This window comes from Nicotiana tabacum, chromosome 18, assembly GCF_000715075.1.
Source record: "Nicotiana tabacum cultivar K326 chromosome 18, ASM71507v2, whole genome shotgun sequence".
Taxonomy (NCBI): domain Eukaryota; kingdom Viridiplantae; phylum Streptophyta; class Magnoliopsida; order Solanales; family Solanaceae; genus Nicotiana; species Nicotiana tabacum.
Window position 1 is genome coordinate 142,655,139 of NC_134097.1, and position 72,089 is coordinate 142,727,227.

At 38.5% G+C, this 72,089-nt stretch overlaps 4 protein-coding genes and 1 non-coding gene across 10 annotated transcripts; 2 read left to right on the top strand and 3 right to left on the bottom strand.

Annotated features, from left to right (window-relative positions):
* Nucleotides 1-292: 292 nt before the first annotated feature.
* On the top strand, nucleotides 293-10,713 carry LOC107794091 (uncharacterized). 2 transcript variants are annotated; one of them, XM_016616547.2, is made up of 8 exons: nucleotides 293-701; nucleotides 2,384-2,491; nucleotides 2,592-3,239; nucleotides 4,172-4,242; nucleotides 9,097-9,552; nucleotides 9,638-9,721; nucleotides 9,816-9,913; nucleotides 10,370-10,713. In XM_016616547.2, the coding sequence occupies exons 1-8, from the start codon at nucleotides 695-697 to the stop codon at nucleotides 10,440-10,442; spliced, it is 1,545 nt and encodes a 514-aa protein (XP_016472033.2). In that variant the 5' UTR covers nucleotides 293-694; the 3' UTR covers nucleotides 10,443-10,713. The 2 variants fall into 2 exon arrangements, with proteins under 2 accessions (XP_016472033.2, XP_016472034.2); XM_016616548.2 differs by having other exon boundaries at nucleotides 297-701; nucleotides 4,190-4,242.
* Nucleotides 10,692-10,794, bottom strand: LOC142173077 (U6 spliceosomal RNA). Its single transcript, XR_012702507.1, has one exon. It is a non-coding gene; the product is annotated as a U6 spliceosomal RNA (small nuclear RNA).
* A 1,599-nt stretch (nucleotides 10,795-12,393) lies between these two features.
* Nucleotides 12,394-12,909, bottom strand: LOC142172746 (uncharacterized). The gene has a single exon (XM_075236418.1). It carries the CDS (start codon nucleotides 12,907-12,909, stop codon nucleotides 12,394-12,396), a length of 516 nt encoding a protein of 171 aa, XP_075092519.1.
* A 12,406-nt stretch (nucleotides 12,910-25,315) lies between these two features.
* Nucleotides 25,316-27,466, bottom strand: LOC142172747 (uncharacterized). The gene is made up of 2 exons (XM_075236419.1): nucleotides 26,192-27,466; nucleotides 25,316-25,753 (listed from the first exon to the last, which is right to left on the bottom strand). Exons 1-2 carry the CDS (start codon nucleotides 27,464-27,466, stop codon nucleotides 25,316-25,318), a joined length of 1,713 nt encoding a protein of 570 aa, XP_075092520.1.
* Nucleotides 27,467-47,335: 19,869 nt separating this feature from the next.
* Nucleotides 47,336-53,051, top strand: LOC107815875 (pentatricopeptide repeat-containing protein At1g07590, mitochondrial). Of its 5 annotated transcripts, none has more exons than XM_016641546.2 (5): nucleotides 47,336-47,575; nucleotides 49,406-49,865; nucleotides 50,403-51,932; nucleotides 52,508-52,786; nucleotides 52,909-53,051. In XM_016641546.2, the coding sequence occupies exons 2-3, from the start codon at nucleotides 49,518-49,520 to the stop codon at nucleotides 51,651-51,653; spliced, it is 1,599 nt and encodes a 532-aa protein (XP_016497032.1). In that variant the 5' UTR covers nucleotides 47,336-47,575; nucleotides 49,406-49,517; the 3' UTR covers nucleotides 51,654-51,932; nucleotides 52,508-52,786; nucleotides 52,909-53,051. The 5 variants fall into 5 exon arrangements, with proteins under 5 accessions (XP_016497032.1, XP_016497011.1, XP_016497040.1 ...); XM_016641554.2 differs by having other exon boundaries at nucleotides 47,351-47,575; nucleotides 49,406-49,492; nucleotides 49,619-49,865; nucleotides 52,508-53,051; XM_075237385.1 differs by lacking the exon at nucleotides 47,336-47,575 and adding an exon at nucleotides 47,594-48,638 and having other exon boundaries at nucleotides 49,406-49,492; nucleotides 49,619-49,865; nucleotides 52,508-53,051.
* The last annotated feature ends 19,038 nt before the right edge of the window (nucleotides 53,052-72,089 follow it).

A 72,089-nucleotide genomic window follows, 5' to 3' on the forward strand; every position in this document is an offset into this window, starting at 1 on the left:
AACTTATTTGATTTGGTTTTTTTTTAAGAAAAAACGATCCAAACCGAATCATCAACACCGTGACTATAGGAGGGTTAACCCCTAAAAACAACTTGAAGATTAATAAATATCTTATTTTTGGTGGTATTGTCAAACAAAGCCCCCTTTCCCGAAAAAAGAAAAAAAAAGTCCTCTTTCACAGGGTGCAAAACTGAAAGCATTTAATTAAAAAAAAAACTGTAAAAATCAATAAACAAAAGAAAAGGGAGAATTTAGGAAGTAGCGCTATTTATTTATTTTGCCGCAGTAGTAAAGTGAGAAATAAATTCAGAAAAATTAATTGAAAATACAGAGAGAGAAGACGAACGTGTAATAAAGAAGAAAAGAACTCGAAGCAAAACCATAAGTCCATAACTTATTCCCAATTACCATTTAATTTTTTCCTTTATTTGCACAACAATTCTCTTACCCTTCTGATAATAATGCTTTCTCCAATCCAGATTTGTATCAAATTACAATTTTATTGATTATTTATTTTGTATATACAAATCTTTTTTTTTCCTCCAATTTCTTCCTCTGCATAAGATGCACAAAAGGTTGCTTCAATTCTTGCATTCTCCGTCTGGGAACGCATCAAGGTTGAGTCTTTGAGGTGATAGAGCAAAGAGTAGTGGAAATAGGCGAAAACCCACAAAAATTTTGGTGAAAAATTATCATGGAAGGTATAAAAATTTGACCTTTTTTTCATTACAGATCAAAATTTAATTGTAATTTGGTGTTTTACCGCTGTGTTGGATTTTACAATTATAGGCGTTTTTTTCTGTTTTAGAAATATTGGGTTTTGTGTGCAGTTTTAAGTTGAGTTCTATGGGTAAATTACAGTTTCTGCATTGTTGCGGGTTTAAAGTTTTGCAATTTTTAGTTCTGTGATATTGAGTTAGATGTTCTGTTTTGGTGATAAATCATAATGGAAGGTATCAAAATCTACCTTCTTTGGTTACAGATCAAAATCAAAATGTAATTCTGGGTGTTTTACCACTGTGTTGGATTTTACAACTGTAGGTGTTTCTTCGATTTTATGTGCTGTTTTAAGTTGAGTTCTATGGGTAAATTACAGTTTCTGCATTGTTGTGGGTTTAAGGTTTTGCAATTTTTAGTTCTGTGATATTGAGTTAGATGTTATTTTTGGTGATAAATCATAGTGGAAGGTATCAAAATTCTACCTTCTTTGGTTACAGATCAAAATCAAATGTAATTCTGGGTGTTTTACCACTGTGTTGGATTTTGCAACTGTAGGTGTTTCTTCGATTTTATGTGCTGTTTTAAGTTGAGTTCTATGGGTAAATTACAGTTTCAGTATTGTTGTGAGTTAAAGATTCTGATTTTGCAGCTGATGAGCTTTAGGTGTTCTTTTTTGAGAGATTGATCGTTCGGTTTTTGTACGGGGATTAAGCCTTGATGTTCTCTTTAGTAGAGAATGTTAATATCTGATAGTTCATGGTGTATAAATATTGTAAATCATGGTGATATTGAGGATTCAAATAATCTATCAGGGATTGGGCGCAGTTGATTGATATTGATTAATAATGGTTCCAGAGGAGTGGGCAAGTTGTTGTTGAATATTCCTTTATACCTTGAGATTTATGTGCAATGTAGGTATTTTGTGGTTTTGTGTGCCTTTTAGGAGGTGGGGATTGGAATGTTTTGCTGGTATGCAGATTACCTTATTTGTAATATGATATTTGCAGTGTCCTGACAAGGGAGGTGTTAATTGGTTATGATGACAGGGAATGAAATTGAGTCCTGATTAATAAAAAGTGGTTGAAACTTGAGATGATGATGGTTGAGATAGCATTTTTTTCTTTCTATGCTAGGTGCATGACTAAGATCACTGGTTATCAAGTACATAGTGTATTTGAAATAGGGAATGCCCCTTTCCTGTCCTTTTCCATTAGTACTGGAATTCACTTTCAAGTTAAACTCAAAATAAATTATATGGATGTGCTAAAGTGATATAGGTAAATGTGACTAGAGTCAATTCAGATGAGATAGGGAGGAGTTAAGTAATGAACTATTGTTTCGTCTTTTGTACGGATCATCTTTTGAAGTGGTCCATTATCACAGAATTGTTACACATGACCCCTTCCAAAGTCCCCTTCTTTTAAATGCTTACCGGTAGATACAATACCATCTTCGGTCTCTAGATTCCTTGAGAAAAAATTCTTTTCTATTTTCTTTTTGGTTTTGGATCCTTGATGTTTCATATAATAGTTATGAAGTTTGTTCAATTTATATACAGAATAGCAAATATTATTTCTTTTTCAAGTAGAATCTATTATTGTCGGAACAGTTAATAGTCTTTATTTCCTGCTTGGATAATAGTTAAGTTGTTAACCTTTTGCAGATTTATGTGAAGTGCATTCTGAAGACGATAAAGGTCACCCTGAGAAAAACAAGAAAAGAATAATCAAGACACGTGCTCAGGTCGAAGCTCTAGAGAAACTTTATGAGGGTAAGAGATCGTATTTACTATTTTTTTGTTTTGCAATTAGCTACTACATCATACCTGTTGTTTCAGACATCGCAATAAGAGAAAGCTTATAAATTTTCAGAACACAAGTACCCTACCGATGAGATGAAAGCTGATCTGGCAGAGTCATCGGGATTAACAGAAAAGCAAATTTCTGGTTGGTTTTGTCATAGGCGGTTGAAGGACAAGAGGCTGTCAAACGGGGAAAGATATGCAAATGGAAGACAAGATCGTTCAAGTGGCGTCATTCAGGACCATGGCAGTGGATTTAGGCAGGATTCTTGTGGTAGCACTAAGCAAGCGGATGATAAGAGATTTGATCATCGGGAAGTTGAGAGTAGAAGATTAACTGGCCCAGAATTCTCAACTGCAGATGTGACATATGAGGTTGGCACTCATTTTAGAGGGAAGTCTAATCCCATGGATGACGCATCTTCAAGAAGTAGCTCTTCGTTAAGGAATGAATGTTTTTCACACAATGCAGAATCATATGATATAGCAACTTCGAGATACATATCACAGAATTTGCCTGCTGACTTTAAGGGTGTAAAACCAAAGAATGGCCCATCTGGCTATTTAAAAGTAAAGGGTCAGGTAGAGAACGCTGCAATTACTGCTGTGAAGAGGCAATTGGGGAGGCACTATCGGCTGGATGGTCCAGCACTTGGTGTTGAGTTTGATCCACTTCCACCTGGTGCTTTTGAATCATCAGTGCCAAATCCTGTCAATGGTGAGGTCAAATGCTTGTTTGTTTTTTGGTGTTTTGGTTATCCAAGTTTTGTATTCCCTGTTGTTTCTATTTGGTACTACTTATTCTTTTTCTTCTCTCTTCCTTTTCTTTCCTCCTCCTCCTCCTCCTCTGTCAATGGCGAGGTCAAATGCTCGACTATTTTTTGGTGTTTTGGTTATCCAAGTTTTGCATTCCCTGTTGTTACTATTTGGTATACTACTTATTCTTTTCTCCCTCTTTTCCTTCTCTCTTCCTTTCCTCCAAGTTTTATGCTGTCTGGAATTACTCTCTTTTTTTCCAGCTCGTATGCCTTAATCTTTCAAGAAGATGCCTCCTTTTTCTGCTTTGCCATGCTTAGTTCTTATTCAGCGTGGCTGCTTACTTGTTCACGTGTCATATTTTATATGAATACACAATTTTTTGTCTTATCAAAGCTTTATCACAGAAAAACATGATACAGATAGCTTTATCTTAGAAATATGATTATGCTGTCAGCTATGTTTTGCTTCAGCTTTTGCTGCGTCTTCCATATATTGGGCAATAACTGTTAAACTCATCTTCTTCACATCTGAGGGGATTAAAATTGGAACAGTTTCATTGTTTTATCAACTATGCTGAGCACTTTATTATATACATGAAATTTTGTTTTTCAAATTATTCATAGGCATTAGTCCGTGCCGGGTGGTGTATGATATTGACATAGATGTCAACCTTGGTTCTGTATTTACAATAAGAGTTTGAGGGATTTTTCATGCTGAATGTCAAGCGCTTATTAGTATGTCCAGTATCACCTCAACTCTGTTATATATCTGCAAGTTTATATTCTTAATGTTACATTTCTTGGTTGTATGTCTGAAATATGGATTCCCAAGTAACTTAGTTTCCTGATACAAAGCATTGCTCACTGATACTGTCATATGAATTTTTCACAGACCCTTATTATTCTACAGAACCTGTTCCAGATTGCTCACCAGATATGTCCAACGTCTGCAGGCGGTCAAATGTAAGTGGATCTTGCCGCAGTCCTCTTAATTGGTTTGGTAGACGTCAATTTAGGAATTTCAAAACCGTGAATGTTCTGCATATTCCACAAGAATGCTTAATTTGTTATGGCAACTCAATTAAAACTAGAATTTAGACGATATTTTTTACCCTTTACTACTTGATTGTTTTTTTGACAATGTAGCAGGTATGTTTGTATTAATCAATCTTCAGCACAAAGGTTGTGTTGGAAAAAAAAGTTTACAAAAGCCTACAGAGCTCCCTATTCTAATCCTTGCTCATCTTACAAGGAGTCTAGGACCTGTAGAATTGACTCTTAAGTCAACACTGTATTCTTTTTTACACCAAAAACAAAAAAGAAGAATACAATTCATCTTAATTTTCTGAATAGAACTAGTTGAATCCTCAAAACATCTTGCGTTCCTCTCCTTCCATATTGTCCACCAAATAGTTGCAGGGACAATTTTCCACCTGTCTTTGTTGGAGGCAGTGCACTTCCCCCCTTCATTCCAGGTTGACAATAGTTCAGATGTTCTTCCTGGCATTGACCATCTAATGCCTCTGAGGTTGACGAATAAGTCCCACAACTGACTGGTCACTCTACAATGTAGAAACAGATGGCTGATTGTCTCTACCTCTTGACCACATAAGTAACATCTCGAACAGATTGGTATTCCCCTTCTCCTCAAGTTATCATGTGTTAAAACTGTTTCTCTAGCTACCAGCCAGACTAAACATGCCATTTTGTATGGTATTTTGACCCTCCAGATGTATTTCCAAGGCCATAGGTTGACTTGTCCACCATCTTGGTTTAGGTATTTGTAGGTTGAGCTGAATGTGTACACCCCGCTGCTGTTTTGGCACCACCTAAGTCTGTCATCTCCCTCCTGTAATCCATTGCATAGCTCCAGAGTATTGAAAAGATCTGTAATTCTGGGCAGCTCCCAATCATGTAAAGGTCTTCTGAAAGTGAGGTTCCAAGCATTTGCCCCTCTAAGATGGTGTACTGTGGCTCTGTGTTGTTGATTCAGAGCATAAATGTCAGGAAAATGGTTCATAAGATAACCAATACCTAACCAGTTATCTTCCCAGAAGAGAGTTTTCCTTCCATCTCTTACTTTGAGTTGAAGTTTGACAGCAAGGTTTGGCCACAGATTCCTTATAGTTCTCCATAAGCTGGTTCCATAAGCATTGTTTACCTGCTTAGTCATCCAGAATCCTTCCATTCCGTATTTAGCCTTTATAACCTTGCTCCACAAAGCTTGATCCTCCCTTGTAAACCTCCAGAGCCATTTCATCAAAAGGCTTTTGTTCTGCAGTTTCAAATTCCTGACTGCTAGACCTCCCTTCTTTTTACTGAGGGTCAATGTTTTCCATTTGACTAGGTGAAAACCCTTCTTCTCTTTGTTTCCATGCCAGAGGAAGTTTCTTCTCAAGGTGTCCAGTCTTTTCTCTACATTGGCAGGTATAGGAAATAGGGACATCATATATGTGGGGAGGGCATCTAGTACAGAGTTAATGAGGACCAATCTACCACCCAAAGAAATGTAGTTCGATTTCCATCTTGCTAGTTTTTTCTCACATTTTTTCAGAACTCCATTCCATATATCCTTGGATTTGCTTTTAGCACCCAAAGGCATCCCCAAGTAAATGGTTGGGATAGAACCAATTTTACCTCCAGAACACCTGCCAGCAGCTGAATATTAGAGACCTCATTGACCGGAAAAATTTGGCTTTTCCTCCCGTTGATATGTAGACCAGAGATGGCTTCGAAGATTATGAGGATCACTCTTAGATACTTTACTTGGGTCACATCAGCATCACAGAAAATGAGGGTATCATCTGCATATTGAAGGTGAGTAACCTCTAATCTGTCCAGTTGTTTTTTTGCAACGTTGAAACCTTTAATCCATCCATTGCCCTGTGCTGTTCTTAACATATAGTTAAGCCCTTCCATAGCAAGAATGAACAGGAAAGGGGATAAGGGGTCTCCTTGTCTCAAACCCCTTTCCGAGGGGAAAAAACCTTCAGGGGCTCCATTGATCAGGATGGAGAACTTGACAGTGCTTATACAGAATCTGATCCAGTTGACCCATTTCCTACCAAATCCCTTCTTCTGGAGAGTTCCTAGCAAAAATTTCCAGTTGACATGGTCAAAAGCCTTTTCAATGTCTAATTTGCACATAATTCCCATCTTCTTCTCCTTGAGTCTGGAATCTACACATTCATTTGCAATCAGTACTGCATCTGTGATTTGTCTCCCTTTTATAAATGCCATTTGCTGTGAGTCTACCAATTTGTGCATCACCCTTATCTTTCTATCAGTTTATAGATGCTGCCTATGAGGCTGATAGGCCTGAAGTCCCTTAACTCCTTTGCACCACCCTTCTTAGGAATCAATGCCAAGAACTCCTGAGAATGAAAGTTTTGAATAGTAGCCATGATGTCCGGTTTCACCATATCCCAGCATTTGATGAAAAAGCCCATAGTGTACCCATCCGGTCCCGGAGCTTTGTCTATTGCACAAGCCTTTAAGCATTCAAAAACTTCATTCTCCTCGAAAACATTTTGCAATGTCTGTACTTCAGCTTCAGAAATAGATGGGCAATTGTTCATATTGCAGGTTGGCCTCCATACTTCTGATTCAGAGTATAGCTTCTGATAGAAGTCGATAATCTCCTTTTTGATCTCAGCTGGTTCTTCAATACTATCCCCATTTACCTCCAATTTGCTGATGTTGTTGAATCTTTTATGTGCATTGGCAGTTCTTTGGAAGAACTTGGTGTTCCTATCTCCTTGTTTGAGCCATAGAGCCCTAGATCTTTGTCTCCAGGCAATTTCCTCCTTTGTAGCATATTCTTCAAATTCTATGGATAGGTTTGTTCTCCTAGCCATCTCCTCCTCATTAAGGTTCCTCTGTTGTTGGATAGCATCCAACTCAGCTATTTGGTTCAGTATGATATTTTTCCCCCTCTCCAGGTTGCCATAGCTATTCAAGCTCCATTCTCTCAGTTTGCCTTTCAAGGCCTTTAGTTTGCAAGCAAGGATATAGTCCGGTCTACCTTCAAAGATGAAGGATGTCCACCAGTTCTGGACTCTGTCAGAGAAGCCTTCAGTCTCCAGCCACCAGTTTTCAAATTTGAAGTAGGATTTGTGTGAACCCAGCTACCACACTGTAGCATTAAGGGTGTGTGATCAGAACAAACTCTAGGAAGAGTTTCTTGTTTAATGCGGGATGGAATGAAATTTGTATATTCCTCTCCATCAATACTCATTCCACTCCCACTTTACTACTTGATTGTTGAAGCGAAGGAACTTAGGAAGTGCCATATTTAGAACTATGCTATAGCAAAACTGCACAAATTTGTATATATAAGTATTAACTGTACTTCAAACCATTGTGTGATATGAAATGTTGAAACATATTTGAAGCTTGCAGACTTCTTTGGTAAATTCTTAGATGGCACATCTTTGATGGACTAGATTTCCCTTTTGATTACCGGTATGGAGGCCAAAATTATTGAATTAGTTATTATCTCACAAAACAACAACAAACAAACCCAGTATATTCCGGGTGCGGGGAGGGTAGAGTGTACACAGACCTTACCCCTGCCTTTTAAAAGGCAGGGAGGTTGCTTCCGGTAGACCCAGTATTTTCTCACAAAAGCTTGTAGAAATTCAATAATATTTTTCTTGGCTTGCATCTTTGGCGAATTAGAGTGCTTCAAGGTTGGATTATTGGCCCAAAGTTTGTAACTTACCAAAAAAAAATTCTTAAAAATGCACATCCAATATACAGGAGGTATTTTTTTTTTTCCTTCTATGTATTTGCATCTTCTTCTTCTCTTTTCTTTTTTTGATAAGGTAAGATAGATATGTATTTGCATCTTCTGGATGCTTGTTAATGAAATATCTTACTTCATCAAAATAAAAACTTACTCTTTAAATATTATTCCATATTTTCCTTCGTATTTGTTGGGAACTTTAGAATTTTTCTCTTCCTTTTGTCCGTGAAGAGAGACTTGTTTCAACTGGACTATAAGATACCGGATTGGGTCATTCATGGCAAACCTATTTTAAATTTACAAGGGATTACTATCTTCAGATAAAAATGATTATAGCTGTTGACTTATCAGAATAAGGATTGTTATAGCACCGGAAACTTTTAGCAAAGAAATGGAAGGTTCTGATTGTTGCTTCAGTGTTGTCAGTTTTCTTTAAACATTATTATTTCTGATAAATAGTATAATACACTTCTTATTACTAGTCTAATCACTTTGTTACAATAAAAATGCTTTTCTCCAAGGGATTTACCAGTACTTGGTGTAACGTACCAGATTAGATTCTTTATATCATGACTTAACCTTCTCCAAATTCAGTGGAATTACTGTCCAAGAATAAAGATTAGTACATTAATGGAATCTTTAGCAAAGTAAAGTAAGGTTTTGTAGGCTGCTTGAGTTCTGTTGAATTACTTTTAAAATCAGCTCTGGTATGAGAATCACGCCTTTGAAAGTTTGAAAGTGATGGTTGCACTAATCAAGAGAATTCCTGAATTCTTATAAAAAGGCTGCTTTGTGATTACACCAGTGATTTCATTTGTCACTTACCTTTCTTGGGAATCAATAAATAGTCTGTACTCTGAAGTAACCTCTGTCTTAGGAATAAAAATCACTCCTTTTTATATACGTATCTTTTAATTTTTAGGATGGACTAAAACAGAATTGTGCTTTACTTGTTTTTTAGGGCCACTCATCTTTCCAAGTTACCATATAGATCTTACTATCTGAACCAAAGTCTCGTGATATGTGGTTTCTATAATTATACATATTTTGTTTTTGCATTGCCCCATCAGGGACACAGATCCAATTCCAAGTCCAACTCGCATGATTCTGATCTGGATGGTTTGAGCTTCAAAAGAAAAACCAATTCCGCTCATCCTGAATATCACTTCAACCTAAAGCCTAAGCCGAATTTCTCTGAGCATAATGAATATCCTAAGTGGAACTCATCATTAGACACGTATGAAGGCTCTGCAAGAAAAATTGCAGTTGACAGCAGAGACAGCTGTAAGTTTATGCCCAAACATGGACGTGCAGAAATTAGAGCTATTACTGGTTCGAGCAATGGTCTTCGAAATCCTTACGTTGGAAAAGTCAACGGGGAGCAATTGAAACCTCGGTTTAGTAGCCACAGTGAAGTGAGCCTTAAGGCTGTTGAGAAGGAACATTTTGATTGCAAGCCTTCTGATTATAAGGGAATTAACTATCATAATTTTGAGGGGAGAGAGCTCCCCAAAATAGTGGAAAAGGTATAGTATAGTACCATATTGGCTTTATGTACGTTGTTTTATGGTTCAGCAAATCCTGATACCTATTTCCTGAAATGATATATAGGATCAAATCAGTGGAAAAAGGACAGCAGTTGACGAAAACCATGATCTAGTTCGTGTGAAGGTTCCCCGGCACAATGAAACAAGAGTAAGCTTTATGGTTGTTTTGGTTTAATTCTTGCAACTTCCTTTTGGTTTGGACATGCTTATGAGTTCTCTAAACCCCACTTTAAAATTTAAAGGTTGTACATCGTCCAATGGATGAAGTCCCTGACCATCAAGAATACTTGAGGAGAGCTCCTGCCTTAGAAATTCCGCTGCAGACAAATCACCGGATAAGGTTAGACCAATTTAAAGAGCTTGATCGCACACCACTTAGTATGCATGAATCTGCATCTGTGACTAGATTCCTATTTACCCTTTGAATGCCTTCTCTTATTCAATTTCGAATCTAAAATGGTAACATGATGGCTGTCTTTCTCAAAATAAATTTTTTTGTCAAAAAGAAGAATATATGGCTGTGCGCCATGCCATCTTAGAACTGATTTAAGACCTTTATTTGCTTATCTCGATCCATCTCTAGAAGGTTGATTCATGAACAAAGTGCAGGCTAATATTTTCTAGTACATGCATTTATCTTCTCGGCAGTTGCTAAGTTGTGATGTTATCTTAAAAAGACTTCCTACCTGCTATGACCAATTATAGGAGCAAGGTGTTATTTATTATATTGCAAGCAAAAACCAAAGATTTTGAAAACTTCTCTGGTTAGCAATGACTCTGTTTATGTTTGCTATAGGACTGCTGCAGAGATGCGCCGTAGCTTTAGCGAAGATGAAGAAACAGAAGAATCGAGTTCCTTTGACGATTAAAAGATTTGATTTTGACTGAAGGAAAGTAACAGGTCCATTAGTTAGGGATATTTGTTGGATTTCTGTGTCGATAGGACTCCTTCGGATTTGTACAGTTGAAGTATTTCATCATGTGAAGAGATCCTTCAGGGCTTGTATAGTTCAAAATATTTGTATCCCATTTTGTAGGTTGATGCTGAAATAGGAATACTGCGAGTAATATATATTGTCAATTGTCATTTAGCTTAAAGTAAGGTACTTCTGTTATACAGAAGAGGAGATCATTTCTCTATTTGTGCGTGTCATCCTCGCACAGAGGCCATGCCTACTTACTCTATATCGTTCCAATCTTATCGGATGTCCCATAAGGGACTTATATAAAAGAGGCAAGTTTATTAAAACAAACCTCCCTGCAGTTACTGCTACAGTAACTTGATGATCATCTGGAAATTAAATAGGTAATTCAACTCGATTACTAATATGATCATAGAAAATAAAGGGAAAATGACATTGTATAGTCGCTTTCAAAAATATATATATATATATATATATATATATATATATATATATATATATATATATATATATACAAAAATTATATAAATTTTATATACTTTTTCGGCTATTAAATATAAATAGTTTCTGACAATGGCAACTAGTCCAATAAGATGCAGGCTATATTTGGAATTATCACAATGATTTGCTCCTCTTATTATATATAAATAGAATAGATATTGTCTGATTTTAATAAATAAAATCTCCATTAAATTAAACGGACTTATATAGTCATCAAATAACTTTTTGTTATGTATTTTTATTTATTATATTATCCAGTGTTTAGTATAATTATATTGTTAATAGAAATTATTAGCATATTACTTGTTTAATATTTTTGTTTGCTAATTTTTTTTTGTAATATAATAGAAGATATATATTTTATTACTCTTGAAAATATTTTTTATTTTAAATTTTATTATAATTTCTCAATAATATATTTTGAATTTTAATGAATAAATGCACTTTTTATTTCAAAAAAGTAAAAAATGAATAATTTTAAAAAATGAAATAAAATGATTAACTAACCTAAACCAACCCTCAGCCATATTTGAGTAGTTAATTTAGATAGTTAATTTCTTTGTTAATTTTCAATAAATAATTTCTTTGTTATTAACTAATTATGTCATGTGGCTTTTTTCTAGGCTACCACTTAGATTAATGCGGTGCCTTTTTCTTTGGCTTTTAATAATATATAGATAGATTATTAGCATATTACTTGTTTAATATTTTGCTAATTTTTTTTGTAATATAATAGAAGATATATATTTTATTACTCTTGAAAATATTTTTTTATTTTAAATTTTATTATATTTTTCTCAATATTGTTTGAATTTAATGAGTAAATACACTTTTTATTTCAAAAAAAGAAAAATGAAAATGATTTTAAAAAATGAAATAAATAAATTAACTAACCTAAACCACCCTCATGTATGTTTGAGTAGTTAATTTCTTTGTTAATTTTCAATAAATAATTTCTTTGTTATTAACTAATTATGCCATGTAGCGTTTTTCTAGGCTACCACTTGGATTAATGTGGTGCCTTTTTCTTTGAATTTTAATAAGATATAAATATAGATTTGAATTAGCAATTTTTTAATATTTTTTATTATAAAATAATTTTAAAGTTCCAATTTTGTTGGAGTTTGTCCTAAAATCTACACTTGTTATCTTATGGTTATACTACTTGGTATCATATAATTTTTTTTGGTAATTAAACTTCCATTTACCAGGAAAAATATTTACAAGTAAATCAAAAAACCTTTACATATATCCTGAGCTATCTGTACTTCGCACCCCCCCTAACCACCTTACTATTGCTATATAGTTTTGACTATTACATAGAGTACCAATACAATCTAGTTAAAACTTTCTCCACATGCTTATTGCTTCGACAGTGTAGTTCCTGTATGATCATCTAGCCAAGCACCTCACATCGTCTCACTTTATCTTGGAAAATTCTGGTATTCCTTTCTTGCCACACATAGTATACACATGCTGCCAATGCCATCTTATATAATTCAGTTCTTGCATTTTGCCTCTTCAGCCATTTTTCAGCCCAAGCTAGTTCCTCAGACCATCCATATATTGGTCTTCTTATCACTTGCCAATTTTGCAGATTACCCCACAATTCAGCTGCATATGAGCACTCAAAGAACAGATGCTGAACAGTTTCATTTTTTTTTCTGCACAGTACACACTCCTGATCAATTTGTATTCCCCACTTACTCAGTCTATCTTTAGTATACAACTTGCCATGTGCTATCAATGTTAATATAACTGTCCACCTAGGGCAACCAACATTGCTGCATACAACTCTTCTCCAGCTCACTTTGTTGAAACTTCCTCTCAGCTTATGATATATTTGCTTAATTGAACAGTTGTTCATCTTCATGATATCCTCAAGGTTAAGTCCTGCTTCCTCAAATGTCATCTTTGCTTTTAAAATCTTGTTCATCATCCATGATGTTTGCTTCAGTTGGACTTCCCATATGTTCCTTCCGCTGATGTAGTAGTTGTGCATCCACTGAATCCAGAGTTTGTTCTTCTATTTACATAGATTCCAATATTGTTTACGTATAGCAGCTTTGTTTCACATTGTGATGCTTATAATATTGAATCCCCTTGCTGATTTGGGCATACATACTTTTTCCCATGCAAGCAATGCTTTCTTAGAGGTGTTGCCCTCACTTGTCCACAAGAAGCTTCTGCATATTGCCTCAATTAGCTTAGTAATCTTCTTAGGGAGCACAAAGATTTGTGCCCAGTAAGTTTGCATAGAGATTAGAAACTTTTGATCAATTGAATCTTTCCATCATAAGATAGGAATTTTGCTATCCATGAGGTTATTCTGCCTACTATTTTGTCAATTAAGGGCTGACATTGAGCTACTGATATTCTCTTGGCCGCACTGGCTCTTGAACTTTAACTGTTTGATGACTTGAGCTGGTGGACGCGGACCGCGTGGTAGTGTACCACGGCCGCGATGGCAACTGGCGCGGTCCGCGCAGTCGTGACCGTGGACCGCGTGATCAAAAATGCCCTTCCCTGAACCTTATGAACGCGGACCGCACAGCGCAGGAGTGCGGCGTGAAGCTCCACCGCGGACCGCAAAGATCCTACCGCGGCCGCGTGCCTTTTAGCCTGAATATGTCAAGTCTCTGAACCTCCTAGTGTGGCTGCGGTCACTGTTGTGCGGTCCGCACTAGGCCCTTTTCTTCTTCAATTCTCTTGGTCTTTAGTACTTGAGCAGGTTTCACTCCTTTTTGAGTCGATCTTTGACATTTCGTTACTTTGTCGATCAAACCTACAATCAAGCATAACTTGTGAGCATTTAGGAACTAATTTGTAGCAATTTATATTAAAAGCATAGGCAAGCAGAGGCAATAACACGTTAAAATCCTAACTTATCAACTCCCCCAAACTTAAACCTTTGCTTGTCCTCAAGCAAATAAAATAAGACCCACCCCTTAAAGGAACATCCAAGTAAATCTAGCTACCCTAAAATAACCTCAACAAGCATCAATTAGGACTAACAATTGCCCTCAATACGAATGCATCATTAACACATTTAAAACTTTGAAAACTATGGATCAAGTGTGACACAAGAGCATCAAGAGTTGACACGTTTCATCAACGAGCTTTTTACTTACTTTGGTCATTGTGGAACCCAAACTCTCACATCCTCAACTCTCTCTCAGCAAACCTCACCTTTTAAGTATTGACACACAGATCGAGGTTAATGGAATTTCACTCATCTCTCTCAAAAAGAAGGTCACAAGTCCGACTCTGAGTACCATATGCTTGCCCCTTATGTAAGTATCCGCTAATGTAAGCTCCCTTCAATTTGAGATCAAATAGGGCTTTTGTGGAGTCATTGTGAAGGCTTTTAGGTAAGGGTAGGACATATTTTTATTTAAATGGGTTCAATCTTCCCTTAAGCACTTTTTTTGATTCATTTTGGCACAACTCTCTTGACTCTTTTGAGTATTTCACTTCTTCACAAGGGGTTAGAGAGACACATTGTCACTCTTTCTTGTACAATTCAAAAAACATTTCTCCTTTTTCTACTTTTTCCACATCTTTTTCACTTTTGTTTTCCTTAAATCCCTTTTTATTCTTGTTCACATGGGACTTTCTTTTTGTCCTTTTTCTTTTCTTACTTTTTCATTGCCTTCTTTTCTTTCTTTTGTACCTTACTGCTTTGCTTCCTTTCTTGTCTCTCCCCCCAAACTTAGATTTTTGTCATTACTCAAGGGAAGATTTGGGTTCCAAGAGAGGGTAATCATTTAGAACGGGTATAGGCTTGTAGCATTGGTTCTTGAAAGAAAAAGGTTTAAGGCTCAAAAGGGTTAACTGGGGATCATCTCATTGGTAGGCTATGGAATTGTTCAATTTAACATTTGGATCAAGGAGAGCCTATAATCATTTCTCAAGTCAAATTTCACCTAAGATTTCACCTCAACAAACATTCAGGGCAAGTTCTAGACCATTGACTCGGGACTTGGACTCATATTTCGATTCCTCACCACACACGCTAGGGAATTGCTAAAGACATCGAGTCGAGGGCCCACAACAAACTTACTTATGATTTAAGCACATAATGGTCCAAAATTACCACATGATGATTGTTTGGTCAACGCAAGAGTCTCAAAGCCACGACTTTCACCATCCTGAACACAACATTATGTCTTTCACCATGGGATCAAAGGCAAATGTGCTAGGCCCAAGTGAAGCTTTGCTTGAGGTACCTTTAACTACAACTATCAAAAATAAAAGAAAAATCAAACAAACAGACTCAAACCCTTAAGAAGGTAGTCACGCCATCTATCATTGGGAAGAGCCACCCAGTTCGCACAATACTCCACCCTTGGAAAGAACCGTGGCATTAAGAAAACCAAGGGCTTATTGGAGGCGTCAGAAACAAAACAAGAGGCTGCGAGCCTAACTACAAAGCTAAAAACGATTTTTTTTCCGAAAATAGAAAATAGAATGAATATATACAATAGGGGAGTAGAATATACAACGGGGATGAATACATACAAAAATGTAAAGTTATATACAACCCAAAATAAAAAATATCAACAAAAACATAAACTAAGAATCTATATATACAGTCATCCAGATAAAAGTAGGGCGCACCCCCACGAATAAAAGCTGGCATTGTCCTCAATGCCAACTATCAAATAAGCATCAAAAACAAAGTAAAGGATATAGGAGCTCCCTAGGCTTGGTCTGTCTGCATGGGATCATCAGTGGTCCCCAAGTCCTCTGTATTTACGGGAACCTCAGGCTGGTTCCCGATCTCCTGCTGCTCAGCTGCTGGGACTAGGGCCTGCTCCTGGACCGGCTGGATGATATGTGCATCACTGGAGGGGGTCTCATGTGGGTTTGCTAGCTCAATAACTGCACCAACTGAACTGGGGAGCTTCCTCTTCTTCCTTGGAGGCCTGGGTGCCTGCTCCTGCTCCTGCTGTGGCACTGGTGCTGCTGCTGGGGCTGCATCCCCGAATAGCAAGTCCCAAGGGATTGCCAGGTATGAAGCTAACCATCGACGAACCTCCTCGCCCATTGCTAACTTTTCATTGTAAAGGGACTCATCTTCATCAATGAACCCCAAGTATTCATTCAGTTCCCTCCCAGTGAATACCACATTTTTGTTTCTCACCTTGGTCACCTTAGTGACCTTCAAGATATGGGCCACATTGCTATAAAATTCCTTGACCATATGCTCATTTGCCTTCAAACAATTATCTTTAAAGAACTCCCAACCTGCTCGAGCCTGAAACTGTCTATGCACATTGGGGTATAGGGGTAGAAGGTCTTTGTCAATGAATCTTCTCTTAAGAATCAACTTCCGTGACGGCCACCATTCTCTAAACATATGGAATGCCACCTGTCTGACAAATCGATCTTCCCAAACTTCAGGTTTTCTAGTTCGTTCAACACCCCCAACCTAGGGCACACCACTGTTCGGTACCTCATTATCACTATTAGTCCCACCCTCTGCACTCTCCCCAGATACTGAAGCTGTGGGGGAGGTGGAGTATTCACCGCTGCCTGCTACTGAGCCATCAGATGACTCAGACGGTACACGTTGTGGGGCTTGGGCAGTATGTGAAACTGGGACTGCATGAGCTGGCCCTGAATCAGAAGAGAGGTCTTGAGAGGGTACGTACTCACTCCCCGATTGGTCATCTATAACAATTTGTTTCCTTGTTTTCAGTTTAGGTCGGGGAGTGAGTTTAACTTGTTTTCCTTTTCCTCCCCGGGAGGAGTCATGTCATTCCCCGAACCTGGGCCTAGACGTAACACGACACTCGGTGCCTGACTACATGTGACCGAGCGAACCAACTGGCTGGCTGAATCAACATGTGGTGTAACTATGAGCTAGAGATAAATATAAAACATTATAATCTACTAAAGAGTCTGACTGAAATATCATAGATGCGGAAAATACTAAAAGATCTACAAGTATAAACAAGTAGCCGACAAGGCTTGTAAGCACGTGATTTTTGCTTCACGGACAATCACTCCAAAAGAAAACAAAAAATAGTGACAAATGACCTCGCTGTACAATTTTTCGATTTTCCGTGACGTGTGCTGTTAGTCATTTGTGGTTCTGTCCATTTTTCATTTAATCTTATCGAACAAAATACAAAATATGTATGCCATGGTAATTAAACCATAATTCGGTCATTAAAAGAAAATTCACAAAAAATATATATGCATCTTTTATTCTAGGTTGTGATTTAACCTACTTCAAATATTTTTATATGTGTGTGATAATTGTGTTAAGTGATTAAATTAATTGTGGTTTTAATTTCATTTTTTTTATTTTTATTTTTCTTCAAAATTAGAAAACAAAAAGAAAAGAGTGATGAAATTAGTTTGGGCCAAGAAATGAATCAAAATCAAGCCCAAAACCAGGACACATGTCCAGTCCAAGCACAGGCTGCCCGGGTACGTCCCAAACGACGCCGTATCAGCGTCCCTGTGTTGAGCCGTTGATTTGATTCAAATAAACGGTCCCGATCGGGCCACTCATTTAACCCAAACGACGCCGTCTTAGGCAATTGATCTGAGCCGTCCAACCCCTTGATCCAACGGATCCAGGCCTTCCCTTAGGCCTGTCAAATTTGACCCGATCCAATCCCCTACCCGGTCTCAACCCACCATCAGCCCCCGAACGATGTCGTCTCTCTTCAATGAGTAGATCCTGGCCCTTGATCTCACATGATCCGACGGCCAGGATCTAAACCTCAAAATCATATATAAAGCCCAACTTGGTTACCCCGCCCCCTATCCAAAACACCCCCCGGCTTCATCGTCTCCCTGACCAACCCTAACACCCAAACCCTAGCCGCCACCCCACCCCTTCGCCTGAAAGCCGGCGGCAACGGTGCCGTTGGCCATGAGTCTAACACCCCTGAACCACCATGACCCCCCTCTCCAAATCCACACTCAGCTTACCTCGAATCTTCCCCGAACGTCTCGAATCTTCATTCGAAGATCCGAGACCAAACCTAGATCTATACCAAACCACCCCATATTCACCCTAGTCAATCCCCTAACGTCCCTCAGGCCTTAATCAGCTTTGGTTCCGGTCAAATGCAAGCAGAACTTGTCGAATCCCAAATCTGAGTTCAAGAACCCTAAAAAAACCAAACCTGTTTCGTGTTGAGGTAAGTTCCCGGTGTAATCTTCTTTTCTTTCCTTTTGTTTGTGCATATGTTCGTATATTTGTTCTGAATCTTTTGATTATTTTCTGTCAGTTCTCCCCATCTTCAAAAGACCCTTTTTGTTTAGTCGATTTCTTTTCTTAAATGTTAAATGAGTGTTATAAGATGTTTGTTCGCTTCGACTGATGTTGTCGACCAGTTAAGTTTCATAAACTCCGTGTTAAATGCCCCGAGTGTTGAAATAAATTGGTGCCTTGTTTAGTCTGTGTTGTTTGTCGATTAATTGTTACGTATATTAGTTCGTATAGTCGATTTGAGTAACGTCGTCAAATAATTAAGTGTCGTAAAGTTCCATCGTTGTTCGGAAAAATGCCTGAATCACTCATTTGTTCGGTTTTGAGTTCAGTCGATCATCGATTAGTTAGTATACATTATAACTCGCAAAGTCGACTCGACACATGTTGTCGTTAGTTTCACAGCATCAAATAACAAACGACCTAACTCTTACTGGCTGGTTTTGTTAAATGCTTGTGTTGGACTGATTGTAGGTTGGTTTGTTAGCTGTGGGAGGGGGGTTTCGAACTGGTAGATTGACAAATACAATAGAATGAAAGGGTGGGGCAAGACAGCAATGATCAAGGGTATGTGGGATAGTTTTGGTTGGGGGGAAGAAACTGACTAAGTGTTCAGGATTAAAGAAGCTGTCAAGTGTCAATTAAAATACTATTAATGGGGAACAAAACACAAGAGCATGGGAATTAAATGAATACTTTAAACCCATAACTCTTGATTAGAGCAATAGGACAAAGCATGGGGGGATGATTAAGTTTACCAAGAAAAATGCCTCTAGGCATGGGAAGCTAAGGGGTATGGGCAGATTGCAATTGGCAGGATCCAGACAGCTTGACTGCACTGGGTTGTTGGCTTATAACTGTTTCAGAACTTAAAAGGGGATGGACTTTTAGTTTTCAGAAAAAGAAAGAAACATAAAGAAATTTTCAGAATATTGTAACCAAACACTGTCTGAAAACTGCTTAGGAGTTCAAGTTGGCCAAGCTGTCTTTGCTAATTGTTTGTGGGTTATTTGCCGAGCTGTTTGTGTTTGTCGAACTGCTGGTGCTGTTACATTGAGTACTCTGGCTTTCTGTTTGTTTCATCATTCTATTTCTGGGATTGTTTGATTGTTGCTCGACCAACTGTTGGGTTTCCCTTGTTGTTGAGACTGCTGCTGTTTATCTGTGGACTATTGGTGACGTTTGTTGCTGCTTGTTTGCTGTTGATTGTTGAATGCTGCTTACCTGCTGTTGCTGTGTTGTTGTATACTACTCAGCTGATCATTCTCATTCTTCTTTTGCTTTCCTATACCAGGTACACGATTAATAGTGTCAATGTAACTTGAAAGTTGAGCATGAATACAAAAGAGAAGATCTGAAGATGTTTATTTCATACATAGACTGTTATATTGAACATCATGTAATGTATAATAGTTTACATTCTTGTTTGGATCATGTAAGGTAGCCTGCATGCCCGGTAGATATCAATGTATGGTGATTGAATATTTAGTTTGTATAAGTAGGCTGATAGATAAAAGTATTCCCAATGCAGTAGGTTGTATCTTAGACTTTATCTAATTATGTTTAGCATGTCCTTAACTGCATCAAACTATCCATGTTAGTTGATTTCATTTCCTTTTGATAAATTGCCTCCTTATAATTGGCAAACCATTGCTTTAAAAACAAACAGCGCAAGCCTGCACTTCTCAACCTCACGAAGGTCGAGCCCGAATCGAACGAACTCAGCAGGCTTTCATCAGAAAGGCAGTGGCCCAGGCCCAACCGATACCGTATGGGTTGGGTTTGGGCCCATAATGTCCGATTAGCTGCCCATGTGCATGGCCATGTCTTCTCATTCTGTAAAGGCATTCGGAATTCTGTTATAAAAACCTGCAAGCATGTAATTGAGTAGGATCATTTTACTTTCAATTAGTAGAAACAAATGCGACAAGATAACATAGCCGCTATAGGATATCCTTTAAAAATAAAGACGAGATGAGCCTCGACAAATAAAAAATGCACAAGCTGCGGGGCCCTCCAAATGTATATATTAAAATATTTAGAATTCGGGACAGGCCGTTTAGCGAATTTCACGGCCTTTTCCCAACATAACAATACGCTAGTTGCTTTAGGCGCGTATTTAATAATATTATCTCCTTAAACTCGGGTGCACATTTATGTGACTCAAGTCCAAATCTCAACGGAATCGAAATGTGTCTCTAATCACGGGTATATTGATTATGGCATGGTCCGAGATGCATTTCCATGACGTTGCAAATTCTTTTAATAATAAATGAGACGAGCCTCGACAAACAAAAATGCACAAGCTGCGGGGCCCTCCAAATGTATATATTAAAATACTTAGAATTCGGGACAGGCCGTTTAGCGAATTTCACGGCCTTTTCCCAACATAACAATACGCTAGTTGCTTTAGGCGCGTATTTAATAACGTTATCTTCCTAAACTCGGGTGCACATTTATATGACCCAAATCCCAATCTCAACAGAGTTGAAACATAGCTCTAACCACGGGTACATTGATTGTAACGTGGTTCGAGGTGTGTTTTCCACGATATTGCAATTCTTGATAAAAATAACATTAAATGATAAAAGCGGTTAAAAGATAAAATTGACACATAAGTTCACATTTGCATAAAAGCAAATAATTAAGCCGAATATAACAGTTGAGCGACCGTGCTAGAACCACGGAACTCGGGAATGCCTAACACCTTCTCCCGGGTTAACAGAATTCCTTATCCGGATTTATGGTATGCAGACTGTAATATAGAGTCATCCTTTTCCTCGATTCGGGATTAAATTTGGTGACTTGGGACACCCTAAATCTCCCAAGTGGTGACTCTGAAATAAATAAACGAATCCCGTTTCGATTGTCCTTTAATTGGAAAAAACTCCATTGCACCCCCTCGGTGCGGAAAAAGGAGGTGTGACAAGGCTAACACATGAAATCCTGCTAAGATCTGACTGACTGGGTTATAGTCTGCGAAGCCTCTAAAGAATACTGAAAATGCTAACTGTTTACCGGAACAAGTTCCCCGGTATACCTTATTAACTGAAATACTAGAATGACTAAAACAAAAGAGAAATAAGGCCCGACTGGGGCTCACCAATAGCTGATACGAGATGTCCTAGCAAGCAGAATCGTCAACCTACAAATCGTTACCTGCATCGCGAGATACAGGCCCCGGGCAAAAGGGACGTCAGTACATTTGAATTGTACTGGTATGTAAAATAGCTGAACAAAAGAACTGTCAATACTGAAACTGAAACTGAACTGCTAGCTGATAAACTGATAACTGAACAAGGAAGTAAGGATGTGAATACTCCCTTTTTTTTTGAATGATGAACAACCTGTTTAACTGAATATTAAAACTGCGGCCTCAGGCCCGATATATATATATATATGTTTATCTGAACATTAAACTGCAGCCTCAGGCCCAATATGTATATATATATATATGTGCACAACTGCGGCCTCGGGCCCAAGTATACGTATACATAACTGCGACCTCAGGTCCAAAATGCATAAAGCATAAACTGCGGCCTCAGGCCCAAATGCAGGTGTTCAACATTCAGGAATTTAAATCAGGAACTGAGAATCATACTGTAATATGTGATACTGAAATAATGAGCCATACCAGCTTACATGATACTGGTATAGTGAATAGGATTAAACTGAGATGAGTATTCGTAATAAGTTGATTTGTCATAACTGAAACTCATAGAATATCGAATGATCAGGAAACTATGTCATCTAGAGAATATAAGTTCTACTTCTATTCATGGAACCAAGGCATAATTACTTTCTGAGGAAACTAGTAATGTTCATGATGAATGGGACGTAGGGAGAATCATAGATATTCCCAAACGTAAAGAGTTAGCCTTACATACCTCAATTTGCCTCTTAGTGATACTACAATGATCCACACTACTACGAACCTTCAATCTACAACAACAACATCCAATGGAACCCAATATTAGTAATAAATTCCATAACTTATGCCATTTCGGCATATTATCAAACACCTTGAAGGCATAGATATTTACACCTCATAACTATAGTGTTGGTTCATCCAACTATCACCATTAACCAACAATTCATTCCACCATCATTCCTAACAAATTTATAACTTCCAACAACATATGTATGACCATCCATTCACACCCAACCAACAAATCCTATCAAATAATCACCTTTAACTCCCTACCATGGTCATGCATTTAAATTGGGAATTTATGACTTCCAATCACCATACCATAAGTTGTAATACTTGATTCATACTCATAATTCCATAATAACACCATATATGTAAGTCTAAGGGTGTAGGATTACCTCTTGTAGACCAAATCTTGAAAGACAACTTTTGGGGTGTTCTTGAGATTTTGAAGAAATCCTATGAAACCCAATCAAAATCATGTTGTAACTAGTGATCGAGAGGTGAAATCACCATGAAAACACACTTAAAAACTCACCTTAGGTGTGCAATTGGATGCCTTAGTCAAGTTGGGGTGTAGAGGAAACCCTAAGCTTGAGAAGTGACTCAATTTCTATTATTTCCGGCCTTTAAAGTATTTAAAACTTTCCAGATGCGAGAGTTCGCGCACTTGTTCGCGCGATTGTTCGCGCACGAGGCAGAATGCTCAGCAAAAATGCGCGACTTGGCGCTAGTGACACCTGCCCAGTAAAATGGTCATAACTTTATGTATACACATCCAAATGACTAAAAGTTTATTGACTTGGAAACTAGACTCAAAGGGCTTTAATTTGATAGGTTATTCATCTCACAACCCGTTATATAACCGGAGATATGATCGTTCAAAGTGAGGTCTTGTGCGCACTCATTTACAGATTTGTCTAATATGAAACTTTTCCAACTTGACTTAGACTTAGGCCTCTCCTTAGACCCCAATTCACCTCTAATATGACTTATACACTTATTAACATAACCACTCAATTACCATCATGATAATGCTCATTTAATGCATCCACAACTGATTCAAATTATGGGGTGTTACATTATCTCCCCCTTGGGGTCATTCGTCCTCGAATGATGGTCCTGGCTGCAACTACGGCTATCTATGGTCATTAAATGGGTGTTATGGAGATATGAGAATACTAAAATATTATGAATACATGTATATCAAACTGAACGAGCACGTGATCACTAAATACTAAGCTAAGTAGATATTGTAGGACACAGAGATTATAATATAAGACCTGAATGGAAAGGTTAATTACCTTCCACATTTTCCTTTTGCTCTTCAAAGAGATGGGGATATCTGGACTTCATGTATTCCTCGGCTTACCATGTAGCGTCTTCAACCTTTTGATTTCTTCAAAGCACTTTTACTGAAGCAATTTCCTTAGTTCTGAGCTTGCAGATTTGTCGATCAAGAATAGCTACTGGAATTTCCTCATAAGACAGGTTGTCCTTAACCCCTATAATCTCTGTAGGAACCACAAGTGACGGGTCTCCCATGACTTTCTTCAACATGGACACATGAAACACTGGGTGTACAACAGCTAGTTCTTGTGGCAATTCTAACTCATAAGCCACATGTCCGATCCTTCGCAGGATTCTATATGGACCAATATAGTGGGGGCTAAGTTTTCCCTTCTTTCCAAATCTCATAACGCCTTTCATGGGCGATACCTTCAGAAATACCCAATCATCAACTTGGAACTCTAAGTCTCTACGTCGTACGTCCGAATAGGACTTTTGGCGACTTTGAGCTGTCTTCAAATGCCTTTGTATCAAATTAACTTTCTCCATGGCCTAATAGACCAAATCGGGTCCTAACAACTTCGCTTCTACGACTTCGAACCAACCAATTGGTGATCTACACCTTCGCCCATACAGAGCTTCATACGGTGCCATCTTGATACTAGAGTGATAACCGTTATTATAAGAAAACTCTACAAGAGGTAGATGATCGTCCCAATTACCTTTAAATTCAATAACACATGCCCTGAACATATCCTCAAGGGTCTGAATGGTGCGTTCCGCCTGGCCATCTGTCTGAGGATGAAAAGCGGTGCTGAGATTCACCCTTGTGCCCAATCCCTTCTAAAAGGATTTCCAAAAGTTTGCTGTGAACTGAGCACCACGATCTGAGATAATGGACAAAGGAGTCCTATGCAATCGGACAATTTCTTTGATATACAACTTGGCATAATCCTCGGCCGAATCTATAGTCTTCACTGGCAAGAAGTGAGCTGACTTGGTAAGTCGGTCTACAATCACCCAAATCGAATCATGCTTCCGGTACGAGCGAGGTAGACCTGTTATGAAGTCTATGTTTATCATCTCCCATTTCCAAATGGGAATTTCTATATTCTGAGTTAAACCGCCAGGCCTCTGGTGTTCGACTTTCACCTGCTGGCAATTTGGACACTTAGCCACGAAATCTGCTATATTCTTTTTCATATCATTCCACCAATAAACCTCCTTAAGATCATGATACATCTTTGTGGAACCTGGGTGAATAGAATGCCTGGAATTGTGGGCCTCTGACATAATCCACTCTCTAAGCTCATTTACATCTGGAACGCATAGTCTGCCTCTGTATTTTAAAGTGCCATCATCTCCCCCTTGTTCAAAAGCCATAGTCTTGTGTTTGCGAATTCCTTCCTTCAGCTGCAATAAGTAAGGATCACTGAACTGTTTTTCTTTTACTTCGGCTACTAAGGAGGATTCAGCCCTGTTCTGGAGAACAACGCCACCATCTTCGGAGTCCAAAAGTCGAACTCCTAGATTTGCTAAACGGTGGACTTCCTTCATCATAGTTCGCTTGTCTGCCTCAACATGAGCTAAGCTCCCCATAGAACGCCGACTGAGAGCATTGGCTACAACATTTGCTTTCCCCGGATGATAGAGGATATCAACATCATAATCCTTAAGTAATTCGAGCCACCTTCTCTGACGTAGATTTAATTCTCTTTGCTTGAAGATGTACTGAAGACTCTTGTGATTTGTAAAAATGTCAACATGTACCCCATACAAATAATGGCGCTAAATCTTAAGCGCGAACACCACAGCCGCTAATTCAAGGTCATGAGTCGGATAATTCTTCTCGTGAGCCTTGAGCTATCTCGACGCGTAGGCTATGACTTTACCGTGCTGCATTAGTACACACCCCAGACCAACCCCTGAAGCATCACAATAAACAACGAACCCTTCGTTTCCTTCTGGTAGTGTCAAGACTGGAGCTGAAGTCAATCTCTTCTTTAACTCCTCAAAACTTTTCTCGCACGCGTCCGACCATTGAAACTTGACTTTCTTCTGAGTTAATCTAGTCAAAGGGGACGAGATAGAAGAAAATCCCTCTACAAAACGCCTATAATATCCTGCTAGGCCCAAGAAACTTCTTATATCGGATACTGAGGTGGGTCTAGGCCAATTCTTCACTGCCTCTATTTTCTGAGAGTCCACCTTCACGCCTTCCCCTGAGATGATATGGCCCAAAAACGCTACTAATTTTAACCAGAATTCACACTTAGAAAATTTGGCATATAGCTTGTGATCCTGCAGTGTTTGCAACATAATTCTAAGATGTTCGGCATAGTCAGTCTCGCTACGGGAATAAATCAAGATGTCATCAATAAACACGATAACAAACAAATCAAGATAAGGCTTGAAGACCCTATTCATAAGGTCCATGAAAGCTGCTGGTGCATTCATTAAACCTAATGACATTACCAAGAATTCAAAATGCCCATATTGAGTCCTAAAAGTTGTTTTTGGAATATCAACTTCCTTAACCTTCAACTGATGGTATCCCGATCTGAGGTCAATCTTGGAATAATACTGGGCGCCCTGAAGTTGATCAAATAAATCATCTATTCTGGGAAGAGGGTACTTGTTCTTGATGGTGACTTTATTCAACTGACGATAGTCAATGCACATGCGCAACGACCCATCCTTCTTTCGGACAAACAAGACCGGTGCGCCCCAAGGTGAGACACTTGGCCTTATAAATCCCTTATCTAGTAGGTCCTTCAACTGGACTTTTAACTCTTTCAACTCTGCTGGGGCCATTCTGTAAGGCGGAATGGATATTGTCTTAGTGCCTGGAAGTAGATCAATTCCAAAGTCAATCTCTCTATAGGGAGGAATTCCAGGGAGATCTTCGGGAAACACTTCTGGAAACTCATTTACAATTGGTACCGACTGGAGAGTAGGGATCTGAGCATCTGCATCCTTAACTCGAACCAGGTGATAGATATATCCCTTGGAGATCATCTTTCTGGCTTTAAGATAGGAAATAAACCTACCCCTAGGTGCTACTGCATCACCCTTCCATTCTAAGACTGGTTCACCGGGAAACTCAAAACTTACTATTTTGGTTCTACAACCCACTTTGGCATAACATGACTCTAACCAATCCATGCCCATGATCACATCGAAGTCTAACATCTCCAATTCTACTAAGTCTGCTACAGTAAGACGATAACGCACTTTAACTGGACATCCCTTATAGATATACCTTGCTATAACTGATTCTCCAACTGGAGTGGACACTTCAAAGGGTTCACACAACTTTTCTGGTTCTATCCCAAATTTCTTTGCAATATATGGGGTTACATAAGATAGGGTGGATCCTGGATCTATAAGAGTATAGACATCAAAAGTGAATATTGTTAGTGTACCTGTGACAACATCTCCACGAGCCTCTATATCCTGACGGTCTGCCAGTGCATACAAGCGGTTTCGACCACCGCCTGCATCATTAGACTTTGTTGCACCACGCCCTTGTTGGGCCTGAGAGTTATGATGGGATGCTGAATTAGTGGACTGAGCTGCATTGCCTCCATTGTTCTGTTTTGCTGATGGACAATCCCTCAAGAAGTGGCCCTGCTGACCGCACCCAAAGCAACCATTTGTGCCCAAACGACACAACCCTCGGTGTCTCTTACCACACGTGTTGCAAATAGGGTAATCAGGGACTCTGTAGCCCACACTAGCCTGTGACTGTGAATCTACTATTCTGAAATTCTGGTTTTTCTTGTTAAACTTCGACCTCGGAACCGGTGTACTAGCTGAAGATGGAGCAGGTCCTGATTTTGATTTTTTGAAAAACTGGCGATTGCCTCCTGCTTGAGATCCCCCATGGTTGAAATTTCCTGCAGACTTAGCTGTTTTGCTGAATTCCCTCTCATTCTCTCTCCGTAGCCGCTCTTCTTCCTTCAACCTGTCTTCGTTCCCTTGAACAAAGGCAGCTATCTTAGTGATGGTCATGTCATTATTCTAAGCAGCTATATTAGCATCAGCAAACAATTCATCTGAGAGCCCCAACACAAACCGCCTAACTCTGGCCCTCATTTCACGTACCATTTCTGGAGCATACTTGGCCAGAGAGACGAACTTGAGGTAGTACTCATTCACACTCATATCATTCTGTCTGAGTCTCTCAAACTCCAAAGCCTTAGCTTCCAAGACCTCAATGGGTAGAAAGTGCTCAAGGAACGCATCTGCAAAATCCTTCCAAGTCGCAGGATCTGCATCCTCCCCTCGGGACTCTGCCCATGTTTCATACCACTGTTGGCAACATCCTTCAGCTGGTATGCAGCAAGCTCTACTGCCTCAGTGTCTGTAGCATGCATCACTCGAAATATCTTCTGAACCTCATCAATGAAATTTTGCGGATCCTCATCCTTTTTAGACCCTGTAAAGACGGGAGGTTTCATGTTGAGGAATTCCCTAGACCTGGAACTACCCGTCTCACGAACATCACTTGTTCCCTATCTTTGAGCCTGATTAGCAACAATCTGGGTGAGCAACTGGATAGCTCCCCTGACATCCATGTCTGAAGCACTGGGCACTGAGCCCGATGCAACTCTCTGGGCTGGAGTGTCCTCCTCCTGAGCAGCATTAGTTGTGGCCCCCTGGCTAGTAGCTGAGGCCCTCCTGGTGTACTTTCTTTTTGCAGGCATTTTTCTGAAATATGCAATTCGCATGGGTTAGAAAGATTCATGAAAGCAAATCTCTAACTGCACGATCTAGAGTATGAAAGAAATGGAACAATCCTAGATGTCTTGGTGGTCAACTACTTACATGTGTGGCACGCACACACACATAAAAGAGACCCCACTAGACACGGCTTCGTAGATTTCCTAGGACTCTTGAACCTAGGGCTCTGATACCAAGCTTTGTCATGCCCCGAACCTGGGCCTAGACGTAACACGGCACTCGGTTCCTGACTACATGTGACCGAGCGAACCAACTGGCTGGCTGAATCAACATATGGTGTAACTATGAGCTAGAGATAAATATAAAACATGATAATCTACTAAAGAGTCTAACTGAAATATCATAGATGCGGAAAATACTAAAAGATCTGCAAGTATAAACAAGTAGCCAACAAGGCTAACACATGAAATCCTGCTAAGATCTGACTGACTGGGTTATAGTCTGCGAAGCCTCTAAAGAATACTGAAAATGCTAACTGTTTACCGGAACAAGGTCCCCGGTATACCTTATTAACTGAAATACTAGAATGACTAAAACAAAAGAGAAATAAGGCCCCGGAAGACTGGGGCTCACCAATAGCTGATACGAGATGTCCTAGCAAGCAGAATCGTCAACCTACAAATCGTTATCTGCATCGCGAGATACAGGCCCCAGGCAAAAAGGACGTCAGTACATTTGAATTGTACTGGTATGTAAAATAGCTGAACAAAAGAACTATCAATACTGAAACTGAAACTAAACTGCTAGCTGATAAACTGATAACTGAACAAGGAAGTAAGGATGTGAATACTCCCTTTTTTGAATGATGAACAACCTGTTTAACTGAATATTAAAACTGCGGCCTCAGGCCCAATATGTATGAACTGCAGCCTCAGGCCCAGGCCCAATATATATGTATATATGTGCACAACTGCGGCCTCGGGCCCAAGTATACGTATACATAACTGCGACCTCAGGTCCAAAATGCATAAAGCATAAACTGCGGCCTCAGGCCCAAATGCAGGTGTTCAACATTCAGGAATTTAAATCAGGAACTGAGAATCATACTGTAATATGTGATACTGAAATAATGAGCCATACCAGCTTACATGATACTGGTATAGTGAATAGGATTAAACTGAGATGAGTATTCGTAATAAGTTGATTTGTCATAACTGAAACTCATAGAATATCGAATGATCAGGAAACTATGTCATCTAGAGAATATAAGTTCTACTTCTATTCATGGAACCAAGACATAATTACTTTCTGAGGAAACTAGTAATGTTCATGATGAATGGGACGTAGGGAGAATCATAGATATTCCCAAACATAAAGAGTTAGCCTTACATACCTCAATTTGCCTCTTAGTAATACTACAATGATCCACACTACTACGAACCTTCAATCTACAACAACAACATCCAATGGAACCCAATATTAGTAATAAATTCCATAACTTATGCCATTTCGGCATATTATCAAACACCTTGAAGGCATAGATATTTACACCTCATAACTATAGTGTTGGTTCATCCAACTATCACCATTAACCAACAATTCATTCCACCATCATTCCTAACAAATTTATAACTTCCAACAACATATGTATGACCATCCATTCACACCCAACCAACAAATCCTATCAAATAATCACCTTTAACTCCCTACCATGGTCATGCATTTAAATTGGGAATTTATGACTTCCAATCACCATACCATAAGTTGTAATACTTGATTCATACTCATAATTCCATAATAACACCATATATGTAAGTCTAAGGGTGTAGGATTACCTCTTGTAGACCAAATCTTGAAAGACAACTTTTGGGGTGTTCTTGAGATTTTGAAGAAATCCTATGAAACCCAATCAAAATCATGTTATAACTAGTGAACGAGAAGTGAAATCACCATGAAAACACACTTAAAAACTCACCTTAGGTGTGCAATTGGATGCCTTGGTCGAGTTGGGGTGTAGAGGAAACCCTAAGCTTGAGAAGTGACTCAATTTCTATTATTTCCGGCCTTTAAAGTATTTAAAACTTTCCAGATGCGAGAGTTCGCGCACTTGTTCGCGCGCGAGGCAGAATGCTCAGCAAAAACGCGCGACTTCGTGCTAGTGACACCTTCCCAGTAAAATAGTCGTAACTTTCTGTATACACCTCCAAATGATTAACGGTTTGTTGACTTGGAAACTAGACTCAAAGGGCTTTAATTTGATAGGTTATTCATCTCACAAATCGTTATATAACCGGAGATATGATCGTTCAAAGTGAGGTCTTGTGCGCACTCATTTACAGATTTGTCTAATATGAAACTTTTCCAACTTGTCTTAGACTTAGGCCTCTCCTTAGACCCCAATTCACCTCTAATATGACTTATACACTTATTAACATAACCACTCAATTACCATCACGATAATGCTCGTTTAATACATCCACAACCGATTCAAATTATGGGGTATTACAAGTCACCTCGGTCGGGCTGTTTGGCACCTCTTCCTCGTTGTTTTACCATTGTTTGCAAGCAAACACATCTAACATTGTTAGTTGAAGCACAGGTAGTGAAACAGGTGAATGACTTAAAGTTGCAGACAGCAAAATGAAAGTTGCAGACAGCAAAATGATTGTTGCAGACACTGTTGCAGAACTAGGCACCGCGGACCGCACCATCAGGAGTGCAGCCGCGTTGGAGGCATCGCGGACCGCGCTGAACAAAGCCCCAGGAAAGGTCTTCTCTGAATCTCACACCACGGTCCACACAAAATGGGGTCGCGGCCGCGGTGGGCCAACGCGGACCGCACAAAAGTTACCGCGGCCGCACTGGACACAAGTTGTTCTTCAGTCAATCAAGCATCGCAGACCGCGTTAGGGTACCACGGACCGCGCTAAGGCGATCGCGGGTTGCACTAGATCAGTTTCAGGGACTAAGCTAGGGTTGCATGCTTTGTTCTATTTTTGTTCAAATTTTTACCCCTACTTGTCCCTACTCAGGTGCCCAATCCTTAGGTACTTTAAACTAATCACGAAATCTAACCTAGACTAACAATTCGAAGAAAATCATGAAGAGAAAGAAGTTACAGACTACTGGAAAGCAAATATAATAAAAATAAGAAACTAATTAATCATGAATGCATGAAATGTTACCAGGATTAGGAAGAATGAATGCAATCTATCCACACAAGCAATAATCCCAATCTTGAAAGAAGGTGAACAATAGAATTAGGGTTCTGGGTTTCCAATTTGCAAAAAGGGTAAAATGAGACCCTTGGTCTCTATTTATAGATACCCAGTGGGACCCGTACTCACCTACCAGCGCGACCACACAAAAGTGACCGCGGATCGCGCTGGGTTTATTTGTGTGACCCTTCATGAAGCACCCTACGCGGACCACATAAAAGTGGAACGCGGCCGCGTAGGTCCCCCGCGGACCGCACTAACTTGACCGCGGCCACGGTGAAGAACTTCAGAGAGTCCCCTTTTTGACTCATGCCGGTGCGGACCGCACAAAGTGCACCGCGGCCGCACTGGCAGTCTTTAGAGACTATGCAATTTTCCTAATCTGTTTTGCACTGCTTCAACACAATCCCTGCAACATCTCACAAACAATTAGCTCAAAAATCCTAAGCTACAAAGAAAAATCAAAAGGACATGGGTTGCCTCCCAAGAAGCGCCTGATTTAACGTCACAGCACGACGCATGTTACCACCCCATCACTTTAGATGAAGAAGCGTCACTACGTGGTTGCCATCGAACTTTCCAAAATAATGCTTGACCCTATGGCCATTGACTCTGAAAACTTCACCATTTTTGTTTTTTAGATCAAGAGCACCAAATGGGGTCACGAACACAACTTCAAATGGCCCACTCCACTTTGACTTGAGCTTACCCAGAAACAGACATAACCGGGAATTATATAAGAGAACCATATCCCCAACTTTGAACTCCTTGCCCCGAGCATATTTGTCATGAAGGTATTTCATTTTGTCCTTGTACAAGGACGAGCTAGAGTATGCATGGAATCTAAACTCATCGAGCTCATTGAGTTGTTCAACCCTCAGAGTTGCAGCAACATACCATTCTAAGTTCAACTTCCTCAAGGCCCACATAGCCTTGTGCTCCAATTCCACCGGAAGATGGCAAGCTTTCCCAAACACCAACCGGTACGGAGACATACCAATCAGGGTCTTGTAAGTTGTCCGATAGGCCCAAAGAGCATCATCCAATTTTTTCGCTCAATCGGCCCTATTTGCATTTACAGTTTTAGACAAGATACTCTTAATTTATCGGTTGGAGACTTCCACTTGACCGCTAGCTTGAGGATGATAGGGGGTGGTTACTTTATGATTAACTCCATATTTGGCTAGCAATGAATCAAAAGCCTTGTTGCAAAAGTGAGATCCCCCGTCACTAATGATAGCACGGGGAGTGCCAAACCTCATGAAGATACTCTTTTTAAGAAATACCACAACACTCCGGGCTTCATTGTTGGGCAAAGCCACGACTTCAATCCACTTGGATATATAATCCACCACCACAAGAATGTAAGTGTTTCCACAAGAGCTCACGAAAGGACCCATGAAATCGATGTCCCAAACATCAGAAATATCTACCTCGAGAATCATATTGAGGGGCATCTCATCCCTTTTTGAAATTTCGCCAGCTCGTTGGCATTCATCACATCTTTTGACCATATCACCGGCATCTTTAAACAAAGTAGGCCAATAAAATCCGCAACTAAGCACTTTAGAAGCCGTTCTCACCCCGCCATGATGGCCACCATAGGGTGAGGAATGGCAAGCTTCCAAAATACCCAATTGCTCCTCCTCCGGGACACATCATCAAATCACACCATCGGTGCAAATCTTAAACAAATAGGGCTCGTCCCAATAATAATCCAAGCTATCCCGCTTGAGCTTCTTCCTTTGGTTAGAAGAGAGCTCACATGGGATGATTCCGGTAACAAGATAATTTGCAACATCGGCGAACCACGACATTACACTCATTGACACCGCAAGGAGTTGCTCGTCGAGAAATGTATCATTGATCTCAAGGCCGTTACAAGGCCTCCCCTCCTCCTCCAAACGGGACAAGTGGTCTGCCACTTGATTCTCACTACCCTTCCGGTCAACAATTTCTAAATCAAACTCTTGAAGAAGAAGAACCCATCTCATCAATCTTGCCTTTGAATCTTTCTTGGTCATAAAATACCTAAGGGCGACATGGTTGGTGTGCACAATAACTTTGGTCCCCATAAGGTAAGGACGGAACTTTTCCATAGCAAAAACAATAGCCAATAACTCATTTTCAGTGACTGTGTAGTTTCTTTGAGCCTCATTCATGGTCTTGCTTGAGTAGTATACCGGATGGAACATCTTGTTGATCCTTTGGCCTAAAACCGCCCCCACCGCAATGTCACTAGCATCGCACATGAGCTCAAATGGTAAGCTCCAATTTGGTGTGGTGATGATGGGGATAGTTGTCAACTTTTGTTTAAGAAGCTCAAAGCCTCCATGAATTTCTCATCAAAAACAAACTTGGCATCTTTCTCTAGAAACTTGCACATCGGGTTAACTACCTTAGAAAAATCTTTGATGAACCTCCGGTAGAAACCCGCGTGCCCAAGAAAACTCCTCACCCCTTTGACAGAAGTAGGGGAGGAAGCCTTGAAATAACCTCGATTTTGCCTTATCCACTTCAATTCCTCTCTTCGAGATCTTGTGACCCAACACTATACCTTCTTCTACCATAAAATGGCACTTTTCCCAGTTTAGAACAAGGTTGGTATCTTCACACCGAGCCAACACTCTATCCAAGTTCACCAACCATTCCTCAAAAGAATCCCCAACCATGCTGAAATCATCCATGAAGACCTCCAAGATATCTTCCACCATGTCGGTGAAAATAGCCATCATGCAACGTTGGAAGGTCGCCGGAGCATTACATAATCCAAATGGCATTCTAGAGAAAGCGAATGTGCCATAAGGATATGTAAAAGTCGTTTTTTCTTGGTCCTCTAGGGCAATGAGAATTTGATTGTACCCTGAGTAACCATCAAAAAAACAATAGAAAGCCCGGCTCGCAAGACGATCAAGCATTTGGTCAAGGAATGGCAATGGGAAATGATCTTTTCTAGTTACCTTGTTCAGCTTCTGGTAATCCATACAAACTATCCAACCCGTCACTGTCCAAGTCGAAATAAGCTCATTGTTGTCATTGGTCACTACAGTCATTCCACCTTTTTTTGGTACACATTGCACCGGAGAAGTCCATGAACTGTCAGAAATGGGATAAACCACACCTGCGTCAAGCCACTTGATGACCTCTTTCTTTACTACTTCTTGCATAGCCTCATTTAGTCTTCTTTGATGCTCAAGTGAAGGCCTCACATCCTCATCCAATATGATTTTATGCATGCAAAAGGCGGGGCTTATACCCCGAATATCAGCTAAAGTCCATCTGATTGCCCTTTTTCGCTTTTGAAGAACCGCCAAGGTGGCCGCAACCTGCATGTTAGTAAGGCAAGAAGAAAGAAGAATGGGTAAAGTAGAATTTGAACCCAAGAATTCATACCTGAGGTGTGGAGGAAGTGGCTTCAACTCCAACACCGGTGGCTCCTCAATCGATGGCTTTGTTGGTGGAGTTTTGCGGTTTTCAAGATCTAAAGATAGCCTTCTAGGCTCATAAGAATATGAAACCATACCGTGCAATGCATTCACGCACTCCACTCTACTAGCATCATCATTGACATCCATATTAAGAAGCACGACCTCAAGAGGATCTTCAACATTGATCATGGAACTTGTGTCATCCACTATCACAGCTGTGACAATGTCCACAAATGAACACACCTCCGTGCTATTGGGTTGTCTCATTGATTTGCAAACATGGAATACCACCTTCTCATCTCCCATTCGAAATGTCAACTCACCCGCTTCAACATCAACCAATGCCTTACCCGTAGCTAGTAAAGGCCTACCAAGAATAATCGACACTTCAAAGTCCACCTCACAATCTAATATGACAAAGTCGGCCGACAATATGAATTTATCAACACAGACAAGAACATCATCGATTATGCCCAAGGGTCACTTCATCGATCGATCTGCCATTTGAAGTCTCATTGAAGTAGGTTGAGGTTGCCCAATTCCCAAAGTCTTGAAGACCAAGTATGGCATCAAATTAATACTAGCCCCCAAGTCACACAGGGCCTTAGCAAAATCCGCACTTCCGATAGTACATGGGATAGTAAAAGCTCCGGGATCCTCAAGTTTGGGTGCCATTGAATGCACTATGACACTCACTTTATGAGTCATCTTAATTGTTTCACACTCCATCGACCTCTTCTTTGTAACCAAATCTTTCATGAACTTTGCATACCCCGACATTTGCTCAAGTGCCTCAACCAAAGGGACATTGCTTGTGAGGCTCTTCATCATGTCAATGAATTTTTTTAATTGATTGTCACTCTTTTGCTTTGCCAACCGTTGAGGATAAGGGTGAGGTGGCCTAGGCAAAGTTGCCTTGGCCTTTTGTACAACCGGCTCTGGTATGTCAATCACGTGTTCCCTAGATGGGTTCACGACATCTTGAGTCTTCACCTTGGCTTCATCATCAATATCAATCCGCACATCATTGTTCACATTTTGATTAACCATATCATCAATAATCAAAAGTACATAATCATCCCGCAACTCAACATCTTCATCCATAGCTTGCTTTTGTATCAAGACATTCACATCACCGCCTCTTCCATTTCTTGTTGTAACTGCCATCACATGATTATTATTCCCACCCTTCCGGTTCACCACCGTATCACTTGGTAGAGCACCCTTGGGACGAGTATTCAATGCTTGAGAAATTTGGCCTAATTGCACCTCCAAGTTCCGGATAGATGTGTTATGCAAAGCTAATTAGGCCTCGGAATCTTGGTTCTTTTTCATCATTTTCTCGAACATGCTTTCAATTCTCCCCATATCACTTCCGGACGAACTCAGACCTTGAGAAGGAAAGGGGGGTAGATTGTTCAGTTATTTATACATGGGGGGCCTTTGAAAGCCTTGCCCCCGGTTGCCTTGGTTCCCGTTATTGTTCCACCCTCCTTGATTGTTGTTGTTGCCCCAGTTATTGTTACTACCATTCCAATTTCCTTGGTTGCTATGATTACCCTAATTGTTGTTTTGGTTGTTGTTATTCCAATTACCTCCGCCTTGTTGTTGATTGTTGTTATTCCAATTACCGCCGCCTTGTTGTTGATTGCCCCAATTTCCTTGAGGACACCATTGTTGATTTGAAGAGGTACCTCTGTTCCCTTGGTAGTTGCTGACATATTGGACTTTTTTGCTTTGATCATCATAGCACTTATTTGAATAACCACCACTATCATTGTTGTTGTCATATTGTTCACAATTACCTTGAGTTTGTTGTCCTCTTTGCCTCCTTTTTGTTACGCCCCGCAATATTACGTCGATATTACGTCCGGCAATATTATATCACGATGATGTTATGGTCTGCAGTATTACATTACGGTGATGTTACGCTTTGCAGTGTTAAGTTGCGACGATGTTGCACCCTATAGTATTGTGCATTGAATTTGTTGTAAGGTAATTGGCATCAGTCCACGGAAAAGATTATTTGGAGATTATAAGGATTATGCTATTTCACAAGTGATTAGTAAATTCATGAAGGTGAAAGGGGGAGCAAGTCTAAGAAAATGAATTTTGTCAAAGTTTGGCATTTTGGGATAAAATACGGCCCGAGCTAAAATACCTGGTATTTATTGACTAGTGCCATACAAGGTACTATATGGCCATGATAGAAAGACATATAAAGTATGTGAACAGTGAGTAATATTTTAAGTAAGTGAGAATAATTCTCAATTTTTTGGGTGATTGGTTAATTACTGGGTAGCGGGATATTACTTAGTTAATTAATTAATTATTTGATGGATAAGATTAAAAATACCCCACCCCTACCCCAACGTGGCAGCACGGAACCACTCCAAAGAATGACTCTTAGTTAAAGTGGATATGTGGCATGATCAAAAGGGACATGGAGAAAGGGATATATATCGGCAGTATAAGACTAGGACACAATAGTCATTCCCCAATAACTATTTTGATAAAATTGACTTAAAGAAGTTGAAGATAAGACATTGACTTTTCAGCACTTTTATGCTAATTTGGAGCAATTTAAGAATAGAAAGGTAAGTGATTGTCAGATTCTTATACCCAATTTGCTTAAATCAAAGCATAAGAAGAAAGTTTACTATATTCCTTTACTACACTTTGGCTAAGACGGCTCATGAAGAAAAGGAAATAGATACAAAATTATTATGTATTGATTCTATTGGTACCATCCAAGAGGTGAAACAGAGCACCTGAGTACCTCGAGAAAAGATGACCTGGTATGAGTGCCATTTTGCGTTGCACTACACACAGGTGTGTAATTCGCGTTGTCGCAATCAACGGTATTAGAGAAATTGTTAAGAGAATCGGCTCAGGTATGTTAAGGCCCTCCCTTCTTTCTTTTGGCATCTATACGATATGAACGAAACGTGCAAATGCACAAACTCCATAAGTGACTCTACTCATAGAAGTAATAGAAATATCTATGTTCTTTAATTCCCATGTTTCATAATATTTTATCATCTGTTCATGGGTCTCAGAAAAATACGAAAGTTGAAAAGATGTTACTTTATGATATTGCTTAAGAGGCAAAGTGGTCTTATGACCTTCTGAATGATTTTATTGACGTACTTTTTATGCATTGCATTCATGTGCATTGACCCATGACCAGATAGCGTTATATACGCATATATATGTAAATATATGTATATGGGATATGGGAAAATGGTTACGGCGTTATATACGCACCACCACCTGATCAGCTAGTATATGATGATGATGTTGCCCACAGTGGCTGAAATATAATTCAAACGGCGTTATATACGCATATATATGTAAATATGATTCAAACGGCGTTATATACGCGTATATATGTATGTATATATGTATATGGGATATGGGAAAGGTTATGGCGTTATATACGCACCACCACCTGATCAGTTGGTATACGATGATGATTTTGCCCGCAGTGGTCGATATGATATGATGGGATGCCCTCAGAGGCTGATGATGTTATGAAACATGTACCTATGCACGACATGACATTCATACGCATACGCATGACGCTAAAAGTAATTTATGATTTACAAAGTTATTCAGACTTACAAGTTGAGTCATGTACTCTATATGTCTTCCATGTCTCTTATGTATTTATTTATGTGCCTTACACACTCAGTACATTATTCGTACTGATGTCTCTTTTTCCTGGGACGCTGCATTTCATGCCCGCAGGTCCCGATAGACAAATCGAGAGCCCTCCATGTAGGCTATCAGCTCAGCGGAAGATGTTGGTGCGCTCCACTTGCTTCGGAGTTGCTTGTTTGGTTAGTATGAGTTAGACGTATATTGTTTGGTATGGCGGGACTCTGTCTCGACCTTTATGATATTTATGTATTCTTAGAGGCTTGTAGACATATGTCGTGTACGTGAAGGATTGTACGGCCTTGTCGATCTATGTTTTGAGTTTATAAATGATTATGTTGGCCTATTAGGCCCGTATATCACGTGTATATGATGATGTAATAAGAAAGATGCATTACATTGGTATTCGGTTAAGTAAGGTACCGGGTGCCCGTCGCGGCCCATCGGTTTGGGTCGTGACACTTTTCAACATAGAAACACCTTCCATTGCATTGACTTGGCGCGGGTTTTGGACTTGTTGCAATTGCGCCTTTGCCAATTGATTCATAGTTGTTGTAAGCTCAGCGATGGCTTGGCCATGATCGTGTAATTCCTTGTGCAAATAGATGACCGTGGGGTCACCTTGGGGCACATTTGCTCGGCTTTGCCATGCCGAAGAGGTGTCGGCCATTTCATCAAGTACATCACATGCCTCTTGGTAAGAAAGTTTCATAAAGTTCCCTCCAGCCAATTGGTTCACAATGCATTGATTCATGGTGTTGATGCCCCGATAAAAGGTTTGTTGAATCATAGCCTCGGTCATGTCATTATTAGGGCACTCTTTCACCATTGTTCTATATCTTTCCTATATCTCGTGCAAAGGTTCCGTTGGCTCTTGCTTGAAAGCTAGAATTTCATCCCGAAGAGCTGCCATATGACTTGGAGAAAAGAACTTGGAAATAAATTTGTCCGCCAATTCATCCCATGTTGTAATAGAATGATTGGGGAGCCTTTCTAACCAATCCAATGCTTTACCCCGAAGAGAGAACGAGAAAAGCCTCAACCTCAATGCATCCTCGGACACGTTTGTCTGCTTGCTACCCCAGCATGTATCCACAAACCCCTTCAAGTGCTTGTAGGCATTTTAATTGGAGGCACCCGTGAAATACCCTCTTTGCTCGAGCAAGGTCAACATAACATTTGTGATTTGAAAGTTTCCTGCCCGGATTCGGGGAGGAACAATAGCACTGGCGTATCCTTGATTTGGTAGAACTCTAGGAGCCACTCTTGGCGGTGGCAGAGGAGGATCTGGAATATTGTTGTTCTCATTTGCATTTACATTGGCATTTCAGCCTCTCCGTGGAACTTGAGGTAAGACCTCATCTTATTCTAGATCCTCTACCTCCTCCCCCGCCATCATATTGTCGAGAGGGTCATTTGCATTAAGAGCCATGGTACCTGATTGATCGACACAAACAAAATTAGTAAACAAGAAGGAAAGAGAAGCAAAACACAAAACTAACTAAATAGATAGTCAATATCGTAAGCTCCCCGTCAAAGGCGCCAAAAAGTTGATCGCTGCCGACTCGACACTACGTTGTGGTAGGAAGAGCATGTCGCAATAGCTTTTACCCGAATAGAGGTCCAGGATCGAATTTCCACAGGGAGCTAGTCGTGGAGTTGTATTGTCTATTTAGCCTAGAGTTGCGGTTGTGCTTCTAATGTCACTTCAAATATTTTTGGGTTTTTGATTTATAACTATTTTTATAAGACTATTGATTAACACTAAATTATACTACAAGAATATTGTTAAGTTGTATCTAATGGGATGAAGGGCACTAGGGTCGTGACACTACCTAGGTGGCTAATTGACGGGTAGATGTTACTTAGGTTCGATTGACATATTTGGGGCTTATGCTATAACCGTTGCACAATCTTACCCACTCTCACACCTCTCGGTAGAGAGAGTGATTTTTTGCTCAATTGACTCTCTCGAGACCAAATGGGTAGGCAAATTAGATCAAGCAACTGGGGTTCAAGTAGAGTGATTACTCTCTCGAGATTTAACCCGTTAATTGGGACTATCATTTCTCATGAGTCCATCCCAATTCCTTGTTGGGTCAATTTTGGGGTTATAGACTCTCTTTCTCAAGAAGAGTTAAACACACAAAGCTTGAATCAGTGTTTGCAACCACCAATTCTAAATTAAATCATAAATTCAACCCAAATAAGAAACACCCATAGTCAATCTAACCTTATATGGCAACACCCATCAATTACCCACACTAGGGTTGAGCCACAACCCTAGCTAATGGGTGTAGCCACTCATGCTAGATACAGAAATTGAAGAAATAGATGAAGAACTAAACATATTAATTAATTACTCAAAAGAAACTACAGTAATCTATATTTAATGGAAAGCAAAATATGCCAAAAATGGATACAACACCAAGCGCAGCTTTTGTCTCTCGTTCCCAGAAAATCGATCCCTAAAAAATAGTAAAATGTTCTATTTAAACTAGGCTGGAAAAACTGGACAAAAATACCCCTGCGGGGTCAGTGCGGGCCGCACAAAATGGACCGCGGCAGCACTGGCTCTTGAACTTCAACTGTTTGATGACTTGAGCTGGGGAACGCGGACCACATGGCAGTGTACCATGACCATGATGGCAACTGGCGCGGTCCACGCAGTCGTGACCGCGGACCGCGTGATCAAAAATGCCCTTCCCTGAACCTTATGAACGCGGACAGCACAGCGTAGGAGTGCGGCCGCGAAGCTCCACCGCGGACCGTGAAGATCCTACCGCGGTCGCGTGCCTTTTAGCCTGAATATGTCAAGTCTCTGAACCTCCTAGTGCGGCCGCGGTCACTGTTGTGTGGTCCGCACTAGGCCCCTTTCTTCTTCAATTCTCTTGGTCGTTGGTACTTGAGCAGGTTTCACTCCTTTTTAAGCCGATCTTTGACATTTCGTCACTTTGTCGTTCAAACCTGCAATCAAGCACAACTTGTAAGCATTTAGGGGCAATAATTTGTAGTAATTTATATTAAAAGCAGGGGCAATAACATGTTAAAATCCTAACTTATCACACTCCCAGGTATCTAACTGGCAATTCACCTTTCCTAGGAATTCCAGAATAGCTTCCTGATCATCTTGTGGTACCCCTCCAAAAAAGATTGAACTCTTCTGTTTGTTAATCACCAAACCCGAAGCTTTTGAAAACTCCATGAAACAGTTATATAGGAGCTTGATTGATCCTATGTCACCTCTGCAAAAAAGTAAAAGGTCATCTGCAAAACCAAGCTGCATGATTTGCATCTTTTCACACCTGGGATGATAGTTGAAATCAGGGATCTTGTTCAGTGTATTTAGGTTCCTTGTCAAGTATTCCATTGCTAGCACAAATAGAAATGGGGATAATGGATCCCCTTGCCTCAGCCCCTTCCTAGCTTCAAATGGTTGTGTTAATGATCCATATAACCAATATTGTATATGTAACACTTTGCACACAGCTCATGATCCATCTCACAAACTGGTCTGGAAAAGCCATTGCATTCAGCTCCTGCTCCATGAACCCCCATTCAATAGAATCATATGCCTTTTGCATATCCAGTTTCATCATACACCTTGGTGACACCCCTCTTCTTCCATATCTTTTTACAAGTTCATGGCTAAGGATAATGTTATTTGTTATCACTCTTCCAGGAACAAAGGTAGATTGTGTTTTATCAATTAGTACATCTATCACCCTTTGTAATCTCTTAGTTAAAATCTTAGAGATCACTTTATACAAAATAGTACAGCAAGAGATTGGTCTGTATTCTTTAATGCTGGTAGGATTCCTAATTTTAGGGATCAAAGTAATTGATGTGCGGTTAATAGGTTTGTACATTTGTGATAAAGCAAAGAAGTCTAGAACAACCTTAGTCACATCCTCACCTATTACTTCCCATGCTTTTTTGAAGAATACTGCATTAAACCCATCATAGCCAGGTGCTTTTAAGTCACTAATATCCTTCAATGCTAGCCATACTTCCTCTTTTGTCACTGGTTGTATAAGTTGCAACTGTTGCTCCCTACTTAGTGTTGTTCCCATCTTCATGACATTTGGATTAATAGCAGGTATACTTTCTGCTCTTGACCCCAACAATTTCTTATAATATTCCATTTTTTCAGCCTCTATATCTTCTTCTAGCATTAGTTGGATCCCCACTTCATTTGTTAGAGCCCAGATGCCATTCAAATTACTCATGTTCTTCATTTGTACAAAGAAGTAAGCAAAGTTGGAGTTTCCCAATTTCAGCCATTGGATTCTGGATCTTTGCTTGTAGATACTCTCTTCAATCAGAGACCATTTTTCTGGTTCACATTTTAGTGGTTTCTCCTTCTCTATTAAGTCTGACTGTTGCCCACTCATCTCCTCTTGGACAGCTAGCAACTTCTTCCTTGCTTCTGTAATTCTATTCTCCACTCCTTGATATTGTTGTGTATTTATCCCTTTTATACTCTTCTTGACCCTTTTGAGCTTATTCTCATACCTCCTACATCCTTTCCTGTGTTCCATCTACATTCCATACATGTTCTACATGCTGAATAAATTGAGGATGGTCTGCTATACAATTAAAGAATTGAAATGTCCTATTCTTCTTCCTCTATATATGTTTAATCATTAGCTTAAGTGGAGAGTGATCAGATACGGATGGTTCTAGCACCTGTATTCTCAAGCTTGGCATTTTCAGCATCCAACTAGCATTAACCAGTCCCCTGTCTTTTCTACTATAAATATGATTATTGGTTCAGGTATAATCCCTTCCCACAGTTTGCAGCTCATTCATTTCAGTATCCTTCATGAATTATTTGAAGTCTTTTATCTCCATATCTTGTATCACTTAGCCATGTTGTCTATCATGTTCATTTAACACAATATTGTAATCTCCCATTGCTAGCCAAGGTCTCTATTGTGTACTATGAATCAGTCTCAATTTGTTCCACAAACTCTGCCTATCTTTGATGGTATGCAGTCCATAAATTGCTATAAAGCCAATTGTAAATAACTTTGAGACTGCTCTAAGCTGACCATGTATTAGCTGCTCATCAATTTCAATTGGGACAAATACATATATTCTAGGATCCCGAATCACCCAAATTCTACTTTTGTTCATTGTACTAATGTTAGTTATCCATTTCCATCCAGGTGCAATCTTCTTCATTACATCACTAGTTTTCTGTTCCTTTATTCTGTGCTTTATTAGAGCTATGACTACTTTTTTTTTATTTATAAACTCCTTTATCTCCTTTTGCTTATAGGTTTTATTCAATCCCCTAACATTCCATGTGATCACACTCATACTGGTATGAACTGAGTACCTTGATACAGCTCCTGCACCCCTCCACTCCTCATCTGCATACAACTTGTGCCTGGGTCATTGGTTGCTTGATCATTTCTCAGAGATTGAAAACCCTTATTCCCAACCAAACTCTGCTCCTCATTTTGTTTAGTTTTGGCTGCCCTTGCTGCTGATTTACCAAGTACTGTTATCCACCCATCTTCCTTTCCTTGTTTTTCATTGTCCTTTGCCTTTGCCCCTTGTTCTGCAGTTTGAATTACTTCCTTCTTCTCACTTTGTTCAGCCTCCTGTTTATTTTCATTTGATCCATTTCTATCAGTTCTAAGCCAAACTTGTTTGACTCTATTCACCCTTCTCTGATATGACATTCTCTGTGGCTGTGGGGCTTTATCTTCATTACAGTCATGTCCTATTTTCAGACATTTAGCACAACATGATGGCTCCCAATCATATGTAATTTTCTGTTGTATTATTTTGCCCTTTGGATCTTGCAGCTTCACAGTTCTAGGCAATGGTTTAGTGACATCTATTTCAATTAGTATCCTTGCATAAGATATCCTAATTGATCCAGTAGTGCATTCATCAGCATAAACAGGATTTCCCAAAGCACTACCTAACTTACTTAGGGCCTTCATACTCCAGCAATTGAGTGGCAGATTTGGGAATATGACCCACAAGGGAATGGTTTTCAGGATTTCATTATGCAAATTGAAATCTGTTGACCAAGCTTTCATGATTATTGGACGATTATTTACTGTATGGGGGCCGGAATATAGTACTTGATCTCTTTATTCCAAGTTACTAAATCTTATCACAAAGTAATCATCATTATGATAGAAGATCTGTGGCTTCACTGAAAATTTACCTACTAAGTTCAGGAATCTTTCCATTGCTCCAATAGTAGGTGAATCTCCTATCACATAAAGCACAATTGCAGATCTCCACTTTTCATTTTCTTGCTCTACATCCTTAGGGTCTAATTGCACAATCTTCTCTCCATTTTAGATTATCGAAGCAATGAATTGTAGATACATACCTTTCATTGCTAATTTGTTGCCCCTACCACATTTGCCCATGATTGCATCTTGCTTTCTTTTCCTAGGTTTGCCGTTTTAGTATTCTCAACAGTACCTGAGATGCATGGTACTGTTCCATTGTTGATAGGCTGCATCACTTGTGTTTGAGCTTTACCATTTCCAGATCCACTACCTATAGCTTGCACAACTACAGGTGAAACAACAACTTCCTTCGATTTACCTTTATTCAGGGGTAGATCTGCTTCCTCCCTGCTCAGCTCACTCTTCATGCTCCTCGGAGTGCAATTTCCAGTTGGTTCTTCAATTCGTATCCCTTTTGGTGAAACAAAAAATTCTAATACAACATTCCTTGTTTCCGTTGATTGATGGTCATTGATTGGGACTTTTGTCTGGTTTTTCTTAGGTCTGCCTCTCCCTCCCATGGCTTCCAAGCGCACGTTAGATAGGCCACGTTAACGAGCGCCGAGAGAGAAATGTTAGATCATATAATTATTTATTTCTCTTATATATATATATATATATATATATATATATATATATATACACACAAAAAAAAATACAATATTAGAAAGAAACTACTCCACAATTTGAATCAAAAGTTTTTTTATTTCTTTATTTTCTTTTTTTTTATTTTAAAATAATTTTAAAACTCCAACTTCAAACTACTCCCCAATTTGAATTAGTAATTTTTTTAATTTCGTTTTTTATTTAAAATTATTTTAAAACTCTAACTTGAAACTACTCTCCGATTTGAATGAGTACTTTTTCTTCTTTTTTTTGGGTTTTTTTATTATAGCTATTTTCTTTTTCTTTTATTTTAAAATAATTTAAAAACTCCAACTTGAAACTACTCCCACCCAATTTGAATGGGTAGTTATTTTTTTTATATTTATATTTTTGTTTTTTTATTATAGCTAATTATATGATATCTATATTTATTAATTCAAATAAAATAACCAATATATATGGTAGTTTTTTATTTTTTATTATTTTCGCTTTTTATTGATATTTAAATTCAAAATTAATAATCAATAACTAATTATTAACTAAATAACTAATTACTAACTAATTATGCCATGTGACTTTTTAGTAGACTGTCACTTGGCTCAAAAAAAGGGTTTTATCCTCTCTTTTTAATAATATATAGAAAGATAATTTCTGGCTCGATCTAAAAAATAATGAGTATTATCCCGAAAATAAATGACAGTATAAGTTGTCAAAAGCCCAATGGCTAAGTGGCAATGGGAACTTGTCAAAAAGTCTTGTCCTTTTCTGTGTGTTTTTTTTTAACCGATGCTATCCAGGATTAGATTAAAGTTTTAGGGTGTCTTTGGTATGTAGGAAAATATTTCTTAATTTCTGTTTTGGATTAAATGTTTTGGAAAATATTTTCCTCATGAACTCATTTTTCTCCAATTAGATTTCAAAACTCTTTTTCAATATTCCTTATCCTATTCCTCATCCCAATCCCCACCTACCACACCCACCCCACCTCCACCCTCGCCCCCATTCCCACCCCGACCCCCCAACCCTACTCTAAATAAAAATATTATTAATAATACTTTCTTTTCATCTTATAGATATCATACTTTTTTTCATTTGAACAAATAAGTATTTTCTTTTGATGATATAAAAAAATATTTTTTTCATTTAACCAAAAAAGTATTTCTTTTCGTGATGTAAAAAAAGTATTTTCTTTCATTTCAACAAAATGTATATATTAAAAAATATTTCTTTTTCATTTCAACAAAATGATGCAGTAAAAAGTATTTTCTTTCATTTAACAAAAATATTATTTTCTTTTCACGAAGTAGAAAAAGTATTTTCTTTCATTTCAATAAAATGAGTATTTTCTTTCATTTCAATCTTTTCATGATACAGAAAAAATATTTTCTTTCATTTCAACAAAATAAATATTTTATTTTCATGATGTCCAAAAAGTATTTTCTTTTATTTCAACAAAATAAGTACTTTATTTTCATGTTGTAGAAAGAGTATGTTCTTTTCAACAACAAAAAAAGAGTATTTTCTTTTGAGTTAGAGCATAAATTTTAATGTTGTTTTTGCATAAAAAAATTAAAGCATCATATTAGTTCCTTTGGGTTTGTATGAATTTTTAGAAGAATAATTAAATTCTTGAAGAAAATATAGTTCAAAAAAAATTGGGTATTTGTGGGGAAGGGGAGAGGGGAGCACTAGAAACATGGGGACTGGGGAAGGGGTTGAGAAAAGTAGCATAAAAAATTATTTTCCTAAACTATTTTCTACTTTCTAACCAAACACTAGAAAATATTTTTCGGAAAAAATTTCTCACTCCAACCAAACAAGAAAAAATAAGTGATAGAACCATTCACTTATTTTATTTGACTAAACACACCCTTAATATTGGAAATTTTGTAGTTTGTGTTCTTGCTTAATTTCAGTTTTGATCCCTGTTTTATTTGACTAAGCACTTATAACCTTCAATTATTTTAAAAGTGTGGTTTTGACCATTGAAGTTATAAAGAAAGTTAAAAATATTTGACGGATCGGATGAGTATTAAAAATGTAAAAAATAAAATATGAAATGAAGGGTTAGTGAGTTCTAAAGAGTTCCGCCATTAAACCTTCCAAATGCAAATTCATATTCAGAATTCATGAAATTTCTTCCAATCAATTTCCACTTCTTTCTTCTTTCTAGTTCTATTTTGGGAAATCTGTCTATTTAGCTCCATGCTGAGATAAAAAGAGTTCCAATCTGGTGAAAAACTGTTGTCAAAAAAGCTTGCAGTTAAGTTTAATGTTATGTTGTTGTTGCTTCTTCTTTCTTAATTGTTGTGGATAATTTTTTTTGGAAGATTAACATTTCTACTATGTTTAGATGTAGTTGTGTATTCGTAGAAAGTAGCCGCTGTTGAATATAGCGCACACGTAAACTTGTATTTGCTTCTTAGTTTTTGCTATGTGTGACACATTATTTGAACAATCTAGTATTTATCATTGCAGAAATTTGATTTATCTGTGTGCTTTTGTTTCACCAGAGTTTCACAGAAATTGCAAGCAAAATGAAAACTTAGGTTGGGCAGTAATGTTTCGATTTTCACTTTAGGCCGATAAACCAACCGCTAAGCCGATACGGAACCAACCTCGGTTGGCTGGCAGATTAGTACATTTAAACACTGATAACTGATCACAGTGGCGAAGCCAGGAATTTTGCAAAGGGTGGTCAAGGTTTAATATATATTTATGAAAAGTAATTATATAGTCAGTGTAATATTCCGATGAAGGGTGTTCAACTTACCCCCCTTCACTCTATGTGGCTACGCCACTGCCTGATCAACCAAACCATTAAGCGCAAATATCCAACCGATCTGCCCAATAAGCCCTAGTAGAAAGCACAAGTTGAATTCTAATTATGAATTAGGTAACAAGTTAAATATGTTTAATGTTTGCAAATGTTTAACTATCGTTAACTTCAAGGATCAAAACCAGATTTTTGAACTAATTAAAGGTTATAAGTGCTTAGTAAAACAGGGACCAAAATTGAAATTACACAATAACACAAGGACTAAAATTTCTATTTCCCCGATTTTAAATTTGCCTTCTAGGTGATTTTGGATTTGTTCTAATGATTGTTTGGTTTGTTACAGATAGAATATGATGTACCGGAACGTGCAGTTGATGACACAATCATATTTCTCTATGATGTGTTCCAATGATGCCTTTTTTTTGTGGATGATATTCTCTGGATTTATCCAAAATTGTTAAAGCTAATATGTAGTGGGTAAAATATTGAAGAATTAACCCGAATAGCGGCCCAACCAACTGCTTAAACTAAAAATAGCCGGTGGAGGTATAATATATACATATTTATGTATTATATGTGTATTATCAATGTATAAACTATTTATATGAATATGGACGGCTATTTGTGTAAAGATCCCTAAAATATTCATACTCCTAATTGGAATGTAACTTGAATTAATTTTTAACCAAAACTCTAATAAGAGTGAACTATTTTGGTATATATATATGTGTGTGTGTGTGTGTGTGTGTGTGTTTATTTTATGCTTAAGTTGTTATACTAGAACTTTAAGACCCTGTTTTTTTTTAATCTGATCATATTCAAATGTTATTCATTTTCTCACATGCCTATTCGAATAGAGAAACAAATGATTACATGTAATGCATAAGAACGTCAGTGAAATCATACAGCATATCCACTTAACAATTTTTGCTCCAATTCTTCGTCAAGATAAACAAGACGGATTCTATCATAAGTCATTCCCGCCAAGAAAAAAAGTGCAGCACCAATAAATCCATGAGAGATTAGTTGTAAATCTGTACGCTATTCCAAGTCTTTTTTAGGTTAGCCTGCAAGTCAATCTTAAGTAGTGTAATATTTTCATCACGTAGTTTTTTGTGCTGTAGTACTAATTATAATAAACTCGTAGGATAGGAGATTTGTTTTGCTCTGGGTATTGATTGATAATCCAATGTCTTTTGTAAATAAGATCTGTCCTAAAAATAGAGTCATCAGAGAGCTAGAAACTATTTTTATTTACTGGTTTTGCATGCCAAAATGACTCCTGATCTTTTGTTTTTATCAACCCGTGGCAGGTTCCCTCTAATGGTTTCTGTCGAGCTAGTGGCGCTGAATACATAATTTCAGAACAATTCATCCTTTAAGCAGTCCTGATGAGTAAAGTATGTTTTGTTTGACATACCGACAATGAACTTCATAACCATTTTGCGGCAACATAGGATCATTAGTGCAATTCATCCAACAGTTGTTATATCTTTGTACAAACAAAGTATTCATTCATGTCACAGTTTTTGCTCAAAAGTATCCGATGCAAATGAGAACTCAATATCAAAAAGAGAAGAAAGGTTGATAGATCAGGGAATGGTGGCAACAAGGAACAGCTTAAGTCACAGAATTGAAAGTGTACCCAAAGGAGAGTCCATCGGATCCGCTTTCCAAAGCTGGATGGGTGATGGTCTACCTATTCATAGAGGTGACATTTTCCATACTATCAATCGTTTGCGCAAGCTCAAATTCATCAAGCGCGGTCTTGAGGTTCTTTTACTCTGCCCCCTCTTGCCAAATCTGAAGATGGGCATTTTACCTATTATGAATTACGTGAAATATTCAACCTACTGAGAAAATCGCTATAGTTACTCTATATGTTTGTTTGCGAAATCTAAGTCTAAGGGGTAATAGTAGTGATGGTATTAGGGAAAGAGGAATACTTTGTCTTGCACAGTTCTGTCACATGTTTCAGGTAAAGCTGCTGCAGAGTGGTATGTTGTGAGCTATTCTGGCATTTTCAGCATACTGAATTTGCTCTATTCTGTTGTTGAGCTCATTCTCAAGTCTTACTTATCATAAAGTCAAATCAAGCTCATTTGTAGTTGATATTGACAATCTTTGAGGTTCTTAATCTGGCTCTATTCACTTGCATTTGATTGTTAGATTCAGTTATCAATTAAATAGATAGAATTTGGTGCTAACAATAAAAAAAAAAGTATAAATTTGGTGCTCAGTTAGAACTTCAAATGTAATTATATTGATATTGAGGGGTATTTTTAATCTTCTGTGGTTTACTTTTCACAGGTGATGGAATGGGTTATAAGGGAAAGACCTTACAGACCAAAGGAACTAGATTACTCATATTTACTAGAATTCACTTCTAAGCTTCATGGGATATCACAAGCTGAAAGCCTTTTCTCACGAATACCATCTGAGTTCCAAAATGAGTTGCTTTACAACAATCTTATACTCGGATGCTTGAACAGAGGCCTAATAAGGCTTTCACTAGCATATATGAAGAAAATGAGAGAGCTGGGTCATCCCATATCTTATTTGGTGTTCAACCATCTCATTATTCTCCACTCCTCCCCAAGCCGCAAGAAGTCCATACCTAAAATCCTGACGCAGATGAAAGCCGATAAGGTCATTCCACATGTTTCGACCTTTAATATTCTGCTCAAGATAGAAGCAAATGAACACAATATTGAACGCCTGTTAAAAGTATTTGGTGACATGAAGAGAGCAGAAGTTGAACCGAATGAGGTATCATACTGCATATTGGCCACTGCACATGCTGTGGCTAGGTTGTATACAGTTTGTGAGACCTATGTTGAAGCTCTTGAGAAGTCTGCAACTGGACGAAACTGGTCTACATTGGACATTCTTATCATACTTTATGGGTATTTGGGGAAGCGGAATGATTTGGAGAGGATATGGGGCATCATTATGGAGCTGTCCCATGTCAGGTCTAAGAGTTATGTCCTGGCGATCGAAGCATTTGGTAGGATCGGAGATATCTGTCGTGCTGAAGAGCTATGGTCCGAAATGAAATCAAGGAATTCTTTGAAGTCAAATGAGCAGTTCAATTCCTTGATAGCTGTATACTGCAGATATGGACTTATCACCAAAGCCACTGCATTGTATAAGGAGATGGAGAAAAGTGGGTGCAAGCCAAATGCCATTACTTATCGGCATCTTGCTCTTGGTTGCTTGAGAGCGGGGTTAATTAAGGAGGCTATTAAAACTCTTCAATTGGGGATGGATATGGCAGCAAGCATAAAGGTGAAAAGATCAACTCCATGGTTGGAGACTACTCTTTCAATAATCGATATATTTGCAGATAATGGTGATGTAGAGAATGCTGAAAAGTTGTTTGAAGAACTGAAGAAAGCAAATTATACTAGGTATACTTTTGTGTACAATACGTTAATTAAGGCGTATGTTAAGGGGAAGGTATATGATCCAAATCTGCTTAAAAGAATGATTCTTGGAGGGGCGAGGCCAGATTCTGAAACCTATAGCCTTTTGAAAGTTGTTGACCAATTTCGGACGTGATTATATTAGAATTATTTTATATGCTTATATACTGGTGGTTCAAGTTACTCGGCTAAGAGTAGTCCTATTTTTCCATTTGCTGAAGATAGCCATACTTAACGTGCCCTTTTTGTTCGAGTTTTGGAGAGATGGTGGCAGGTTAGACAAGTTACGCTATATTACATAGATACTTGGAGAGATGGTTGTACATCGTCCAATGGATGAAGTTCCTGACCATCAAGAGTACTTGAGGAGAGCACCTGTGATGGGAATGCCACTGCAGACAAATCATCGGATAAGGTTAGACCAACTTAAAGTACTTGATCTTACACCACTTAGTATGCGTGAATCTGCATCTGTATTTTTAACACGTTTATTTAATAGGATTCTTGGAATATAACTCCATTGTGAGATGATCATGTTATTAGATGTCATAATTTACCCTTTGAAGTTTGAATGCATTCTCTTATTCAATTTCAAATATAAAATGGCAATTTGAAGTGAAGAAGAATAATGGCTGTGTGTCATGCCATCTTTTAACTGATTTAAGACCTTTATGTGCTTATCTCGGTCCTTCTCTAGAAGTTTGACTCATGAACAAAGTGCAGGCTCATATTTTTGTAGTACCATGTGCATTTATCTTCTTGGTAGTTACTAAGTTGAGATGTTATCTTACGAGACTTTCTACCTGCTATGACCAATTATAAAAGCAAGGTGATGTACTATTTTGCAAGAATAAACCAAAAAATTTGAAAAATTCTTGGTTAGTATGTCTTATTAAGCAGTCATTATGTGTTTTTTTTTGCAAGCAAAACCAAAGATTTTGAAAAATTCTTTATGTTTGCAATGACTCCATTTGTATTTTCTATATATAGGACTGCTGCTGAGATGCCGTGTAGCTTTAGTGAAGATGAAGAAACAAGTTCCTTTGAGAGTTAAAAGATTTGCTTTTGACTGAAGAAAAGTAGCAGGTCCATTACTTTTAGGAATATTTGTTGGATTTCAGTGTCGATGGTACTCTTTCTGATTCGTACACTTCAAAGCAACTTGAATTCACTCGTCCGTACTCCAGTGTTTGAAGAGATCCTTCAGGGCTTGTACAGTTCAAAATAATTGTATCCCATTTTGTAGTTTGACACTGAAATAGGAATAATGTGAGTAATATTTATTGTCATTCAGCTTAAAGTAAGGTACTTCCATTGTACATAAGAGGAGACCATCACTCGATTTGTGAGATTACACTGGGTTTTTTGTTGTTGTTGTTGTTGCTGCACAGGGGCCATGCTTATCTACTCTATATCGTTCCAGTTTTATCAGATGTGAGGAGAGTTTATCAAAGTAAACCTAACTTACCGCTGCAATAGCTTGATGGTCTCTTGAATTGAATCCAAATAAATGCAGCACTATCATTTCATTGAAGACTGTACCAGCTAAAGGGAAGATGTGGATATGAACCAATAAACAATAGCAACATGGCAATTTTAACTGTGAGTTTATTTCTCTTCATAGAATCTACATCATATTGTATGATTGTTAAAAGTCTTTTTATATTCATAGCAATGTGTAAGGTAGGTTTTGATATTGTAGGAATTCCATGTGTATAAAAGCACCAGGGAAGGAGGACCCTAGTCCCAAATATAATAGCTTAAAGGAGTTGCAAGAATGAAAATACTAAAATGATATGACACTCCTGGTCACCTTTTTTCCTTTTTCAATTTTCCACTCGGTGTCTGGTACACGTATTAGGCCCCAATTAATGGTCAATTTTCTTGCATTTGAACTTTCTTTCTTCTGCCTGTATATGAGCTAATTATGTGGTGTTGAAGAGGAAGATTCCTTATACCACCGTTGCAGCCAAATTTCTTTATGAGCAGAATGTGAGGTATAGATTTCTTGACTTTGGGTTGAACAGTGGACAGGCTCAAAAATTAAAATTTAATGCATGCTGATCAGTGAGCTACCAGAAGCTATTCTCTGATCATGGACCCTAGTTGATAGCCTGATACAAATAATACAGGGAAAAACTCAGAAATAGCCATATTTACAATTGGTAATTGAAAAATAGCCACAGTTTCAAAAGTAATTAAAATTTAGCCACTTTTTTCATGTAAAGATAAAATTTGAACAAAAACACCCTTAAAAATCCGAAAAAATTTCAGCGAATATGCTGGAGTTCGAATTTTTTACATATGAGATTCCAGCATAATGTGCTGGAGTTCCAACATAATATGCTGGAAGTTTATATGCTAGGAGTTCCATAATCCAACGTAATAACTTTCAGTGTGCTGGAGTTCCGACATAATATGCTAAAAGTTTATACACATGAGCTCCATAATCCAGCATGTTATGTTGGAACTTTCCGAGAAGCATGTGCCCATTACTCCAGCAATGGCACCGAAGATGAAATAAAGAGTAACTTATATCCTTGTGGTTAGTAGAGAACAACCATCAGACCAGATTTGTCGTAAAATTGAGATTATTTCGTTTCCTTCCTTATCAGAGAAGGGCCTACAAGGCTTATTTATTGAAAAGGGGTTGGGTGGGGGGGGGGGGGAAGGGAGGGGGGGGGGATGGAAAGCCCTCACTTTATTGTGTTTCAGCAAAACAATGGCTATTTTTCAATTTGAAACTGTAGCTATTTTCAATTACCAGTCCGAAAATTGGCTAGCATGTGCTATTTTCACAATAATATATGGATGATGCAGTAAGAAAATGATGGATTTTGAAAATCATATTATTATATAAAAGAAGCGAAACTTTGATGCAACGTAAAAGTTACGGTCATATAACTAGGAGGTTATGAATTTAAGTCCTAGAAATAACTTATTACAGTTTCTTGAACCCCACAGAGATTATATATCTAGCTGCACTTTTATACCATCCATGAAAAACTGGAAGGAAATTAAATAGGTAATTCAACTCAATTACAGAGATAAGATAATAGAAAATTAATGACAGTATAAGTTGTCAGAAGCCCAATGGCTAAGTAGCAAAACTTGTTATTGCCTGTGTTGGCACTGAATCCAAAAAATGTGTTGTTTTTATGATTTTTTTTTTACCTACACTAGACTAGATGCCTGATGCCATCTAGGAAGGTTATGTTACTATTGCCAGATCCAAAATTTTATATATTTATGAGGACTTTGAATGTTTGGCAGCAATTAGAACAAAGACAAGATGAAACTTATTCACTGGAAATGATTTTTTTAGTAAGTTAATCAATTCTTTTCTTATAATTGGCTATTGTGTTTAAGAAGTTGAAGTGTAAGGTGAGATGTTTTACTTATCGGGTATGAGTCTCATGGGTGACATAAGTCCTAATATGTCACGATTTTTAACTTTTATGCAGAATGACCTTATGATCCCTTAAATTTTTCTACCTGGTTATTAATTTGCGAATTTTCCATTTAAGCATTTTTACTTGACGAAATAACCATCAATAAACCCCTTCGACTAGGCGTGTCTCTTTTTGATAGCTATGTTTAGACAATAAATATCTCTCAAGAATAAATAATTTCTTCCGTCTTTCACCGGGCTACCTTCATCAAGGGTTGGAGCCGTGGAGTTAGGAGTTTTAGTCGTGAAATTAGCCATTAATGCTTGATAGACTGGTTACATTATACCCCTTATGATATAGCCCTTCCTCGAACCCGCATGAACACAAAATACTTTGTGCACTAAATTGACATTGTCACATGACAAAGAGTATCCTTTGTGAAGAAAAAAAAGGTGAAACTTATTTCAAAGTGGAGGTACTTTGCTTGAAGATCTTTACATCTTTGCATGTGGCAAATGGTTGTTGACTTTATAATTGATAAGCACATTACCCAAACATAATTTTGTAAAAAGGAACTAGGGGACCATTTTAATTTGCATAATTCTACCTTGTGGATCCTTCTATCTTTTCCTTTTTTCTAAAAAAAGTGCATAAAACTTATGGTGATAGTTATTGTCAATGTGTTGGAAAGACATGTGTTCTTGTCAAGGGTATTTTTGGTATATCTCCATTATATTGCTGACATTTTTATTTATTTTAACAAACTCTTTTTTCCCCCTTTTTTTTGGTCTACATTTTTATAGATTTGCAAAAAGTTTAAACATTTAAAATTTTTTACTCAGATCACTCACAAAATTTTAAAAAACAACCCAAAATTATATTATGTCCAAACATAACTCTAATTTTCAAATACCATTTTCACTTGAAAAAAAAAATACTTTTTTTGGAATTTTATAATTCTTATGTCCAAACGCCCACTGGAAACGATAATTATTTTTCCGTGTTGTCTAATTCATTTTGTGTTTAATCTTCTTTCCCTCGCGAGACATGACTACTTTAAATAAGTCAATTGACGTTATTGATTATTTATCTCTTGAAATATTGGTCATTTTTTTCTTCATAATATTAACTCTATTCTCATTAGTGTTTATCAAAATTTTAAATGTTTACATTATAGAAGCTAAAACTCTTTGAAATAAGCGTGGAGTGACCTCTCAAGAATTAATCTTTGTAATTAACCTAAAACATTTATGAACCCTAATAAATGGTCCATTATTTTGTTTTTGTGATAAATGCTGCAAATTTTATGGTTGAGATGGTTAGTAAAAATTTTAAGTGTTTGAAACGGCTAACAATATAATATTCTTTTTTTTTAATCATCAAGGTGGCAGGTAGCTTGGATTTTATTAATTAACAAGAAAAATAAAAAATAAACTTATAATATAAAGAAATAATCTATGAGTAACTTTGAATTTATAAACTACCCGCGGTCAATGATTAACCATCAAGAATTATGGTGGGTTGAATAGGATCCCTCCAGCCTTAATCAATTTTCTTGAGTTCGAGCGCTCAAACAATAGGAACGTTTTCCCCATAGACTTTACGTAGCGCAAACACAAATTAGTCGAGACATCAAAATAAATATCAGAATGTTTTGATGATGTATAGGAGAATCAGAATATATTTTTTTAGCTTTTGAAATTTGGAATGGAATTTTTCTGTTGGAGAGAATTTGGACAGAATTCTAACCATATGCTTTGAATGTAGGAAATGAAAGGAAAAAGGAACAGAAGTACAAAAGGTGAAAATATGAGTGAAAATGGGGGAAAGAATTATTGGACTCATGAATCATGACAATATTACTTTTGATTTGGGAGTCGAATTTTTGTTCAATATAATTTTTTAAATATATAAAAATATATCTTTTTGAGAAAGAAAATGATTTTATCAAAAGAATGATTTGTAATGCTATTTATGTGATTTCTAAATAAAAATTTAAAATATGTTTAGAGATTTCATTAGTATCACAACTTCCACTCTTACCATAGTGAACTATACAAATCAAAGAATGTAAAAGAAGACATTTTTCTCTTATGTTTCTTGTTTTCACTTTTGCTGTGTTGTCTTCTTGAACCGAGAGTCTATCAGAAATAGTTTTTTTTATTTTCTCGGGTAAGAGTAAATACACACTATCTTTCCCAGACCCCACTAATAAGATTTCACTTGGTCGTTATTGTTGTTGTTGTTGTTCGCTTTTCATATGTGTTCTTTCTTCCCTTCCAAATATAAAATGGGATCACAATATACTTATAATTTTACTTACTATATTTTTGATAAGATGATAATTATCTCCCTCTATGTAGTTTGAGGTTTCGAGTTTGTTATTAAAACTGTATTGCTGTAAAATCAATAAAACAATAAACTTTCTGAAAAAACAGAAAAAGAAAGTTAGTAGAACTAGAACGTCAAAATAAATTCTAAAAACAGTATAGGAACGTCAAAATAAATTTTTGAAAACAGTATAGGAATAAATCGAGCCCACTGAATACACAGTGTGTCCTTAAGGAAACTATTCCTCGCAAGTACCCAAGGTTCTGGAATATATCCTCCCAAAATAAAACGATTTAACTCACCGAAGTGTTGGTACCAAAAATGCCGATGAACAACGAACCACTCGAAGGCTGTAAAACACGCTGGAATTTTTATGTGCAGAAGAAGAAGAAGAAGATCAGAAAATTTCATAAGTAAAAATTCTGGGATTGAAGGAATATTTATAACCAGTTTGACACTATTTCTGAAAAGGTTTGCAACCTTTCAGAACAGCCATAATTGTTGGAACATGTGGGAAAAATTGTGGGAAAAACAAACGGATTTAAAATTAATCCGAGAAAGAAAACGGACCGGACCGGACTGGGTCGCAGGTCATGGATTATTTCGGATTGAATTTTTGTTAATTAATTTAATTAATTAATTAAATAATTGAAAAGAATTTCGTCCAAAAAGATTAATCAATCAATCTTTGACCAAATCCGAAGCCGAAGCCGAGTGACGACGACGACGGAGCGAGGCTTGCCTTCTTCTTAACTCTTTAAGAGCTAAAAGATGAGATTCTCTATATATACACAAAGATTTTCTTTCCTTCTACCAATGAGGGACAAAGTGCATTAGTAAAAAGAACTAATTCAAAATTTCACTTCCCTCCATTTTTTTTTCAACCATTTTCCATTCACACCTCTTTTATTATTAATAACAAAACCCAACAATTCCCCCACGTGCATGGGGAATGGCTATAAACTTAAAGGAATGCACGAACGTGTGTGTGTTTTACATGCAAGAATTAATTGCATATGGATAAGTAAGTTTCCCTTTGAACTTTCCGTAGTGAATTTATATCGGATATACTCGGTCAATCGGTATATTTGATATCTTTGAACCGTCGAGCTTTGTTGTATACCTAAACAACATAAGTCACACAATCAATCCTTAACCATCTATGGTTCTCACAGTTGTGTTCGTTTCATCCATGAATATCGCTTGGTTTCATGAGTGTTTAGAGAATGAGCCTTTACTTTCATTCCCCTTGAAGCGGCTTACACTTCACACTCACATAGGTGATTCCTAAACGTGTAATCCTAAAGACACACTATCTGGTCATATCCTGCCAGACTTAGCAAATCATTAAAAAGCTTTAAACTTTATTGACTCATCAAGAAGCCTTAATGCACCGGTTCAAATCCCGAATCGAGAAAATATTGACTCTGTATTACAGTCTGCGAACACAGAAATTCAGGTAAGGAATTCTGTTAACCCGGGAGAAGGTGTTAGGCATTCCCAGATTCCGTGGTTCTAGCACGGTCGCTCAACTGTTATATTTGGCCTATTATCTGATGTTAATACATGTTTTATCATAGGGTACATTTTAACTTATTAAACCGTTTTTAATTATTTTTAAAGAAGATTTAACGTCATATGAAACATGTCTTTGGATCGCGCCACATGAAATGCACCCGCAATCTGAAACACATCTTATTCAACGTTGTGAGATTTAGAGTTGGGTCACATGAAATGCACACCCGCGTTTAGGAAGGTAATATTATTAAACTACGCGCCTAAAGCAACTACGTGTTTTAACTTTGCGAGGGCCATGGGAATTTGCTAAATGGCGCGCCTCGATTTCCAAGAGGTTAAAATTGATAAATGAGGGCCATGCATTTAAGATTTTATTTTTGCACGGCGCACCTCGATTCCGATTTTAAAGGAAAACTCAAACTAAACTTTTGAGGGCCATAAACTATATCTTACTTAATATGGCACGCCCCAGATATATTTAAGGAAATCTAATTAATTAACACTAATGGCCTTTGAACTCTACTGTTAATACTAATGCTTAAACTAGTTTAAAGAAAATTGCCTTGAAGAGAAACTGGCTGATTATTTGAAAAGAAAATGGCTTGAGCCATCAACAACATTTATGTGGGGAAATTAAAGGGCAGGCCCAAACATGATAGAGTCAGGCAGTTCCGTTTCAGGCAATCTCATGGTTCAGGACCCAAAGAGGTCCTAAATCTTTTGAGATTTAAAGACTAAAGAGAATAAGATTCGAGTTTGAGTCTACAGGCATGCATATAGCGCATGAAATCAAAAACATTTACGTGAACCCCATGGAGCTTTCAATAAAAACAGTCATTTGGCAATCATGCTCAAATCAGTCTTCAGCTAAATTCGAAAGACAATCGCGAGATTTCAGATCCACTTAAACCTCAGTTTAATACATAATGATGAATAAGATCCTATGGGACTATCCAATAAACAGATATGAGCCTAGACATTAAACTCAAAACTAAACCTGCTTACAAAGTATAACATGAGTAAATCAGTACACAGCTCAATTCTTAAAGCAAGTTGGATCAATTCCCCTTTTTTTTAGCATGAATTCAACTAACTACTACTTCAGGTACTTAAACTCAATTAAAACTCTTTCCCAACACTAACAGTAACAAAATCTAAAATATTAGCGTACGATTTACTTGAATTCCAAAATAACACTAAACTTCTCAACAACAGGGATTCATTTTTTTCAACATATTAGTGAAGAAAGAAAAAGTGAAACAACATGTATCTACTCCATTGATTTCTCTATCACCCACGCATATAATCAGGAACTTCGAATATTTAAACTAAGAAAATGGAAAGAAACATTTGTCCAACACTATAATAGAGTCTAAAAATACAATAAATAAGAACTAAACAGCTTATATGAGTCTATGCAAATTGATCTCCAAACACAAACAAACTCAGCAACATTTTCCAACAACACTCCATGTTTCCCCTACACAAAACCACATTTACAACTTCACTTGCCATTCAATGGTTCAAAGACATACCTGGGAATAAAAGAGAAACAAAAGAAGTGAAGAATTAGTAGACAGCAGCAGCAGCAGGTCCAGTAACAAAGAGCAAACCAGCAAAGCAATTTCAAAACCCAGAAAATGAAATACTGCAGGCCAGAATTCAGTTTCAAATGCACATTCTACCCAACAAACCTCTAAACCAATCTCAATGACTAAGTCTCAAACTATTTCTAAGTTCAAATAATCAAGAAATCGATTCAGAAAGAAGAGGATTTCTGTCACGACCCAAACTGAAGGGCCATGACTAGCACCCGACCACACTTGCCGAGCACCAACGTACATTTCATCTAACCTTCATTATTATCTTTTAAGGCTAAAGAGATCAATATAAATGGTAGACCTAGATCATGGACAACCAGCAATAAAATATGACGGCATGAACATACATAGCAGGGGATGACCAGACAATCAAGAAACTACATATAAGGTATGAGCTACCACGCTGCTATGAAAGACTATACAACAAAAACTAGCCGACAAGGCATACCAAACTATACATGAGCCGACACCTGTCTATGAGCCTCTAAAAGAACATAAGTGTTGCAACATAGCCGGAACAGGGCCCCGACATACCCATAATGTCTATAACAAAAATTGCATACCAAGACCAAGGCAAGTCCGGAGAAGGGATCTCGCCAATCACCGCTGAACTGGACAGTCTACTATGGTGGGGGAGCTGCACCTGCCTGTCTATCAGGACCTGCAGCACGACATGCAGCGTCCACAAATAAAAGGACGTCAGTACGAATAAAGTACTGAGTATGTAAGGCAAGGAACCATAAATACGATCAGTAATGTAAGTAAGGATAGAGAATATACAACCTGTAACATCTTAGTACCTCTGAGGGCTACTTACATGAAATGCATGATACATATGTATAAATACATAAACCTTTAAAGCATTCGCCTCTGTGGGCATCATTATCATCATATCGTACCCGGCCATAATAGGCTCGGTAGAATCGTACCCGGCCACGTGGAGCTCGGTAAAACCCAACTGATCAGTGGTTGCACAATAGGTATCGTACCCGGCCAACTATAGCGTGGCTCGGTAGAGTAAAATAGATACATATATATAATGCATGCTCGACTCATGGAATCACATTCTAAACCTTTCGGAGTGACGTAAGGTCGGTATCCTCTGTACACGTTATTAGGACTAACTCTTCACTATGAACCTTATAAGAATCAGGAAGTACCAATAACATTGATAACATAAGAATAAGAGAAGCAACATTAACATCAGTCGTTCCATAAGAGGGAAAACAATGTAAGTACTGCTAGCTTCTAAGAGTAGAGTATCTTTGGAAGCTCGTTCATTACATTATGTACAATCGGAGTCGTGCAAAAGAAGGAAAGGGATAGCCTCACATACCTTGTATATACTGCCCCAATCTCAAGCTATGCAATTGTCAAAACTCCTTAGTCTACAATAAGAGAAATCATACTATCGTTATCATTTAAGCGTCATAATTATTATGTATCGACCACAACCTATTTTACGATGAAACGGACAACACCTCCCATATATATATGACCTCACACCATTCAAAACAGTCACCAAACAGCCCAAACAACATCAATAATAAATATATTGAGCCTCACAAAATAGTCCACACATAGCCTAATCACTCCATACATACGACGACCACCGTAGTCGTGTCAAACAACCTGGAAATGTTACGAATAACTATCAGCCCATAACCCTACATATATATGGTGTTTCTCCACACCCTTCCTCCTCCAAAACTCCACAAGATAGTAGTAAAATATGCAGCCCAACAACAACGCAAAACAGTCCACAAAACAATAACATTACTACCAAGCCTTTCGATATATATCTCACAAGTTCTAGCTTCAATGGCTTAGCCGCAACTTGGATAATCTTAAATACATATAGAGTAAGAGGTTCCTTAACTTTATACAGAGATAACAACTCCAATTCTACCTTAAATTTCCAAGAAATATCCCTCCAATGCTGCCACAACAACAAAAAAACGAAACTAGCGATCAATTAGTGTTTTTCGGCACTAGAATCACTTTAGAAGGCTTGAAATCACCTAGGATTGATATTAAGAACATTAGGGAGTATTTACAGAACATAAACCCTTTAAAACCACCTCCCACATGAGCTGGAACGACACAAAAATGAGCAACAACAAGAAGAACAAGAGACTTACTAGCGCCACAGAATTCCCGACACTTGATTTGTGTTGTTTGCCCTTTTTTGGGTCTTGAATCTTGAGAGAACCTTGAGAGGATGTTCCTAGGGTTCTAAGGTCTGAAAATAGTGAAAAGAAATGACTTAAAACGGGTTGGAGTCATCCTATATAGGTCCAAATATCTTAAACCGACTTAGTGGGCCCCATAGAGAGGTGCTTGGCGCAGTCTCGCGAAAACGCGAATATCTCTCTACTCCGAGATCGTATCGATGAACGGTTTAATGAGTTGGAAACTAGACTCATAGATATTTAATTTGGTTGGTAGATCACCCCGTAATTCCTTGTAAATTATGAGAAAAGATTAGAAACATTTGACCTAATGTTTAAGTAAAATTATGAACCTATGTTGCGACAACTTTTGTCGACTTTTCTTTCATAACTCGTTTGACTTCAAGACTTATGATACGGATATTATATGATTAAAATACCTTCATAAATGACCTCTTGAGTGTATTAAGCACCGCTAGATTACCTGAAAATTCGAGTTACAACATCCTTGATTCGTTTAACTTCTAATACTGGTTAATCACCCTTATACACTCTTGTATCACTTAAGACCAATAGGATTGACTTCTTATCATCTCAAAGATAATTCCTTCTTGGATTTATGTTAACTAATATATGGCATGAACTAACACATGTGGATATGGGTTGTAACACCCTCCCCCTTAGGAACATTCGTCCTCGAATGTAAGGGTTTATGGGGAGTTTAAATCATCGTGGATTCCAATGGAAATTTCCGATCAATTTTTCCCTATGAAATGGTCACTAGCAAAACTTGCAAGTAATTAATCCCAACATATGGCTTCACAAGGCTACACAAAGCATTATGCGTATTTACATTATCTACATATCACCATTTTGTATTAAGGAGGAGTATTCTCAAATTATTGCTTACCTCATAGAGCCGTTTCACCTTCCAATGTATTCTGTCTTCCACCAACATCCTTGTTATCTTTATTCTGGAATAAGTAACGGTATTTAGACTTCATCTCCTCTTCTGCTTCCCATGTCATTTCTTCCATATTTTTGTTCCTCCACAATACTTTGACGGAAGCTACATCTTTTGTTCTCAGCTTGCGGACTTGCCGATCTAATATCGCCACTGGCACTTCTTCATATGATAGGTCCTCTGTAACTTGTACATCTTTGATAGGGATGACTCGAGAAGGGTCTCCAATACATTTTCTCAACATAGATACATGGAATACCGGGTGGACAAATTCCAATTCGGATGGAAATTCTAACTCATAAGCAACCTGTCCAATTCGTCGAAGAATTTTATACGGCCCGATATACCTTGGACTCAGCTTACCTTTCTTCCCAAAACGCATAATACCCTTCATTGGTGAGATCCTCAGGAAAACCCAATCACCAACCTCAAACTCTAGATCACGACGTCGGACATCAGAATAAGATTTTTGCCTGCTTTGTGCCGTCCTCAATCGCTCCTGTATCACTTTCACCTTCTCAATAGCTTGGTGAATCAAATCTGGCCCATATAATTCTGTTTCACCGACTTCGAACCATCCAACTGGTGATCTACATCTCCTCCCGTATAGTGCCTCGTATGGGGCCATTTTAATACTGGAATGGTAGCTATTGTTATAGGCGAATTCTATGAGTGGAAGATGATCATCCCAATTCCCCTTAAAATCTAGAACACATGCTCGTAGCATATCTTCCAGTGTCTGAAAGGTACGTTCAACCTGTCCGTCAGTCTGCGGATGAAATGCAGTGCTGAGATTTACTTGTGTGCCTAAACCCTTCTGGAAAGACCTCCAAAAGTTAGCCGTAAATTGAGCTCCTCGGTCTGATATAATAGATATGGGCACACCATGAAGCCTAACAATCTCCTTGATATACAACTTCGCATAATCTTCAGCCGTGTAAGTTGTCTTTACTGGCAGAAAATGGGCACATTTTGTAAGTCGATCAATTATCACCCAGATGGAGTCAAACTTATGATAAGAGCGAGGTAATCCAATAATGAAGTCCATATTAATCACCTCCCACTTCCAGGTCGGAATCTCTATATTTTGAAGTAATCCACCGGGTTTCTGATGTTCTATCTTTACTTGTTGACAATTGGGACACTGAGCTACAAATTCTGCAATAGACTTCTTCATATTATCCCACCAATACTGCTCCTTGACATCATGATACATCTTTGTCGAGCCGGGATGGATGGAATATCGGGATTGATGAATCTCATTCATAATCTTCTCTCGCAACCCTGCCACATTAGGCACACACAATCGGCTCTGGTATCTCAGTGCCCCATCTTTTCCGATCCCAAAAGCCATACTTTTACACTGTTGAATGCTTTCTCTTAATCGTACTAAGATAGGATCTTCATATTGTCGTGCTTTTACCTAGGCTACCAAAGATGATTCTGATGTATTCTGCACAGTAACACCTCCATCATCAGAGTCTAACAATCTGATTCTCATATTGGCTAGCTGATGAAGCTCTTTAATCAACCCCCATCTACCTGCCTCAATATGTACTAAGCTTCCCATTGATTTACGGCTGAGAGCATTCTGCCACAACATTGGCTTTACCGGGATGATACAATATCTCGACGTCATAGTCTTTCAATAATTCAAGCCACCTACGCTGCCTCAAATTCAACTCTTTCTGCTTGAAGATGTATTGTAAACTCTTGTGATCTGTGTAGATGTCAACATGGACGCCGTATAAGTAGTGCCGCCATATCTTCAAAGCATATATTACTGCAGCCAATTCCAAATCATGGGTTGGATAATTCTTTTCATGCTTCTGCAATTGTCTTGATGCATAAGCAATCACATTCCCACGCTGCATCAATACGCACCCCAAACCTATACCTGAGGCATCACAATATACCACATAACCTTCTGTTCCTTCAGGAAGAGTGAGCATTGGTGCAGATGTCAATCGATTCTTCAACTCCTGAAAACTACGTTCACAAGTGTCAGACCACTGGAATTTGGTAGCTTTTTGTGTTAACTTAGTCAATGGTGATGATATAGAGGAAAATCCTTCTACAAACCGCCTATAATATCCTGCTAGCCCTAGGAAGCTGCGAACTTCTGATGGTGTTGTAGGTCTCGGCCAATTCTTTACTGCATCGATCTTCTGAGTGTCGACACTAATACCCTCATCAGATATCACATGGCCAAGGAATGCTACTGAGTTCAGCCAGAATTCACATTTGGAGAGCTTAGCATATAACTTACAATCCTGAAGCGTCTGTAATACTATCCGCAAGTGGCCCGCGTGTTCCGCCTCCGAACGAGAATACACTAGAATGTCATCAATGAATACAATCACGAACACATCAATATAGGGCCTGAATATAGTATTCATGAGATCCATAAAAGCTGTTGGGGCATTTGTTAGCCCGAACGACATCACCAAGAACTCAAAGTGCCCATATCTTGTCCGGAAGGCCGTCTTTGGAATATCCTTCTCCCTAACCCTCACCTGATGATACCCTGAACGTAAATCAATCTTAGAGAAATACTTGGCACCCTGGAGTTGGTCAAACAGGTCATCAATTCTTGGAAGTGGATACTTGTTCTTTATAGTAGACTTATTCAACTGTCGATAGTCGATACACATCCGTAACGACCCGTCTTTCTTCCGCACGAATAGGACTGGTGCACCCCAAGGTGAAGTGCTAGGCCTAATAAAGCCCTTATCCAGCAAGTCCTTCAACTGCACCTTCAACTCTCGCAACTCTGCCGGGGCCATTCTGTATGGAGGAATAGAGATTGGTTGAGTGTCAGGCAGCACATCAATGCTAAACTCAATCTCCCTTTCAGGAGGAAGGCCTGGGAGTTCATCTGGGAAAACATCTGGGAATTCGTTGACCACAGGGATTGATTGTAAAGTAGGCGGTTTCGCCTCCGCATCCCTAACGCGAACGAGATGATAAATGTAACCTTTTGAGATCATTTTCCTTGCCTTAAGATAGGAAATAAACCTACCTTTCGGTGTAGCAATGTTCCCTTTCCATTCAATGATGGGTTCACCCGGAAATTGGAACCTAACCATCTTCGTACGACAGTCAACATTTGCATAGCATGAGGCCAACCAGTCCATTCCCATTATCACATCAAAATCAACCATTTCTAACTCAAATAAATTTGCCGAGGTTTGACGACTACAAATCATCACAGTGCAACCTCTATATACCCTTCTAGAAATCACAGAATCTCATATCGGAGTAGATACCGCGAGGGGTTTACTTATCAATTCAGGTTCAATGCCAAACTTATTAGCCACAAAGGGTGTAACATATGATAATGTAGATCCCGGATCAATCAGCGCATATACATCATAAGAAAACACAGATATAATACATGTAACAACATCTGGAGACGACTCGAGATCCTGTCGACCTACTAGAGCATAGGTTCGATTTTGAGCACCACTCGAACTCGGCACTGCACCTCTACCCCTACCACGACCTGTCGACTACTGAAAACCCCGTGCTGGAGGTCGAACTGATGAGGAAGAACCAGACACAGATCCAGTCGGCTGAGCCATACCATCACCTCCTCTATTAGGACAATCCCGCATCATATGGCCAGGCTGCCCGCACGAATAGCATGCATCAGAACCTCGACGACACAGTCCAAAGTGGGCCTTGCCGCACTGATCACAATGTGGTGTTGGGGGTCTCATCTGACTAGTATCCCTGTGATGTTGCGAGCCAGATGCCCGCGAACTCTGACCTGGACCAGAATAGGATCGATCATATCGAGGCCTCTGAAACTGTGGAGGAGCACTAGCTACAGGTGGCGCCGAACTCCTCGAAAACTGTGGCCTGATGCGGCCTCTGAAGTCATCAGAATACCCTGCAAATCTCGCCCTCTTATGCTGGCCTCTATCCTGCTCCCTAACTGCCCTCTGCTGGCGCTTACGATCCTCTAGGGTCTGGGCATAAGCTTGAATACGGGAAATATCCATGCCCTCCACCAAGGAGGCTGTCGTACACTCATTTATTAGATGTGGTCCCAACCCATTCACGAACATATGCACCCTATCACTCATCTCGGCCACCATATGGGGAGCATACCTTGCCAACGAATCAAACTGCATACTGTACTCTCGCACACTCATATTACCTTGTCTAAGGTTCAAGAACTTATCAACTCTAGCTCGTCGTATCTCAACTAGCAAGTAGTGACGAAGAAAGGCCTCAGAAAATTCCTTCCACACAGCTGGAGGAGGGTTCGGACCCCTGGATCTCTCCCAACTATCATACCAGAGAACCGCTAAATCCCGTAGCCGATAAGAAGCCAACTCTACTGCATCTGTATCACTAACATGCATAACCCGAAGTGTACGATGAACCTGGTCAATAAAAGTCTGTGGGTCCTCCTTCGGGTCTGATCCGGTAAACACTGGAGGGTCTAAATTAATAAAATCACGAACTCTTGTACTAACTGGTTTCTCAGCAGTATTCTGCCTCTGAGCCTGAGCAGCTACCAAGCTTGTCAATAACTGCAAAGCACTCCGCATATCCTGGTCTGGAGTGCCAGACGGAGGAACTGGAGGCGCTGGGTGCCTTCTAATATCCTCTGGAGGAGATGGAGTAGATGAGGTATGAGAGGGCATCTCACTTTGAGCCTCACTTTGTCCTGCTCTGACTTGGGGCACCTGACTGGTACCCTCTCCCGCTGCTGTATCAACCCGTCTACTAATCGTTTGCTTCCTAGTCGAAGACATCACTGAAAAAAACAAGGTGAATATTAGAGACGAACACTTACGACTCAACTCTACGCACGATCTAGATTCAGGAAGAAGGTAACAACCCTAGATGTCATGTAGCCTCCTGATTATAAATGTGGCGCGCTACACATCCATAATCAAGACTCTACTAGACACGGCTCATAGACAACCCCTAGGACAGACTTGCTCTGATACCAAGTTTGTCACGACCCAAACTGAAGGGCCATGACTAGCACCCGACCACACTTGCCGAGCACCAACGTACATTTCATCTAACCTTCATTATTATCTTTTAAGGCTAAAGAGATCAATATAAATGGTAGACCTAGATCATGGACAACCAGCAATAAAATATGACGGCATGAACATACATAGCAGGGGATGACCAGACAATCAAGAAACTACATATAAGGTATGAGCTACCACGCTACTATGAAAGACTATACAACAAAAACTAGCCGACAATGCATACCAAACTATACATGAGCCGACACCTGTCTATGAGCCTCTAAAAGAACATAAGTGTTGCAACATAGCCGGAACAGGGCCCCGACATACCCATAATGTCTATAACAAAAATTGCATACCAAGACCAAGGCAAGTCCGGAGAAGGGATCTCGCCAATCACCGCTGAACTGGACAGTCTACTATGGTGGGGGAGCTGCACCTGCCTGTCTATCAGGACCTGCAGCACGACATGCAGCGTCCACAAATAAAAGGACGTCAGTACGAATAAAGTACTGAGTATGTAAGGCAAGGAACCATAAATACGATCAGTAATGTAAGTAAGGATAGAGAATATACAACCTGTAACATCTTAGTACCTCTGAGGGCTACTTACATGAAATGCATGATACATATGTATAAATACATAAACCTTTAAAGCATTCGCCTCTGTGGGCATCATTATCATCATATCGTACCCGGCCATAATAGGCTCGGTAGAATCGTACCCGGCCACGTGGAGCTCGGTAAAACCCAACTGATCAGTGGTTGCACAATAGGTATCGTACCCGGCCAACTATAGCGTGGCTCGGTAGAGTAAAATAGATACATATATATAATGCATGCTCGACTCATGGAATCACATTCTAAACCTTTCGGAGTGACGTAAGGTCGGTATCCTCTGTACACGTTATTAGGACTAACTCTTCACTATGAACCTTATAAGAATCAGGAAGTACCAATAACATTGATAACATAAGAATAAGAGAAGCAACATTAACATCAGTCGTTCCATAAGAGGGAAAACAATGTAAGTACTGCTAGCTTCTAAGAGTAGAGTATCTTTGGAAGCTCGTTCATTACATTATGTACAATCGGAGTCGTGCAAAAGAAGGAAAGGGATAGCCTCACATACCTTGTATATACTGCCCCAATCTCAAGCTATGCAATTGTCAAAACTCCTTAGTCTACAATAAGAGAAATCATACTATCGTTATCATTTAAGCGTCATAATTATTATGTATCGACCACAACCTATTTTACGATGAAACGGACAACACCTCCCATATATATATGACCTCACACCATTCAAAACAGTCACCAAACAGCCCAAACAACATCAATAATAAATATATTGAGCCTCACAAAATAGTCCACACATAGCCTAATCACTCCATACATACGACGACCACCGTAGTCGTGTCAAACAACCTGGAAATGTTACGAATAACTATCAGCCCATAACCCTACATATATATATGGTGTTTCTCCACACCCTTCCTCCTCCAAAACTCCACAAGATAGTAGTAAAATATGCAGCCCAACAACAACGCAAAACAGTCCACAAAACAATAACATTACTACCAAGCCTTTCGATATATATCTCACAAGTTCTAGCTTCAATGGCTTAGCCGCAACTTGGATAATCTTAAATACATATAGAGTAAGAGGTTCCTTAACTTTATACAGAGAGAACAACTCCAATTCTACCTTAAATTTCCAAGAAATATCCCTCCAATGCTGCCACAACAACAAAAAAACGAAACTAGCGATCAATTAGTGTTTTTCGGCACTAGAATCACTTTAGAAGGCTTGAAATCACCTAGGATTGATATTAAGAACATTAGGGAGTATTTACAGAACATAAAACCTTTAAAACCACCTCCCACACGAGCTGGAATGACACAAAAATGAGCAACAACAAGAAGAACAAGAGACTTACTAGCGCCACAGAATTCCCGACACTTGATTTGTGTTGTTTGCCCTTTTTTGGGTCTTGAATCTTGAGAGAACCTTGAGAGGATGTTCCTAGGGTTCTAAGGTCTGAAAATAGTGAAAAGAAATGACTTAAAACGGGTTGGAGTCATCCTATATAGGTCCAAATATCTTAAACCGACTTAGTGGGCCCCATAGAGAGGTGCTTGGCGCAGTCTCGCGAAAACGCGAATATCTCTCTACTCCGAGATCGTATCGATGAACGGTTTAATGAGTTGGAAACTAGACTCATAGATATTTAATTTGGTTGGTATATCACCCCGTAATTCCTTGTAAGTTATGAGAAAAGATTAGAAACATTTGACCTAATGTTTAAGTAAAATTATGAACCTAAGTTGCGACAACTTTTGTCGACTTTTCTTTCATAACTCGTTTGACTTCAAGACTTATGATACGGATATTATATGATTAAAATACCTTCATAAATGACCTCTTGAGTGTATTAAGCACCGCTAGATTACCTGAAAATTCGAGTTACAACATCCTTAATTCGTTTAACTTCTAATACTGGTTAATCACCCTTATACACTCTTGTATCACTTAAGACCAATAGGATTGACTTCTTATCATCTCAAAGATAATTCCTTCTTGGATTTATGTTAACTAATATATGGCATGAACTAACACATGTGGATATGGGTTGTAACAATTTCAAATTTCAGTACTAAAGTCCAATGAAACAGTGTTTTCTCCAAAAGTTTCAGCCATTTTTTTGTTTTCAGAATTTTTTCCCTATTCTCTAAAAAAAATCTCTATTAAGCTGCAAGTAACAATGCCTTTATAGGCAAGTTACTAGGGCAACAAATGTAAGCTAGGCTTAGCACTTTACCCCTTTCTTAATTTCCTTTTTTTTGCTACCTAGTCCCTGATTTTCTGACTTATTGACCAAGTAAAACCCATTTTCAGCTTCTAGGAAACTTCCTCAGTTAGTTACAGATTATTCCTTCAGCTTAAGTTCCTAAATCACCCCTTATGAGCCCTGTTTTTACCTTAAGAGACCAGACAGCACATGGGTCAAATTGACCCAATTCAAATGTCAGGGGTCTGTAAATTCAGATCGGATCCCCTCTTGGGCTTTTGGTTTTATCGAAGCCTTATTTCGAGCTAAGCTCAGAGGCCTTTACCAGTTCGTTTACATAGTCTTAAAGACTCGTGCAATTCTAGGCCCAAAGAAACTTTAAAAAATAGAAAACAAATACTAATTAAACAAGTTTTTAAACTAACATGCAAACACGGATGATTTGAAGAGATGAAAAAATAAAAATCAGAAAAATAAAAGAAAGAGTAGAAGAAGATGAGAAGAGAAACAAAAATTAAATATCAAAAGGCAAAGAAAAGGAAAATACCTAAAAGAAAATCTCGGACCAGAACTGATGAATCTTCGAACAACTCTGATTTGACTCAAAACAAGTATTAACTGTATGTTCTCAACGAAAACAAATAATTAATACCCGCTTCAAGCCCTATCACTCAAAGATATTGGAAAGCTTGACGGACTTCTTTTCTTTTTGTTTCCAGATTCAAAAACAGGCCGATTTGGTGAGTATTTAAGGAGAAATGGTGGTGGATTGGGGCTGAGGGAAGGCTGGTGGTTGCATGGGTG

Coding starts and splice junctions, on each gene's coding strand:
- LOC107815875 (XM_016641525.2), top strand. CDS start 49,518: ATGAACTTCATAACCATTTTGCGGCAACATAGGATCATTAGTGCAATT. Junction 49,866..50,402: donor TCATCAAGCGCGGTCTTGAG/GTTCTTTTACTC, acceptor TACTTTTCACAG/GTGATGGAATGGGTTATAAG.
- LOC142172747 (XM_075236419.1), bottom strand. CDS start 27,466: ATGACCATCACTAAGATAGCTGCCTTTGTTCAAGGGAACGAAGACAGG. Junction 25,754..26,191: donor AGGGATTTATAAGGCCAAGT/GTCTCACCTTGG, acceptor CAAACACTGCAG/GATCACAAGCTATATGCCAA.
- LOC142172746 (XM_075236418.1), bottom strand. CDS start 12,909: ATGACATTTGAGGAAGCAGGACTTAACCTTGAGGATATCATGAAGATG.
- LOC107794091 (XM_016616547.2), top strand. Junction 9,553..9,637: donor TCCCCAAAATAGTGGAAAAG/GTATAGTATAGT, acceptor AATGATATATAG/GATCAAATCAGTGGAAAAAG. Junction 9,722..9,815: donor CCCGGCACAATGAAACAAGA/GTAAGCTTTATG, acceptor TAAAATTTAAAG/GTTGTACATCGTCCAATGGA.